The 72,089-nt window shown below is 43.2% G+C and overlaps 1 protein-coding gene across 1 annotated transcript; it reads left to right on the forward strand.

Moving 5' to 3' along the window:
- Positions 1-11,408: 11,408 nt before the first annotated feature.
- On the forward strand, positions 11,409-37,109 carry TNFSF15 (TNF superfamily member 15). Its single transcript, XM_004003978.5, has 4 exons — positions 11,409-11,746; positions 26,514-26,556; positions 27,457-27,504; positions 31,080-37,109. The coding sequence occupies exons 1-4, from the start codon at positions 11,522-11,524 to the stop codon at positions 31,532-31,534; spliced, it is 771 nt and encodes a 256-aa protein (XP_004004027.1). The 5' UTR covers positions 11,409-11,521; the 3' UTR covers positions 31,535-37,109.
- Positions 37,110-72,089: the final 34,980 nt, after the last annotated feature.

Here is a 72,089-nt window from a genome sequence, read left to right on the forward strand (position 1 = left end):
ACTCAAACTCACGTCCATCGAGTTGGTGATGCCATCCAGCCATCTCATCCTCGGTCGTCCCCTTCTCCTCCTGCCCCCAATCCCTCCCAGCATCAGAGTCTTTTCCAGTGAGTCAACTCTTCGCATGAGGTGGCCAAAGTACTGGAGTTTCAGCTTTAGCATCATTCCTTCCAATGAACACTCAGGACTGATCTCCTTTAGAATGGACTGGTTGGATCTCCTTGCAGTCCAAGGGACTCAAGAGTCTTCTCCAACACCACAGTTCAAATCATCAGGGAAATGCAATTCAAAATCACAGTGAGAGAGTGCTGCTTACCTGCCATAATGAGTGTCATCAAAAAGAACACAAATAACAAACGTCGGGGAGGATGTAGGGAAAAGATTGCAAATAGCCAAAACAATCTTGAGAAAGAAAAACGGAGCTGGAAAAATCAGGCTCCCTGACTTCAAATTGTATTACAAGCTACACTAATCAATAACTATAGCATTCGCATGAAAACAGGAATCAATGGAAATCAGTGGGAAAGGATAGGAAATCCACAGATAAACCCAAGCACCTATGGGCATCTAAGCTATGACAAAGGAGATCAGAGTGCGCTGTGGAGAAAAGACAACATCTTCAATAAATGGTGCTAGGGAAACCTGACAACTACATGCAGAACAATAAAACTGAAATGCTTCCTAATACCATACACAAAAACAAACTCAAAATGGACTAAAGACCTAAATATAAGACTGGACACTATAAAATTCTTAGAGGAAAACACAGGCAGAGCACTCTTTGACATAAATTGCAGCAAGTTTTCCATTCACCTCCTAGAGTAATGAAAAATAAACATAAAAATAAACAAATGGGATCTAATTAAATGTAAAAGCTTTTGCAGAGCAAAGAAAACCACCAACAAGATGAAAATGCAACTTTCAGAATGGGAGAAAATATTTGCAAATGAAGCAACTGATAAGGGATTAATCTCCAAAAGATCAAAAAAGTCACATGCAACTCAATATTGAACAAACAGACAATCGATCCAATCAAAAAATAGGTGGGAGACCTAAATATGCCTCTCGGCGCTAGTTTAGACACTAACTCGCGTCCGACTCTTGCAACCCCATGGACTACAGCCTGCCAGGGTCCTCTGCTCATGGGATTCTCTAGGCAAGAATACTGGAGTGGGTTGCCATTTCCCTCTGCAGACCTAAATATGCATTTCTCCGAAGACATACAGATGGCCAAGAGGCACATGACAAGATGCTCACTATCGTTAATTATCGTCTATGTGCCTAGTTACTCAGTCATGTCAGTAATTATTAGAGAAATGCAAATCAAAACAATAATGAGGTATCATCTCACCTTGGTCAGAATGGCCATCATCAAAAAATCTACAAACAATAAATGCTCTAGAGGGTATGGAGGAAGGGACCCCTCTTCATTGTTGGTAGGAATGGAAATTGGCACAGCCACTATGGAGAACAGTATGGAGGTTTCCTAAAACACTAAAAATACAACTACTACTATCCAGCAATCCCACTCCTGGGCAATGCGCCAGTGTTTATTGCAGCACTGTTTATAACAGCCAGGACACGGAAGCAACCTGAATGTTCATCAGCAGAGGAACAGAATAGATGTGGCATACATATACAGTGGAATATTATTCAGCCACGTAAAGGAACAACACTGGGACATTTATCAAGATGTGGGTGGACCTAGAGACTGTCATACAGAGTGAAGTAAGTTAGAAAAACAAACATCACATATTAATACATATATATGGAATCTAGAAAGATGGTACAGATGAACCTATTTGCAAAGTGAAATAGAGGAGCAGACACAGAGGATAAATGTATGGATACCAAGTGGGGAAAGGAGAGATGGGATGACCTGGGAAACTGGGAATGAGACATACACACTACTATGCATAAAATATAATAGGTAACTAATGAGAATCTCCAGAGAAGGAAACGGCACCCCACTCCAGTATTCTTGCCTGGAGAATCCCGTGGACAGAGAAGCCTGGTGGGCTGCTGTCCATGGGGTCGCACGGAGTCAGACACGACTGAAGCGACTTAGCAGCAGCAGCAGCAATGAGAATCTACTGCACAGCACAGGGAACTCTACTCAGTTCTCTAAGGTGACCTAGATGAGAAGGAAATTCGGAAAAGAGGGGAAATATGTATTTGTAGCTGGTTCACTTTGCCATACAGCAGAGACTAACACAACCTTGTAAACAACTATGCGTGTGTGCTCAGTTGCTAAGTCATGTAGAACTCTTTGCAACCCCATGGACTGTAACCGGCCAGGCTCCTCTGTCTATGGAATTTCTCAGGCAAGAAAATTGCAGTAGATTGCCATTTCATTCTCCAGGGGATCTTCCTGACCCATGGATCAAACCCAGGTCTCCTGCATTGGCAGGCAAATTCTTTACCACTGAGCAGAAAACAACTATACTGCAAAAAAATAAATAAATAAGTGTCATCAAAGATGTAAAGGAAAGGGAACCCTCATACACTGTTCACTGTTGGCAGAATGTAAATTGCTACAGCCACTGTGGAAAACAGTTGGAGAGTTCTTAAAAACCTAAAAATAGAACTACCATATGACATGTATGACACATACTTCTGGGCATATATCTGAGAAAAATAAAAACACTAATTTGAAAAGACCCATGCACCCCATTCATAGCAGCATTATTTACAATTGCCAAGATATGAAATCAACCTAAGTATCCATCAACAGAAGAAGATGTGGTATAAACATACCACATGTACAGTAGATACAGTATTTTATTACAATGGAATAATAGTCAAAAAAAGAGAATGGAGTTTTACCACTTGTAACAACATAGATGAGCTTGCAGGGTGTTATGCTAAGCGAGATAAGTCAGTCAGAGAAAGACAAATACTGCATGATATCATTCATATGTGGAACCTTAAAAATATAACCAACTAGTGAATATAACAAAAAATAAGCAGACCCAGATGCAGAGAACAAACTAAGTGGTTACCGAGGGGGAGAGGGAAGAGGGGAGAGGTGATGAGAAATTAAGAGGTACAAACTATTAAGCATAAACTACAAGGATGTATTGTCCAACTCGGGAAAGATAGCCAATATTTTGTAATGACTATAAACCTTTGAAAATTGTGAATCACTATATTGTAGGCTTGTATAATATTATATACAACTCTGTGGTGGTAGTGGTTTAGCTGTAAATTATGTTCAACTCTTGTGACCCCATGGACTGTAGCCCACCCCGCTGCTCCATCCATGGATTTCCCAGGAAAAATACTGGAGTGGGTTGCCATTTCCTTCTCCAGGAGATCTTTCCAACCCAAGGATTGAACCCAAGTCTCCTGCTTGGCAGGAGGATTCTTTACCTCTGAGCCACTTCGATATAAATAAATAAATAAACAAAATTTTTAAAGGAAGAAAAGTTCTTTCATCAAATAGCTTATTTCCCAACAGAACCAGAAAGGGGAAGCTCTGCAGCCAAGAACACTATTCCAGGAAGGTGGAGATGTGCCCTGGATTAGCAATCTCCTGGGAAGACTGGGTGTTGCACAAGTCATACTAAGATGTCAAGAAGTAATTACTGAAAAAAATGACTGGTTTTCCCGATTTGCGAAGCAGCAAGGAAAACTCCTCCTCCCTATTCCAGCTCCCCATGCTAATTCCTCGTTGCACATTGCGGGGAAGTTGCATGGTACGGTGTGGGAAAGAGCTACTCAGCAAACAAGGGTGTATAGAGACGGGTAGGGGGAACAACCAGTGAAAAGACACAGAGAGACCCTGAAAACATCGATGCCGAAAGCACTCTCAGCAATAATCACAAAGCTCAACTCCTTGTCCCCATTTTACAGATGCAGACACCAAGGCCTGAAGAGGAGAAATGATCTAGACTTATCCTGTGTCAGTGAGACCAAGAACTGTAACAGACAACAACTTCAATCATCTCTCTAATAACTTCATTTCTCCTAAAATCTCCCCCAGTAAGTGGTTATTCAGGTCTTATTTAGTCATTGGGCAGAGAGCTGCCACCTTTGGAAGCAGCACGGTTTATCTTTGAAGAGTATTGATACAGGCTTAAAATTGAGCTGAAATATGCCTCTTAGTAAGTTCCGCTCCTTCAACTCTATGGTTGCTACACAGACTGGCAAAATAATAACAGCACAATGATAATAATGTGTGTGCGCATGCTCAGTTACCTAGCTGTGTCCGGCTCTGCGGGAACCCATGGACTAGCCCGCCAGGCTTCTCTGTCCATGGAACTGGATCTTCCCAACCCAGGGCTCAAACCCACATCTCTTATGTCTCCAGCATTGGCAAGTGGATTCTTTACCACTGCACCATCTGGGAAGGCCTAATGGTAATAATCAATAACGTCAGATATGCAGATGACACCACCCTTATGGCAGAAAGTGAAGAGGAACTAAAAAGCCTCTTGATGAAGATGAAAGAGGAGAGTGAAAAAGTTGGCTTAAAGCTCAACATTCAGGAAACGAAGATCATGGCACCTGGTCCCATCACTTCATGGGAAATAGATGGGGAAACAGTGGAAACAGTGTCAGACTTTATTTTGGGGGGCTCCAAAATCAATGCAGATGGTGATTGCAGCCATGAAATTAAACGATGCTTACTCCTTGGAAGAAAAGTTATGACCAACCTAGATAGCATATTCAAAAGCAGAGACATTACTTTGCCAACAAAGGTCCGTCTAGTCAAGGCTATGGTTTTTGCAGTGGTCATGTATGGATGTGAGAGTTGGACTATTAAAAGAAAGCTGAGTGCTGAAGAATTGATACTTTTGAACTGTGGTGTTGGAGAAGACTCTTGAGAGTCCCTTGGACTGCGAGGAGATCCAACCAGTCCATTCTGAAGAAGATCAGCCCTGGGATTTCTTTTGAGGGAATGATGCTGAAGCTGAAGCTCCAGTACTTTGGCCACCTGATGCAAAGAGTTGACTCATTGGAAAAGACTCTGATGCTGGAAGGGATTGGGGGCAGGAGGAGAAGGGGATGACAGAGGATGAGATGGCTGGATGGCATCACTGATTCGATGTACGAGAGTTTGAGTGAACTCCGGGAGTTGGTGATGGACAGGGAGGCCTGGCGTGCTGCGATTCATGGGGTCGCAAAGAGTTGGACATGACTGAGTGACTGAACTGAACTGAACTGAATGATAATAATACAAATCCACAATCCAAAAATGTGAGAAAAAAAAACCCTAAAAATATGAGACGCAAATGTAAGACGCTGATATGATGCATTTGGCACCAAACCTAACTTGAAAACATAAGTGTGTGGGTGTGTAGATAAATCTCACTCAATATGAGTTGGCTTACAGAAATATCTCTGTGTTTGATTAGAGCACTGTTCCAGACCCACTAGAAAAGTGTTACGTAATATAAAACATCTGGAATGGATAGTTACGCTGAAGCATATATATTATTAAAATGGGTCAAGAATGGTCTGATATTGGCAATTTCTTATGGTTCAGTTTAATGTTTTTCTAAAATCTGGTCCTGATGACGACCTAGGGCTTTTGGTGACAGAGTCTGCAGCTCTAAAGCACATGTTCCAGCTTTCTTGTGTGTTTAGCTTAGGTTTTGTGAGTGCATTGCTATTTAACCCATGAAATCACGTGTACAACACTCTGCTTTGTAACTGGACTTGTATTATCTCTTTTTTCTGTTACCACCCATTTCATATTAGCTGCACGGTTAGTCAGCTTATCATTAAATTAACTGTGAATTATTCTAGCGGCCTGTGAAGTAACTAGTCCATTTTGTGATCTTTTGCCACACTGTTTTTATAATTTGCATCATTGGCTACTTAGTTGATATTTAAAATTCTTTGACAATTTCTCTGTGGTTTCATGCTTGATTTCTTCCCGAGTATTTGTTAAGGAACGGTTCATGTTTTCCTTGCTGTTGGAGTTCTCTGATATGTGTCTGCTTTCATCATTGGTTTTGATTCCCTGTCTCATCCTGTTGTCTGCTTAGTCGTCGTCAATCCAGAGCCCCCCTCCCCGCCCCCGAGGCTGTAGTTTCCCATCCATCTCCCCTCCCCCGTCCCCTCACTTGCTCTGGTCATAGCCGTGCTGTGGTCCACAGCATGTGTCCCCTTAGTGGGGTTTGTGCTTTGTCTTCATGTCTCATTAAATGGTGTTTTTCCCCCATAGCAGTAAGTTGAGTTGGTGTATCACTATGCAGTTACAGGAGAAGGCAATGGCAACCCACTCCAGTACTCTTGCCTGGAAAATCCCATGGACGGAGGAGCCTGGTAGGCTGCAGTCCACGGGGTCGCACAGAGTCGGACATGACTGAAGCGGCTTAGCAAGGACTTTTCACTGACAATCTGTAATCAAAAGAGGAGCCTCCACTTTTAGGCACCAGTTATGTGATGGATTCTACCCCAAGAGTGACTCAAAAATAAATGTCTTCTCCCAAGTCTTTCCCCGGGACTCCAGACTTGTCATCCAACTGCCTCCTTGTAATGTCCTCTCTGCTTGCAGTCTAAAATCACCTTAAAGGGTGCAACATCTTGATCTGAGATGTGGAACTCCCACAGTCTTCCCTGTCTCCATGAAGAGCATCTCCATTCTTCTGATGCTCCAGGCAAGAACTTGGACCCAGACTTTTCTCTTCTCATTCACATTCAGCTCAGTAAGAAATTATGTCTGCTCTATTTCAAAATATATCTGGAATCTGCCACTTCTTGTGACCCTCCCTGCCACCACCCTATCCAGTTCACCATTACTCCTCACCTAGTTCACTTCAATAGTTTGTAACCTAGTCTCTGATTCCATCCTTCTCCTTTCAGGCTGTTCTCAACACAGCTACCAGGATGATCCTTTTGAAGTTGAAATCAGAACCTGCCAACTTTCTGCAACACATCTTCTAAGACTTCCCATCTCCCAGAAGGAGAAGCCAAGTCTTACCCGGGTCCCACCCCCAAAGGCCCTGTGTGGTCAGGCTCCTGTGACACTGTTCCAGTCTTCACGACCACCTTGATGCTCCTTAAACACACCTGCTTCAAGGTCAGGAGCAATCTTCTATGATACCAGACACCCACAGGGCTTCTCCTCATTCCAGGTCCTCAATCAAATGTCCACTCTCAGGAAAAGTTGCTTTTTCTGACCACCTTATTTTAAATTACAACTAGCTAGGTAACTCCCTAGCTCTCTTTTCTGTTTTTTTAATTTGTTTTCTAAAGCACTAAGGCCATCTACTATACCATAAATTCAACTTATTTTTTGTGGTCTACTGGCCATCTCCCCACACTACACTATAAGCTTCATGAAACCAGGGATTTTTAATGTGTTTTCATCACTGCTTTAGCCCATCATTTAGAACACTATCTTACACTCAAGTATAGTAACTCATTATTTCTCTGTAAGCTACTTACCTCTGCCTTGGAATTGAGACTCTCCTGCACTGAGAATCAAGGAGGAAGGGAGAAGTACATTGTAATAGCCAAAACAGATGTTTGTCTCACCAAAGAGATTATACAGATAGCAATAAAGTGCATGAAAAGATGTTCAATGTTGTTAGCCATTAAGGAAATGGAAATTAAAACCACAATGAGACAACCCTATACACTTAACATAAGAGCTTAAAAACTGTAGCAACTCTAAGTTCTGGAAAGAGGATGCAGAAAGGATGTTGGCTCTTTCACACATTGCTGTGGGAAGTAAAATGATACAACCACTCTGGAACAGAGTCTGGCAGTTGCCTATAAACTAAAGGCAACTGTGCCAACTGCATGACTCAGGAATTTCCCTCTTGGGCATTTACTCTAGAGAAATGAAAACATGTTCACACAAGAATCTGTACACCCATACATTCATAGCAGCTTTATTCTGCTCTCAAAACTCTAAACAGGAAATAACCCAAATGTTTAACTGGTTAAACAAACTGTGGTCCATCCATACCATGGAACTCCATTCAGCAACTAAAAGAAATGAAGTATTATTTATGTAATAATTTGGACAGAGCTCAAGGAAATGATGCTTAGCAAAAAAAAAAAAAAAAAAAGCCAACCTCTAAAGGACACAGACCGCATGATTCATTTATATGGTGTTTGGCAAATAGCATAATCACCAAGTTGGAGAGAAAATTTGTGATTGTCAGGGTTTAAGGGAGAAAGACTCTTGAGAGTCCCTTGGACTGCAAGGAGATCCAACCAGTCCATTCTGAAGGAGATCAGTCCTGGGTGTTCTTTGGAAGGACTGATGCTGAAGCTGAAACTCCAGTACTTTGGCCACCTCATGCGAAGAGTTGACTCATTGGAAAAGTCTCTGATGCTGGGAGGGATTGGGGGCAGGAGGAGAAGGGGACGACAGAGGATGAGATGGCTGGATGGCATCACCGACTCGATGGACGTGAGTTTGAGTGAACTCCGGGAGGCCTGGCGTGCTGCGATTCATGGGGTCACAAAGAGTCGGACACGACTGAGCAACTGAACTGAACTGAGCTGAAAGGAGAAAGAGGGGGAGGATGGCAGCTGTGACTATATAATGCAGCGTGCTGGATCTTTGTGGTAGATGTTTTTCTGTATCTTGACTGTAGTGATGGTCCCAGGAATCTATTCATGTGATAAATATCACAGGACTAAACACATATACACAAACAGCGCATATAAAGCTGGTAGAATCAGAATATCAATGTCAACTTCCTGATCATGATATTATATTATACTTATGCAAGATGCTGTTTTGGGGGAAAGCTGAGTAAAGGGTAAAAAGAATCTCTCTGTATTTTTTCCTCTGTTCCTGAGGACCCTCCAGGCAAGAATACTGGAGTAGGTTGCCATGCCCTCCTCCAGGGGATCTTCCCAACCTAGGTCTCCCGCATTGCAGGCAGATTCTTCACAGACTGAGGCACCAGGGAAGCGCATTTTTTCCTTACAGCTCTATGTAAATGTACCTCTACAATTATCTCAAATAGTTGTCTAATAGGTCTATGCCCTAACACTCTTATCCTCTTCCCACAGGAAGTTCCCCAGGCACAAATTCAGAATCCATTGACCCTTACTTTAAACAGAATTATAACAAGGCTGTGTGTTGCGTTCTAAGTTGCTTCGGTTGTGTCCAACTCTGCGATCCCATGGACATAGCCCACCAAGCTTCTTTGTCCATGGAATTCTCCAGGCAAGAGTACTGGAGTGAAGTTGCCACTTCCTCCTGCAGGGGATTTTCCCGACCCAGGGATTGAACCTGTGTCTCTTACGTCTCCTGCATTGGCAAGTGGGTTCTTTACCACCAGTGCCACCTGGGAAGCCCGTAACAAGCTTATTTACCACATTTTGCAGATAATCAGATACATCAGAATGAGGAGAGTGTCCTGGAGTTCTGAAGGTCGCACACCCACGAGACTAAAACTGAGGTCTCCAGATACCCTGTCTGGTGTTTTCATTATTCACCATTTTTCAAGACCTTCTTATACTGAAGGTCTTGATAATACATACCTCTTCATTTGAACCCATAAATTTACCACTTTTAAGACCGTGGCTTGATCAAGCACACCAACTGTCTGAAAAAGAACTACAAGGTTAAGTACACCTTTATAAACTCCTCCAAGATGATTTGATACTAAGTGTGATTACATGTTTAAAAGTTACAATAGCAAAGATTTAGGTTAATCTCAAGGAAAAGTTTCTTATTAGATTTGTTAAACCAAGAATAGGTAACCAAGGAACACACCCTTGGCTGGGATTCTTTGAGAATATGTTAGATGCTTATTTCAACAGGTGTTGGTTAAGATTCTATGGTGTGACAGTTACTACGTTAGAAGCAACAGGAAGGGACATGTCTGCCACCTTAGATTTTATACTTTACTGAGCATGATGAAACAGTCACAGTCTAGTATGAAATAGTCAATGACAGGAGAAGAATGGGAGGCTATAAGAATATAGAGGAGCATCTCACCCCATCCTGGAGGCAGTGAGGTGCAGGGAAGGTTTCTATGTGAAGTTAAAAAAAAAAAAAATAGAAGTGTGGTGATATGAAAGGAAAGAAGTGGAAGCTTTCCCAGTGGAGGAACAGCAAATACAATGGGGCTGCTAGTCCACAGTGCATTCGAGGGAAGCACAGCTTGGAAAATAGCAAGAGAAAAGCTGGACGTTGAGGAGAGGTGATGGTGGGCAGGTCATGCAAGGTTTTCCCAAGTAGCCTGAAGGGTTCCAGCTGTGATAGAAGCAGAAGTAGCTGCTGAATGGAGGCACGAGTCAGACTGGTCTCCACCATATGCCACAGGACACCCTTACGTTTTCCTCTTTCTGTAACCGGTCTTTTTGTAGGGCCCTCTCTTCTTCTCCAGTATCACCCTCCCTAAGTTTCAGGGTCTTGTTCCAACACCACCTCTTTCTCCAGGAAGCCTCTGCAATCTGTACCTGGAAGGGATGACAGTCTGGGTAGCATGGGTGTGGGTGTCATGGACGCGCAGTGTGGTGCAGTGGTTGGGAGCCTGGAGCCAGCCTGCCCCGGTGCCAAGCCTGCCTCTACCCCTTCTTCTCTACTCGTTCATTTCCGTATCTGTCAGGTGGGAAGAGCAACATTTCTACACCAAAAGGTCATGTCAGGACGGGATAATTTCATTGATACACTTCACTCTCTCAGAAGAGTGACTGGCACAAGGCCAGCATTTAATCAGTGCTAGCCTTTGTTACATGTGACGGCCCCCAGGCACGCCCAGCTTGGGCTCAGTCAACTTTGGACTCATCAGAGGGTGTCCTCCCCGTTTAGACAGTCACCTCTTATTACCTCATCCTCTTGCCTCAGACAAACACAGGTTGGTCAACACAAACTAAAAATACACTTTCCTTTCATAAGCAACTGTGTGAAAGAAGCTTAAAACATGATTTGGAAGAACTAGATCGTCTTCCTAGCTCCTGTGTCTTAATCCCTGGCTGACCTAGGGCAGGTGCCTTTTCATTTCAGGACGTCAGTCATCCCATCTGTGCAATGGGAACAAGCTCCTAGAAGACCTAAAGAAGCAGAGGGCTTGGCAGCACGTTGCAAAGTGGTGATGCAAACATGATTTCCATCTGCCAGTCCGCAAGCCACAGGGCACACCTCCCCATCCTCACTTTCACTTCCGGAAGACACACACTCCCAGACTGGCACGTGGGCAGGCCTCCAGCAGTCCAGGGAGCAGGTGTTTTCATTGGCTCCACCCACTGACTTGGATTCTTTTTCTCCTCCTCCAGGGACTTTCCTGACTTCCTTCTATAGATGAAGGAAGGAGCACATGAGCACACTGTATATAAATATGCTTGGGAAAGCTTTCTTCTTCTTCTCCTTCTCTTTTTTTTTTTCTTAAACCAAACTTGGTTTCTGTTGTAGGCGGTGCATTCCCTAGCGGGGTGGGGTGGGGCCAAGTGTGTTGTGGAAAGGGGAGGGGGGGGGGGCGGGCAAGGGGAGGAGTAGGCAGTGATTAATTCATCCACTGTGAGAGCTGGGCTTCTATTTAATGGGGGGTCTCTCTGCCCAGAAGGAGTTGGAGGCAACTCTAGGAGCAGCAGGAACATGGCAGAGGGCCTGACACTGGGCTTCGGGGAAACGGCCAGCGTGGAAATGCTGCCGGAGGACGGCGGCTGCAGGCCCAAGGCCAGGGCTGGGCTGGCGTCCAGGAGGAGCAGCGCACACTGGCCTCTGACCTGCTGCCTGCTGTCGATCCCCATCCTGGCTGCACTCACCACCTACCTGCTCGTCGGCCAGCTCCGGGCTCAAGGGGAGGCCTGTGAGCTCCAGGTAAGTGAGCCTTCTCTGTGACCTGCGGGTCCACAGACCTCCGGAGGCCACCTGGCCGCTACTGCAACTCTGGACAGAGCTCCAGGATCTGTCCCGGTGCTTGCTTCCACATGCAGAGGAGAGGTAGAATGTGAGGGGTGGCGAAGTCCAAGCTGGTTTTTACTCTTAACATTTCCAGGGTATGAATTGTGCCTTTGGATGTTTATTTTGGAAAGAACTTCAAGCCACATATTTAGATATTTATAATGTACTGATAATTTGGGGATATTCCTTTTCTTTAAAAAAAGCTAAATTATTGGGAGGGTGGAGTGCGAAACTAATACATAGTTGTCGAAAAAAGATTGAAAATACAGATAAAGGGAAAAAGATAATTATCATTACCCATAATGCATGGAGGTGACCACAATTAACATTTTGGGGTATATAACTTCATATTTTTCAATAAGATGGGTTTATTTTTGAGTCTCCTAATATACTGTGATTTTATTTATTGTTAGTAAATTCACAGCAGCATGATGACATAGATGGTTGTATTATATTGCTGTATATGTATGCATTATAATGTACTTAATCAACCCCCTTTCTTGGGTTTGGAAATATTCTTTATCAAAGCTCCAAAGAGAACCTCCTACTTGATTATTTATCTCTCCGGTCTTGGTCGGGGTGGGGTGTCAGGGAGCTTAGTCAGAGAACATTGGGTCTAGGAAAGCAATGATGCAATGGTTCGAGAGTGCTGACAGGTGATGGGGGAAAACAGTTCCAGACTAGAAACTCCAAAAACCTCAAAGCCTGAAGAATGTGTCATTCAAGCAATACCCTTCAAAAAAAAAAAAACTCTCCTGCATAATCTGTGATAAGTTATTTAACTTCAGTCCAAAGCATTACATTCCAGAGGGGAAAACAGGTTCTTCAGCTGGTTTAACTGGAAACCTGTTGTCTAAGCACTGCTGGTGACTTGAAGGCAGAGACACGCTGAACCAGCCGGGGTGAGCGTGACTCTCACCGCCCTTCAGGGTCAGCAGAGACTGGGGCCTGAGACTGACACCGGCTGAGATTCGGAGGCCAGCATCCACGGCCACATGCCACCATTCAGGAAACGTAGAACAGGCAGACAACCCGAACTGCTGCTCATAATTACAGGAGAACAGGAGGGCATGGGGGTCTGGGCTGTGACCCCTAGACCACCGTGGGGCTGGTTTCTACAAAGTCAGACTGTAGAGTCCAGTCAACATCCTGGACTCTGCTCCTCTTTAGCCAGAAAGAGTTGGGTGCTCTTGAATGAGGCACTAAGTGCTTTCCACCCTGAGCTCTCCTTGGTTCTGATGCAAAACCCAGTCTCTGCCCCAAATGACTGCCCAAGGGGTGTTGATCTAAAAGTCCATCAGGCGGGATGCTGTGGTCCCACGGGGGCAGTGATGTACCCAGTCGGGAAGAGAGTCGAGCCACAAGCTGGCACCTGACAGGAAGCTCTGTGAGTGGAAGAACCACGTGCCTGCCCTGTTGTAGGCACTCAAGAGACACAGAAGTTAATACTCCGTTCTGTCATTGCTAAATCAATCTCCCTGGAGAGTAGACATGCGGGGACTTTTGGAGCTGTGGTTTGGTCAGGCTATACAACTTCTTGGTCAGAAAAAAGAGAAAGGGAAATGAGGTTAATGCTGGGGAGGAACTGGAGTCCTGAAAAGAAACACCAGCCCTGTTCAAAGAAGAGACTTAAATAAGAATGTTTAAAGAATTTAAAAGGGGTTCAAAGAAAGGTCAATTTGCTAAGACAGATTAATGGGAAGCACAGGGCTGGCAGCATCCTGGCGCGACCAACGGTATAGAGCTGGTCGCCGCCTCTTGACCTGAAGAGGCAAACAGAGGGAGGCACTTTAAAAGAGCCCAAGGAGACCTAACTTGTAGGAGCGGGCCTGCCTGGAGGGACAGCAGGGACGCAACAGAAAGTGGGCAAGGGAAACTCTGAAGTGTCTGGTCCCAGCCTCTCATCCCATTGGGCAGAACTCAGCTGGAAGCTGGGTTCAAAAGAGCCAGGCAGGCAGCCTGCCAGGAGGGCAGACCCGCCAGGCACAGGACAGAAAGTGGACCCAGAGAGGCTAGCAGACAACAACCAGCTCAGAGGGGATGGAAGACAGTGGGATTCAAGAAGGAAAATCAGTTTACCAGGACAGCTTGGGTAGACATCGCAATGGGATTCAGGGTTCTTAGCCGCCCGACTTTGAAGCCCAGCTCAGTAGCTTCCAGTTGTGTGCATAAGCATGAGGCTTCTGTGTGTGTGTGTTTGCCTGTTTCTCTTTCTGCCAGAAAGGATTCTAATACCTGTGCTCTGACGGCACGATTAAAGCACGTGCAGGTGCAGTTTACATGCTGGAAACGTGGGGAGAGCCGCAGGAACACGTTCAGAGGACTTGCCAGCACCGGCTGTCACGCAGAGTCCATCCAAACTTCCTGTAATTGGAGTGACAGCTGTGGTGGCTGATTGGTTTTCTCCAGAGGAAAAGCCAACTTCTAATTTCTCTATGATAGAAGGTAGTTTTGCAACTCGGAGCAAGGTGCCCACCTAAATTAGGTACCTACCTTTGCACTGTAACTGGGAGGTGGGGGCATTATCTTTCCTGATGTTCACATTTCAGAGAGATGCTCCCAGGTCCAGGGAGAGGGTGGCGAGAAGAGACCTATGTGGTCTTTCAAAGAGTTTCTATACATTTCAAAGCAGAGAGAAAGCACTTATGAGTTTTCCAACATAAATGCTCGAGGAAAGAGGAAGGGAAAGAAATTTCCCTTATTTTGAACAGGGGGAACAAAGCTTCTTATTTCTCATTTGCACTTGTCCTTATGACCTAGATCCACATCTCAAACCCAGATCTGTCTCCCTCAGAGCCTGACCTGTGATCTGCCCCACTGTGATCTGCCTGAGGGGACTGCCCCAGATGCACCTGGGGGCAAACCACCACCTTCCCCACCCTCCTCTCCAGGGGCTTCCCTTCTGTGTCCCTGTCCACTCCTCCTCCTCCTCTTTACCACCCCCACCCAGCCCCACAACCACCATCTTCTGCCAACAGCCTTCAGTGAGATCCATGGAATCTGAGCTTGTTTAAGGAAAGATTTTTCAGGCCCAGGCAAATCAATGCTAACACAAGAAAAATTAAGAGAGGAGGGTCACCCAGACCTTCAAATACATTCACAGGCCTGAAGAGCTGGCTGAGCAGCAGAGGATAAACTGATGATAACATGTTAGAGACAATAATGATGATATGCTATGAGCTCCCATCTCACACGTGTAGGGAGAGTTCACAAACATGATCCCACTGGGTGTTCATCCCAACCTAGAGAGGCGGTGAGAGGGGGAACAGAGGCATTTGGCAGACGGGGAACTTGGAGCGAGAGCATCAGTGGAGCACCCAAGGTCACAGACTAGGGGGATGGAGCAAAGCCTCGGAGTTGACAAATCCAAGGCGTCTTGGTTTCTTTGTCACCTCCCCTCCTCCACCACCCCATCCACAATCAAGCTTTCAGCCAACAAAAGCACTTTCCATTTGCCCCTTTGCATGGATGAAAGAGGGGATCACCCTCATGTACTGGGGAGTTGAGGAGCATGGGGACTAGGAGAACTCTGCAAAATGAGAGATCCTGTAAAGAGGGGCCTGACCCTGACTCTCCCCACTGGAGCCGCAGTGATTCTTGGGAACCTCTTCACCGCACTGCGTCCTGGCCCCACCGCAGTGGCTTCATCTTTCACCCCTCCCTCTTCTTTCCTGCCTCTGGCTCCTCAGCCCCTCTGGCTCGCCGAGGCCCCCTCAGGGCTCCAGTGCTCTTGCGCTCCAGGTCCTCACCTGGCCTCTTCCCCCTGTGAGGGTTGCACTGAGAGACCTCCTCATTCCACCCATGGAACAACCGTAGGAGGCCAGCATCCCTAAGGATCTTTTCTAATCTACTTCAGAAGAGAGCTGAGGCTTGAGAAGAGGAGGCTCAAAGGGGCTTGAAAGGAAGAGAGTGAGCAACGCGCAGAAGCTCCCCAAGTTTCCGTTTTCCCATCATTACCCACCCCACAGAAGAGCCCTGAGGATTCTCAGGAAAATCCTCGAAAGTACTTGGCAATCTAGGCACTGTGGGGTGTTTGTCCCTTCCTTTCCCTTAGTAGAAGAGAGATTTATAGAAATTAAAAGATGGAAATGCCCTTAGTCCAAAGGTCAACAGCTATGACCCACGGGCCAGATCTCACCCACTGTGTTTGGTGGAAACACAGCCACACCCATGCGCTTACACAATGAACACGTTCACACTGGACACATTACACTCTGGATGTTTTCATACAAAGAGCAGAGTAAGTATTTGCGTCAGGCCCTGTGGTCTGCAGAGTTAATATTTACTATGTGGCCCTTTCCAGGAAGTGTCTGCTGACCCTTGATCTAGTCGAATGTTCTTGTCTTACAGTTCAGGAAACCAAGAATCAGAGAAGGGAAGGAAAAATCCAGGGTCACAGAGCAGGTTAAGGGCAGGCCTAGAATTAGATCCTATGTCTGTGTTTGCTTGGCCTCACTCTACCAGAAAACAGGACCAATTCCTTTCTTGCTGGCTCCCTAGACTAGACTTTGGGAAAGCAACAGCAACTTGTGAGTAGTCTTCCAGGTTTTTCTTAGCAGCAACAAAAATGGTCACCAACACTGTTAAAAAAAGAAAATACTTTAAACGGGACTCTTCCTTCAGGAAACGTGTTAGGAAAGATTCAATGTGACATATTATCTAGTAAGTTGAAGAGAAGAAATAAAAATGAGATTTGAGAAGGTTGGGCTAGTTGCCTTTAGATGAAGTGATCATAAATATAGCATCAATTAAATATATCATGGTCCTTTCATGCAATGGGAAACTAAAATGAAGCATCTCTGTATGAAAGGGTGGGAATTTCTTGAAGATGTATGTTAGGTAAAAAAAACTGAAGTACACAACAGCATATAGAATGTGAAATACTTCATTTTTCCGAAAAAACAATATATATTAATATATATGAGTGTCTATAAATGCTTAGACTATCTCAAGGAAGATGATCAAATAGACTGATAACTCTGTTAGTATCCAAGTGGGGAAACTGGGTGGCTGGGTAACAAAGGAAATAGGGAGATATTCTTGAACCCATAACATTTTGGACAAAATATATCTGTTACCTATACAGGAAAAAAAAAAAAAAAAGATAGACACAGTGAAGCATTTGAGACTCTTGAAGCATGCTAGATAGATTTGCATCGTGGAAAAACCGTGAGTCAAAAATTCAAACTCAATTTGAATTCTGGCTTAGCCACTTCTTAGCCATGTTACCTAATCTTCCTGGGCCTCAGCTTTTTAATGTATGAAATAGGGATAATTAGAACTAAAACACTTAAAGTATCTGGCAGGGTGTGGAGTATTAGCAGTTGTAGCAGCTAGGCCCCGGGAATTTCCCTGCTCATGGAAATTACGTCACAAGAGGACGATTTCAGCAGCCTTCCTGGAATCTGCCATCAGCAGTCCAGAGAGCAGGTTCTGGCACTGGAAGGCTCTTCTTGGTCTCTGATATTTGTGAGCTGTCTCCATACCTCCTTCTCCACGCTGGTCTTGACCCCTTCACCCACACTCCAATCCATCTTTTCCCAGCTGCTGTTGAACAAGGCCTGGGCGTTCTTTTGGCCTTTAGTGGCGGTCCATGTCCCTGACTCTGGCCCACAGGTACCCGGAGCCTAGGCCTTCATCTTCCCTCCAGCACAGAGTCTGCGCTCCAGGCATAGCTGAATGCACCGCACTGGCTCAGCCCGAACTCAGCACAGATCCACAGGCCGAGCCCTCAGCACTGTGTGATGAAGAGTCAGGAATGCCACGGGAGGCATGGCTGCCCAGGGCTGTACCATCGTCAGTTTCGGTCCTTTCCTCCAGGTCCTGCTTCTAGAATCATCTGCATGCACTCTCCTCACCTCTCCTCGGTCCCCTCCAATCTCAGTTCCAGCCCTTCCTGAAAATCCCTGCAAGGCTCCTGGTTCTTGTTCCCTGCACCCTTCTTTCTCCTACACATGGCCCCTGAGACGTCCTGGTTTTGCTCCAGAGCAGCGGGACCCAACAGTGATGCCAGCTCAGGCTTCAGCATGGTACACACTATAGGGAAAGCCATGGCCCTTCCAGGCCACAACTGTGACCTTATTATAATTTATGGGCTTCCCTGGAGACTCAGCGGTAAAGAACCCACCTGCAATGTGGGAGATCTGGGTTCAATCCCTGGGCTAGGAAGATCCCATGGAGGAGGGCATGGCAACCCACTCCAGTATTCTTGTCTGGAGAATCCCCATGGACAGAGGTACCTGGTGGGCTACAGTCCTTGGGGTCACAAAGAGTTAGACATGACTGAGCGACTAAGCACATTATAATTTATTATATACCAGACTCCATTCTAAGCTTTTTCATATTCAGAGTTTTGAGACAAGCACATGAGGTCACGCCTATAAAGTTCTTAATGTGGAATCCAGCATGTAACACGTGCAATGAATGTTTCCTGTTGATGTTTAGTGCATCATCTCAGTTAATCCGTGAAATCACACAATGAAGAAAGTACTATTATCTCTGTTTTAGAGAAGATGAATCTGAGGCTTAGAAAATCTAAACCACACACAGAGCGATATTGGGATCAGAACCCCCATGCATGTTCGTTGCTCTTAACCGTGATGCTAGTCTGCCTTTGAGTATAAAGCCAGCAAATTATTCACTTTCTGGGGTAGTCAGAGAGGATTTAACAATGATACCCTAGAAAATACCTTTCACATAATAAGTGCTCAAAAATACGACTTCCCTTTCTCCTCTGGGGACACCTAGCAGTCCCTAGCATACAGAAGGCACTCATAAGTGTTTCCTGGATGGAGAGAAGAATGGAAGAATGCACAAGGTACCTGACCTCCCTAAGCCTTAAACTCCCCATCTATAAAACAGAGAGAGTAACATATTTTCTTCCTAGCATTGCGTTGAGAATTCTGCACAACGTCCAGAAAGCTATTGCCTTATGGCAGATGCTCCACAGACATCAATTCTCTGCTGAGGCCACCTTTAAGTGTTTTATTTCACTGAAGCTGTTCCCTCTGTTGGATGAAAGGATTAAGCCCCTTTGCTTGTCTAGAGGAAACATAGTTGAGAGAAGTGCTTTTTGTAAACTGCAGAACCCTGAGCACTCAGTGGCTGCCTCTGCTGTAGCCTCAGGTAGTCTGGGCACAACTGGAGGAGAAGCCCAGCCCATTCCTAAGGTCAAACCAGAGGCAAAGTGCAGAGAATCCAGAGGAGGTGAGGGTGTGCTGCAGAAATGAAAGGATGGGAGGGCAACTGAGCTGGTATGTGAATTGCACACTTCCGCTGGAGCTCCTGGCTACTGACTCCATGATCCATCCATTCCCTCTTTAAAATAAACACACATTACTCAAGGCCAGCGTCCTCTTCTAAGAGGGCACAGGCAGCCCTGTGGCAGCAGCACCGTGGCTCTCAGAGGTCACCCCCCAGCCTGGTGTCCTTAACGAGATCCTGCAGCTGAAAGCAGCAACAAGCATAGGGTTTGAATGGGTGAGGCTATATCCCAATCCTTCAACTCCTGTAGATTCTGCAAGGGCAGGAGTCTAGAAGCAAACTGTGGACTAAGGAGGCCTCTCCTGTTCAGAGAAAGAGAGAGCCGTCCAGAGCATCAAAAGGATCCAAATGTGCCACTAGTCATACAGAGACCCAGGGGTGGCTTCTGTTCACCACTGCAGTGGTGGAGATGAAGGGAAGGTATGTGGAACTGTTGTAGCCACACGTGCTGGGAAACAAATTCACTCAGAAGGACAATGCAGATAGTGGAGTGCGGTTTATTACATCGGTGGGCCCAAGGCAGAGTCTCCTCTTACCCAAGGACCCCGACCAGTTTTTGTGAAAACCTTATATACCCTAAGTGTACGTGCCCAAACCCAGCTCCCCAAATTCCCTGAAACTAGTCTGAACAAAGGAAAAAGAAAGATACAATCAAAGTTAACCCGTGATTCATATGCCTTAAGCCTGAGTACTGGAGTGGGTTGCCTTCTCCAGATAGTTAACAGTGGACAATTATCAATAGGCTTGAGGTCATATCCCAATAAGCATAATAGAATGTATGATTCTATTCGGTTGCACAGATAATTAGAGTATTCTTTTAGGCTATGGAGAGCCCTGGGGCTCTTCCTTCTGAGGGCCTGGTTTTCCAGTTGGTATGTCGTTTCCATAGATACTGGGCATAGAGCTCAAAGTCCATTAGTCTGGTCCAAGATAGAGTCCTGCTTTCAAGATAGAGCCTGTTCTGTTTCCTCCTTCAGAACCAACAACACATAACGTAAGGATTGACTGAGCCCAAACAAAGAAGGAAAATGAATCGGCTTTCTACTCTACGCACATGGTCTTTCTTAGCCATCACAACAGTCTTGGGAGGAAAGAATCCGTTTGCTTTTATTGATGAGACTGTCTTATTGAGGTTGTCACATGTATGTGCTCAGTCACGTCCAACTCTCTGTGACCCTACGGACTGTAGCCCATCAGGCTCCTCTGTCCAAGGGATTCTCCAGGCAAGAATACTGGGATGGGTTGCCAGTTCCTCCTCTAGGGGATCTTCCTGATTCAGGGACTGAACCCGCGTCTCCAGCATCTCCTGCATTGCAGGTGGATTCTTTACCGCTAGTGGACACTAGGAAATAATACAGCTGAGATTTCCACCTTTTGTTGGGCTGCAAACACCACATTCTTTGCCTTGCACCACTTGGAGTGTTCCATGTAAAGCTCCATCCAGTGTACCTTGGAGGTGGATGAAATGAAATGGCTTTGGCATCAAACGTTTCCGGGTTGGGTATATCCTTGTGCAAGTACCAACAGGAAATCGCAAAAGGAAAAGGCAAGGCAACAAGCATCTGTGTATTTCTCCTAGAAGTTCTGGGAGAATGTTATGGGTCATAAAGCATTTATGTCTTTGCAACTGTGGTATTTATGATGGTAAGAAATAGATGTCTCTTCCTGTTTATGAATTTACTATGGAGTGAGTACAGACTATGGGAGAAAGGATAAGTGGGTCATTAGTTAAAATATGCTCAAGGGATTTTTCTGGGGAAATGCCAATAAGAGAATCTCAAAGACCACATCACTTCAGGCTCATCCATCACGTAGTCGGCTAATGTTTATGGGGCTCCTGACATGTGCCAGTCTGTACTTGGTCTAAAGGTTCAGATCCCTCAGCCTCTTTGCCTTTGACTTATAAAGATGATAAACAGGTTGATAACCTCTCCTGAGAGCAACTGGAGTACTAGATGAGGCAAGCACAAAAGCACTAATAGTGCCTGGCACCAAGGAGCCCTCAACTAGACTGCAGTCTCCTCCTTCCCCCCATCCTTCCTTTTCCCTTGTTGGAGGTATTACAGAATTTCCAAAATGTCTGAAGTAATAGGTCATGGTTAGTTTGAGTTGCTGCTGCTGCTAACTCACTTCAGTCGTGTCCGACTTTGTGTGAACCTATGAACTGCAGCTTGCCAGGTTCTCTGCCCATGGGGTTTTCCAGGCAAGAACACTGGAGTGGGGTACCGTTTCCTTCTCCAGGGGATCTTCCCAACCCAGGGATCAAACTGGGTCTTTTGTGTCTTAGCTGCACTGGCAGGCAGGTTCTCTACCACTCAGTTTCCCAGATGGAGCAATGGTAAACAGTCTGCCTGCCAATGCAGCTAAGACACAAGAGACGCTGGTTCAATCTGTGGGTTGGGAAGATCCCCTGGAGGAGGGCAAGGCAACCCACTCCAGTATTCTTGGCTGGAAAACCCATGGACAGAGGAGCCTGGTAGGCTACGGTCCACAGAATAGCAAAGAGTGGATCCTGACTGAGCATGCACACGCTATGCACACACTATGGAATCTACGTGCACCACCCCCTCAAAAAAAAAAAAAAAAAATCAAATGCAAGTGAAAATTCCCTGATCTATAAGAAATATCTTCCCTGGTGACTCAGATGGTAAAGAATCTTTGTGCAATGCAGGAGACCCAGGATCGATCCCTAGGTTGGGAAGATCCCCTGGTTGGGAAGATCCCCTGGAGGAAGAAATGGCAACCCACTCTAGTATTCTTTCCTGGAAAATTCCATAGACAGAGGAGCCTGGCGGGCTATGGTCCATGGGTTCCCAGAGAATCACAAGTGACTGAGCAACTAATACTTTCACTTTTACTTTTATTAACTAACTTTATAAGAACTAAAGGGGAAAAAGCATGAGTTTGCTTTGCTCAGGCTAATAAATACCAAAGTAGCAAGCATCCTACTTTCCCATGAACATATATACTGGTGTGCAGAGACATTTGCATCTTCTGATTCTGATCCTGGCCAGCTTCCACAACTTTCAACAAATATTTTTAGGGCTGTTAAGCAGAGAGCAGAGCCTGATGAAAACAACCTCTGGAGGCCTCTGTACTAAACTATTATGGCTATTCACTTCCACCTAATCATTTTTTTTTTTTTTAGATTTAAACAAAATCTCAAAACTTTGCATTTAGAATACATGCAAAGTTTTGGATTTCCTTTTTTATATATAAATTTATTTATTTTAATTGGAGGCTAATTACTTTACAATATTGTATTGGTTTTCATACATCAAGTTGTAAAATTCTGGCTAAAGTCACTGAAACTGAATCTTACTCCATCTTCTGCTCTCTCTTCTGTCGGTCATTCTGGTGCATGGGCATCAATTGGACAATCCAGTGGGAGAGCCAGGCACTGTCTGAGGTGCTAGGAATGTGGGGATGAGCAAGCCAGACCAAGTCTTGCTAGAGAGACGAAGCAATCAGCCCACAAATAAGCAATAACTCTTCAGGGAGTGATAAACGCTCTTAAGGGGAAATAAAACTTGGATCCTTGTTCTCAGCCAGTGATTTGAGAAGGCATTTAATGGGAAATAGATATGGGAAAGAAAATTATATTTCTCAGGGGTGCTCTTGGATTCCGTATTTATTCAGATTTGTGAGCTAATGTTGCAGTAACCAGCACTTCTCAGGAGCCATCATCTCCTTGGTACCCCAGAATAACCAAAAGTGATAAACAGGAGTCAGGGTTGGAAGACAGTAAGCCACTTACTGACATTTTTCCTAAGCAACCACCTTGAGAGCAACAGGCATTGAGCCAGGACACGTGCATCAACCTTGCCTCGAAAACTTTCTGTTTCATCCTCTCAAATCTCCTGTTTATTCATTCCTGCTTCTCATCACAGTCATCTTCCTTCCATGATAGAGTGATTATTAAGAGAAAAAGTGGACTTTCCTGGTGTTACTGTGCATAAGAATCCTCCTGCCAATGCCAGGGACACGAGTTCAATCCCTGCTGCAGGAAGACTCCACATGTCATGGAGCAACTAGGTCCATGGGCCACAACCACTGGGCACATGCTCTAGCGTCCATGAGTTGCAACGATTGAGCCGGCGTGCCCTAGAGCCTGTGCTCCTCAGCAAGAGAAGCCGCCGCAATGAGAAGGCCACGCACCACAACACAGAGAAGCCCCTGCTTGCCACAACTAGAGAAAGCCTGCATGCAGCAACGAAGACAGTACAACCAAAAATAGAAATAGATAAATCATTTTTTAAAGAAAGAGAGAGACATAGCAATGGAAGGCTTTAGATGCTGTTCGCGGAAAGAGAGTCCCAGCTGACCCTCTTCTTGGAGACCCTTGGAATGTTTTGTTCTTCAAACCTGCCAACTGGCAGGCACTATCACAGCCTCCAGATGTTTGGTAGCATGCTGGGTGGGCCACTTCAAACCCACACACATCCATCCATATATGAAAATAAAATGTGTGCCCAAGTTACAGAAATCCAGCAGAGCAAATAGGGAAATGTGTTCACTCCCAAATTCTTGCTAAAGACAATCGGACTCTGAGCCATGAGAAATGCTCCAGACTCTTAGCTGAAAGTCTGCTTAGACAAAAATAAGCAAGATGTTCACAAAGATCTCTCAGTGAAGAAATCAATGAAGTAGAAGGCCAACCGGGGAAGGTACCGTTTCCTACACCAGGGGATGCAACCAGGCTACCCAGTTCTCTCTTAAAACTCACCTTCAGTTTCCTGCCTTGCCAGAGGGTCAAGTCCTTCATCAGCTGTGTCAATAACAAGTAAGGAAAGGAAACAGCTACAGAGTAAGCTCATTTCTAGGCTGCTTCCCTGCCTATCAAGTTCATCCAAGGTCTTCATGCTGGATAAGTCATCATGTTGATTGGGTTTAAGTGTTCAAAGACGAATGTGCTCATGGCGCTATGCTAAAAGCATATAATGTGTTCACTTGGCAGCAATGCTCTGTTGAGCCTCTTCACTCTTGCACAAGCTTCCGGCCTTGTCCAAAATGGTCATTATCTCTATTACATGGCTAATACCTGTAAGACTCAGTTCAAGGGTAATTCCCCCTGATTCCCCCACTTCTGGGCCAAGTTCCTGTTTTCTGGACTCTGTGTTTCCCCCACTGCCACAGTGCATGGAACCTCTAGCACTTATCCATCCACCTCAGCAGATGAGGAACTTGCCCAGAAGTTAGAAGGAATAATGGCTGAGGACTTGGGATTCTGGAGTCAGTTGGCCTGGGCTAAAGCCCTGCTCCTCCACTTTCCAGGTATAAGACACTGGGCAAGTTTCTTAGTGTCCCTAGGCCTAATTTTCAACATGAGGATATAAAGAGCACCTACTGCAGAGACTCACTGCCAGGATGAAGGAGGTAAAGCACATGAAGGGCTCAGCACAGCACAGTGCAGCTCCTTAGGGAACAAATAAGGCTGCATTTACGGCCTTTTTCGGGTCTCTTGAATCATTCACTTGGTTGCGTCTCATGCCTGGAGTAGAGAGAACCTGCTGCTTCTCTTGCCCAGTCGCTCAGTCGTGTCCGACTCTTTGTGACCCTGGGGACTGTAGCCCAGCAGGCTCCTCTGTCCATGAGATTCTCCAGGCAAGAATAGTGGAGTGGGTTTCCATGCCCTCCTGCAGGGGATCTTCCTGATGCAGGGATCAAACCTGTGTCTCAAGTGTCCCCTGCACTGCCGGTGGATTCTTGACCGCTGAGCCACCAGGGAAGCCAAAGAGAACGTGGAAAGGGATAAATAGTGGATAACAAGGCTGGGGTGGGAGCTGGGACTTGAATTCCAACATAAGCATTTAGCACTGTGTCTGAAAGGTTAGAGGGGGCACTGAAGGTTTAAGAACAGAGTTGTGTCTCAGAGTGATGCTTCAGAAAAAGGCCTTTGAAGGCAGCTTAAGAGATGGGTTCAAGAAAAGAAGGAACCAGGTGGAGGAAGACCTGTTAGGAGGCTGTGGGAAGGATCCAGGAGAGCAGTGTGCTGAAACCTGGAGTAGAGGCATGAATGACAAAATTTTCAAAATAAAAATAATACTTGGGTTTGTGTAAGAAGAAAGAAACCAGCAAATTTCAGGCTTGGTAACTGAAGAGAAGCAGTAGTGGCACCATCAACACAACACACAACTAGGAAGTGGAGAAAAGGGCGCTGGGAGGGGAGAGAGTCATTAGGCAATGCGGGTGGGAGGCTTCCCGTAGATGTCAGGCAACGTGTCTTGGGAGTCACACAAGCCTGGCGGCCTGGGCTCTAACAAGATCACTGTTATCACAGAACTGCTCCGACCTAGACCCAACAACAACCCAGCTACATCCATAAGACCAAGTGTGCCTATGCAGAGAATCCGCACACACAACATGTGTAGACACACAGATGCAAAAACACATTGACTTACACCCTCTCCCACTGATAAAACTGTCTTCTCTCTTACTCACACAGTTTCTCATTCACAAGCACACACACACATACACACATGAATTTTAAAATGTAAAATTAACCAAGTGTTCATGGTGACACTATGATCAGTGGTCACGTGGACTATGTAGCTACAAGAACCAAATCAAAAGAGCCTGAGTTGAGTCAAAATTGTAGCAGAGAAGAGGACATTGGATAATGTAAGACAGTGATCTTATTCCTAAACTAAGAACTTAGTTTTGCTCCTGAGTTCGTATGCAGGTCTTATGAGTGGTGGTTCTTCATTTCCTAGGCCTTCTCCACACTGACTCATACGTTTTCTTCATCTCTGACCCAGGGGTTATCTGTTGCTGGGGATGTTATTATTCCCATTTTTCAAATGAAAATGCCAAAGCTCAGAGTGGAAGTATCTTGCTCAAGATTATACTGTTAATATATGGTAGAACCAGGATTCAAATCCAGTCTGTCTACCCCCCAAAGCAGTTACTAACTACCCTTTGGTATCTGAAATGGCTCACAAACTAGGGTTGCAAGAATGGAAAAGTCTTCATATATTACAAAGCAATAGGCAGAATTATGGAGGGTGATGATGAGAGAGTATAGTCATTTCTTTTTCAGTCTCATTTTTTGCAACAGTTCCAATTTTTAAATTGTGCTGAAGAAAAGAAAATAAAGCAACTGTGGCTATTTGTTCAAATAACAGAAGCAACGATAAGATGTCAGAGTGCCCTAGAACGGAGCAGGAAAAGCTCTCAGGACAAAATTTTAAAGCTGAGCTTCAGAGACAAGCCTAGGAGAGAGAAAGGTCATTGGGGTGCTGGAAGAGGAAAGGAGAGCGCTTGGGTGCAAGACTTCCATCAACCCAATATTCCCATGCCCATCTCCCTTATCTCTGAGGACCAAGGCTGGGTAGCAGCAGCATCTTAACTGTGCTCATGATATGGGCAGTGGGTCAAAAGGACCACAGATGACCTGAACCATGTCTTTCTTTCCCAACAGACTCAAAAAGAACAGGAGATTGGACCTTCACATCAGCGAGCTTGTAAGTGTATTCATATTTTATGCCATTTCTTGCGGGGTGCAAGAACGTTTCTTACAGTTCTGGTATGTGGGAAGTTCAGATGCAGACTCAGAGGAAAAGTGAGGCTCCTCCTCAGTCACTAGGAAGGCAGAATGGTGCCATGGCCAAGTGTATGGCCTGTGGAGTTGACAGTCTTGAAACAAATAATTTCACCTTCCTCGATCTCAGTTTACTCACCTATAAAAATGGTGACAATAGTACCAACCTCCCAAGGTTAGTGTGGATTAAGTTAACTCCTAGAAAGGTATTTTTGCAATACCTAGCACATCAAATGTATGCAGTAATTTTTCTTTTTATCATCAATAGCGTCATCTTTATTACTACAGTTAGAACACAGTTCCAATATAATCATCTCTGAGAACTGACAGGGAAACAGAGGTCCAGAGAGGGAAGGGGATTTGCCAAGGTCACGTGGCTACAGGGCAGTCCCCAGCTAATTCTGTTAGCACATTCAGATGGCTCAGAAAATACAGTTGAAGGGACAATGAAGAAGGCCAATCAGCTCCCACAGAACAGACAAAAGCAAAGGAAAGGCAAGATGAGCTTTGCTGAACACCAACCACGTGCCAGGAGTCATGTTGAGCACTCATCATCCATGGTAGGAACTGATGTGCCCATCTTAGATATGAGAAAACAGAGTTTCAGGTTGGATAACTTGGCCAAAGTCATGGGGTCAAGAGTCACTTGTGTTCAAGATTATTTCTTCTGAGGCTGCCCTGCCCCTGGGTGGAGGGAACCCTGAACCAAGCTGGAGGAGAAGAATGCTTCTCTCCGGTTGCAGGCACCATGCAACTCCCCAAATGCTGTCTTCACTCCAGTCACCCTCCCACTCATACAAGCATTTTTCTCCTTTCCTTACAGATGTACCTCCTGGAACTGACAGGGAGAAACCAAGGGCACACCTGACAGGTAATATCTTCTGAGTGTGTTTTCGAAGAGGCTATGGGCCATGGACCTGAAGTTTCTTTCAGTGTTTGCCAAAACTCAAGTGTGTAGCTTTAAAACAGAAACCACACCCCTTGGTAACAAGACTCAGTCAAGGGTTTTCAGATTTCTTCCTCCCTTGAAGGGTCCAAAGCCCCTTTGTTTCTTGGGCATTTTCTTTTGGATTCTATCAGCTCTCCTCCTTCTCTATCATTTCTCCCTTCATTTTCACACTTGGTCATTCAGAAATGGCTTTCCTCAGATTCAGAGAGTCATATAATTATAAATCTAGTCAAAGATGAATGCTCCCCTGAGTTGCCAATTTATTGAGTCCATCTGTGCTCTATTCAAGATGAAGTTATTGGACATTTACATTCAGCTAGGTATTTCTAAAGAATTTTCATTTGTGAAAAGATTAAGAGCAATCTCTTAGCATCACCAGTTGGTCAGATTCCCAAGTTTAGTGTTGACAGTCCTGACACCTGTGTCTGGAGTCACACATACTTCTAAGACTCCAGAAACGAAAGCAAGACAGTGCAGCAGGATGTATTAAAAACCCACTGAAATACTAGAGCGTTAAAAGAAGCATATTCTTCTGACCTATAACAAAGTCTGCAACCCACAAAGGGATATCCCTGTGGCCCACATTTGCCTTAATGTTTGACCAAGTGGGAACTGTGGTGAGTCCTAAGTGAGGATGAGGGCCAGGGAGATGTCAGTTGCTATCACTCACCATTTACCTATGAAAATGGGAGATACTGAACAGGCTTGGCAGGAAAATCCTAGAAACCAAGTATGGAGATGCCACTCCTTTTCCTATTGAGTGGGGGGAATGGAAATTGGAACAGGAATCTATCCCAGGTTTACTGAGCTTCTAATATGTCTCAAGCACTGCTGTTTTCCCTAGTGGCTCAGGTGGTAACAAATCTGCCTGCAATGCAGGAGACCCGGGTTCGATCCCTGGGTCAGGAAGATTCCCTGGAGAAGTGAACGCCAACCCACTCTAGTATTCTTGCGTGCAGAATTCCATGAAGAGAGGAGCCGGGCGAGCTACAGTCCATGGGGTCTCAGAGAGTCAGACACAACTGAGCGACTAACACTTTTGAAAACTAAACGCTATGTAGACATTTTACGTTCACGATCTCTTTCAAGCTGCCTATCAGCCCAGTAAGATGGGGAAACGGAGGCTCAGACAACTAAATTCACTTTCCCAAGTCACAGGATGAGGAAGAGTTGAGATTTGAGACTGACTCCAACTATTTCCACTACAACATACTCGCTACTCAAAGTCTTGCTTGCTGCTGTGTTGACCTAGCTAATTGCATACCAATTTAACAGAACTTACCTTGTCTAGAAAATATATGCTTTTGCTTCTAATCATCTGAAATTAAGCTTTTTTTCTCTCTCTCTCTAATTTTTGACTGCACTTGGCATACGGGATCTTAATTCACTGACCAGGAATGGAACCCGTGTCCCCTGAAGTGGAAACGTGGTGTCTTAACCACTGGACTGCCAGGGATGTTCCAGGAAATGACTTTTTAAAAATCTATTGCATCACCCACAAAGAAGGAGTAGAGACTATTAGAGGTGACTGGTAAAAATGGCTTTTACAGATTTTGCAGAGAAACAACAGAGCTGCCAGGGCCCACTCAGTGCAGGGATCAGGAAAGACCACACACATTCTAAACATGTGTCGTAATCGCAGAAGAAGTCACAATGTAGTCAGCAATGGGAAAGACACTTTAGAAAATCTGGGAACCAGGTTTTGGTCACTTAACAAGTGAGAAGTTTGCTGAACACTTCTTTAAACATAACCTATCCCCAAACTGTGGCCAACAGTACATAATGGTTATTGCTATGAATTTCAAAAGCAGTTGTAGGAAATTAAAACGTGTTTTTATTTTTTCTGAAAAGCACCAGTTTTATTGCAGGTTATCTTATTTGCAATCAATGGTTTGAATCAACGGTTTGATTCTATTCATTTTTTTTCTGCTATCGACAAAGCCTCATAAAAAGCGTTCATTCCTATGTTCTATATAATGTATGTGAAAATGAAAATGTTAGTCGCTCAGCTGTGTCCAACTTGCAAGCCCATGGACTGTAGCCCGCCAGGCTCCTCTGTCCATAGGATTCTCCAGGCAAGAAAGCTGTGGTGGTTAGCCATTCCCTTCTCCAGGGCATCCTCTCGACCCAGGGATTAAACCAAGGTCTTCTAAATTGCAGGCAGATACTTTACTGTCTGAGCCACCATTTTAAATAATGCAAACATTAAAACATAATAAAGTATATATAAAATGAAAAAGGTTTATTTTTTAATGTCAAAATGAAAGAAGTTAGCTTATTTGGGGAAAGAGAATAAATATATATAGAAGTAACACTGTCTCCAGCCATCACGATAAAAACGTCCACATCTCTACCACTGGTCTGGTCTTTAGAACAAGACTAGGAGAGAGCTTTGTCTCCAGTTCACAGACAGGAGACTGAGTTTCAGACAGAAGAGCCTCCATGTTATAGAGTCAGGATTAGAACAGGGCCTCGGGGGCCCAGAGTCCTGGTCTCTTTCACTCAAGTCTGTGGTTTTTTGGCTTACATTTTGGCCCTTTTGATGTGGGAGAAGCATTGCAAAATCTTTTGGATCTCTGGTGTTCTGCATGCTAAATTTTTATTAATTACTGCCTGTGTTTCACGTGGCTTTGGAATAGGCATTGGAAGGGAGTGATAGGGTACATGACTCTCTCTGACATCTCTCTCAGTAGCAGAGCATTTCCGAAACCAAAAGGCTAGTAAAAGTGAATGTAGTTTAGAGGATGTTCCTAACATACATTATCTTTTAATCCTTTCCACTGGTATTATCTCCTTTTCATTTTCATTTTTTTAATTTTTTTTTGTTGTTGTTTTAAGGAAAAGCACAAAAAAACACAAATCCTCTTTAATAAATACTTTATGCAAAAGGATTATGCAAAATACTTTATGCAAAGTGGGGAGGTCAGAGAGGGAAGAGACTTGCAAACGGAAGGACCTCGGACCATAAAGTCTGCAAGTTTCTCAAGAGATAGGCTGAAGGGTTTTCCTTTTATAGAAGGGAGCACATACAGCTAAAAAGAACCATGTATGGGGAAGTAGAATGGAAGTTTGGCTTGATCAGCTCAGTGAATGCTTTATCCTGAGGCCAGCATATTTTCAGGAGGGTGGCTCAGGTTGAGGATCAGGTTGAAGGTGGACAGAATTTCAGGTGCCTGGAGAAAGGAGAGTAGGAGATTTTTTTTTTAACCTTCTTTGGTTTCCAAGATCACAGGGCTCGGAAAAAATTCAAATTTATCAAACAGGAAAATTCAAGTCCAGAGAGGCAAAATGATTTGCTTGAGGTCACCTGCCTAAGATGCTACTCTCTGAACAGAAGTGTATGTCCATTCACACATCCTCTACTCATTCCTTCTCAAGGAGACTGTTAGCGTTGGTTTTATCCAATCTCTTTACTCTTTGAAAATGATGTAAGATTCTTCTTAGCAAATTCCTTAGGTTCTGACACAAGCAATGAAACCACCCTCTTGTCTTTGCAGTTGTGAGACAGACTCCCATGCAGCCCTTGAAAAATCAGTTCCCAGCTCTACACTGGGAACATGAACTTGGCTTGGCCTTCACCAAGAACCGGATGAATTACACCAACAAATTCCTGGTGATCCCAGAGTCGGGAGACTACTTTGTTTACTCGCAGGTGACCTTCCGAGGGACCATATCTGAGTGTGGTGAAATCAGCAAAGGGAGGCAACCAAACAAACCAGACTCCATCATTGTGGTCATCACCAAGGTAACAGACAGCTACCCCGAACCAACCCAGCTCTTAATGGGCACCAAGTCAGTGTGTGAAATAGGCAGCAACTGGTTCCAGCCCATCTACTTAGGGGCCATGTTCTCCTTGAATGAAGGGGACAAGCTGATGGTGAATGTCAGTGATATCTCTTTGGTAGATTACACAAAAGAAGATAAAACCTTCTTTGGAGCCTTCTTGCTATAGTGGCGAGACAGATGTCATTGTACGGAGGTCGTCTGCTTCTTAGGTCCTAATTTTCCTCACTCGTAATTATAACCAGGAGGCTTTGTCGGAGCATTGATGAGACAGCGGTTAAGAAATTTAGGGGCCAAAAATTCATACTTTATGTACCTGACGGATGAGAATACTAATCAGAAAAAAGGCAGAAGAGAGCAGACCTATTATCAGAGCTGCCTGGAAGAGCGGTGAGTTTCTAAACATTAAAACACTGATCACCAAATGAATGGAACATTTCCATGCCTGGCTCCTATGCATTTGTCAAGAAGAGGGCCTAGGTACTGTTCAATTTTATTATGCAGCATTTGCTTCAGTTCAGGAAACTTAAAAACAAAATTCAAAGCCCCAGAAATAGTCCAAACACTTCAGAGGCAAAATCCTTCATCAGTTCCCCCAAACACATACTTTAATACCTTACCAAAAAAAAGAAAAAAGAACTGATATTTCTCATAAATGTTCTTCAAGAAAAGGAATTCATTTTCATGCCATCTGTGCCAAATGAGAAAAACTACCTTTCTTTTTATTATGTACACATGCATCAAAACAAGCAACTGTGAGTTCCACATGCATATTAAAAATACAACACACCTATTCAGCACAGTGTTCTTGAGTACCTTTTATGTGTGTGCTAAACCAAACCACGCCATGAAGAACGAGACAGACTCTACCCAAATGTATATGGATACCTGGCTCCTGGTCAAATACCACTCAATGTATTTCAAGGTCTAATTCCAACTCCTAACAAATATCACCGGATACTGTTAAATATAAGATTTCTGGAGCTCTCCTCACTATGTAAGACAACCAGCTGATTCGGCCATTCAAGAAACTTGAAGACAAGAGTTCTAGCAAACAGACCAATCATATAGCAAAGCTGATTGATCCCAAGAGACAATGGACTTATTCCCTGGAGGGAAAATGCCAATCACCAAATCTGGAGATGTTAACTGAGATGTGCTTTGAGGTTTGACTCACTTTATATGCAGAGTGTTATATGGGTACTTTGAAAATATTCAAAGGGATTTAAATGTGGAATTGGCTCATCAGCCCAGCCAAGGCGTCTTTCCTGAAGAAGAGGCAGAACACTGAGGTCCTTCCTGTGCTTCTATGAATTCATATCCTCTATGATCCTCAAATCTGTATGATTTTCCTGCACCCATATGTCAAACGTTGGAGGGACATTCTTGTTCTCTTAACCTCTCTTGATTTGTCTGTAAAGGAGGAATCCGTCAATTTGTTTCCCAGGATCAAATGAGCTCATGGGGATGAAACACGTTAGCTTTGGGCATTCTGTGAAGCCCGCGAGTATTCAGTGTGACCTGGGGAGTGGTCTCCAGCACCTTGGCCTTTGTTATAGATATCCCCTATTGTGAGAGACCTCACAGGTGGGTCTGCAGGCAAACCTGGCAATGACATCACTCTTACTTGGGCTTCCCTGGTAGCTAAGCTGATAAAGAATCCGCCTGCAATGCAGAAGACCTGGGTTCGATCCCTGGGTTGGTAAGATCCCTTGGAGAAGGGAACGGCTACTCACTCCAGTGTTCTGGCCTGGAGAATTCCATGGACTATTCCACAGGGTCACAAAGAGTTGGACACGACTGAGCAGCTTTCACTTCACTTCACTCTTACTCGTTACCGCAGAGGCAGAGACGTGTATGACGGGCTTCCTGAACACGATGACTAGTGGAGCAGTACTTGACCAACACTTGTTGAGCTATACATAAGTAAATAAAAATTAATTTCTAATTTCTTAGTTGGGAGGTTAAGGCTCTGAAGCCCTCAGTTTCTCCAGTCAGCAAAGGGCTCAGCATGAGCAAAGAGTAGGGCGTGGTCCCTTCCACCTGGTTCAAAAGTTTCTTTACAAGGGAAGTGAAGCTTGAGCCCTGAAAGGAGGTGGGCGGGCAGCAGATGGCCTGGGGAAAGGGCATCTCAGTCAGAGGAATTACCCTTTACTTAAAGCAGAAAGGAAAGGTTTCTCAGTAACTACAAAACCAGCTTGATAAGAGAATGTTCCCTCCACCAGCTCCTAGAACAATAGTTATTTGCAATTCAGGAATGTTTTTATCAATGACTCCAGCCTGGCTCTAGGTCAGAACTAACATTCTGTTAAGGAAATAAAACGCGCTGCCTGCATCTGCATGTGAGCACCAAGCAACTTGGGATGTGGAAAAGGATTTTCACAGAGGTGCCCAGGGCGGCCTGCTCACTTTCCCCTCCTCTGAAAAGAACCCCTTACCAAGGGCCTTCAAATCTTCCCTCTGTTCCATAGGGAATCTGGTGAATTTGGAAGTTTATTTGAAATATAGGAGTTTCCTACTCTCCTAAAAGACTTGAGGCTTTGGAAAAATCCCCACCACATATATGTTTTGCTCTAGATTATTGAAGATTGTAATTTTGCTCAAGTTTTCATTGCTGAAATGAAATGTTAACGTCTCTGTTAATGCTGAATTTGTTAAATCCTCTTTGATATTCCTTTTATTGTTTAAGTAGGCCAAGTGGGACTCAAGTCAGAACTTCTGTTTCCTTGGCATTATTTCCATGACAAAAATTAGTACACTAGTTGTGAAAATGAGGTGAGGGAATGCTTTTTAAGTTTGTGATGGTCCCCTAAAAGGAGTAAATGGGGTGCATTCAAAGATTTAGAAGGGGAAAAGGAACATGCTTACATGCTTTGGGAAATAGTTAATTTAGGGAGAAAATGTTTTACTGGTTCTAAGTCTATGAGAAGGCTGAACTCAAATCAATTCCACAAACATTTACTGAGTACCTTCTTGTCCTGGGGATACAAAGATAAATTATTTTCTCTTCAGATATGTTCATTCTAACTGCTTAGTGCCCCCACTGTCGGTAGGTCTTTTAATTTATTTTGGTTGTATTAGCTAATTAATTTGCTAGCTTTAGGCATGTGGGTATTTTCTCATTATGAAAATGGGTACCATTTGATGAAGGATAATCATTAACAAAATGACTTGTGCTTACCCTAAGTGGTTTTTTAAATAGCTATTCAAGGACAGTTCTCCATAAATAAAAGGAGAGAAAACAAAGATACTTTTTATGGTAAAACCCACTAGCTAAGCCACATATAGAAAAAGGTTTTTATTATCTTCTGGATTAGAGAAGATAATCCATCAACACCAATGACGCTATTAGAACTTTAAGGATAACTCATATGTTTTGAAAAGCCTGTGTTTCTCAGCCAGTACAGGAACCGCGATCAAAATGCATGGGGTCACTAGCATTTTGACCCTGGTTTAGATCTATTTGGCAGAACAAACTTGCTTAAGCTACTAAGCCTCTTGAACTGTTTGGTTAAGGTACAGTAGGACATGAAGCGGTGCACTGTCCCATTCTGAAAAGTGTCTGGTTCAGTTCAGTAACAGGGAGTGCCAGAGCCCTGGACCCCATTTCAATCAAACCTACACTGCCCCAGGGGAAATGCCACCCCTGTGGTTGTTGGTAACCCCTCTGGATTGTAAAAGTTCAACTAGCTCACTGCATAGGGCACGTCTGTTGCCAAGTTTCTCTTGCAAGGTATCTTCCCAAGTCCTTTCCCAGTCGTATTTTCATGATTGTGACACTGGGGATTCATTCTTTAGGTCAGGACTGTTTATACGCTGCATCTTGCAAAACACATGCGGAAGTCACTTTCCTCAAGATTTCTCGCTCTCCCAGGACCCAGAGCCCGGGAAGGATTCTGCCGTTTTTAGGAGAAATTTTTTAAAGGATGCACCCTTATTCTGGATATTAAGAGCTATTACATCCTGTTGGCAGCTGGGCCTGGGAAGAATTCAGTGGACTATTAACCCCTGAATGCTTTTGCTCCAACAGTGAGAGAGTGAGGGTCAGAATAGTCACATCTATGCCCTGCCCCACTCTGACAACCATAGTTACAACTTTCCAAGCTCTGATACACATTTGCCCCCTGCCATCCCTTCTTCCATCATCCCATTTTAAGAAAAAAGTACCATACCAGCCCTTTCGGAACGTATTCAGGACCACACAATGAGCTAACAGCAGAACTAGAGCTGGGGTACTCGCTTCCTGAGTCATAATCCTAGGCTCACCAATTACCCTCTGCTCTTATTAAATAGTATTCCTCTTAATAACTGGAGGAGAAATTAGAGGAAGACGTGAGAAATATCAAGTATCAATGGGGTGATGTAGAAAGGGGAAGAGATTTCTTTATTTCCCTAGAAGAAAGAACTAAGGCTAAGAAGTTGAAGTTACAGGGTCACCGTTTCTGCCTTGATATCCAAATGAACTTTCTATCCCTGAATAGAGTTCCCAGAGAGTGACTGTTTAGTCCCAGAACATATTCAAGTGAAGGACTCATCCTAAGGCTTTTGTAGAAACCATTCCTTCATTGAGGTGAGAAGAAGAATTGAGTCAAAGGATTTCTGAGGTCTTTTCCAAATCTTTGTGGCCATTTTTAAATTGATTTATGTGTGTTCTATTTGATTATTAATAACCTGGAAGGCCTTGTCAATGTTTCAGGGCTTCTAGCCTAGAAGTCAGAAAAGGTGATGGCACCCCACTCCACTACTCTTGCCTGGAAAATCCCATGGATGGAGGAGCCTGGTAGGCTGCAGTCCATGGGGTAATGAAGAGTCGGACACGACTGAGCGACTTCACTTTCACTTTTCACATTCACGCATTGGAGAAGGAAATGGCAACCCACTCCAGTGTTCTTGCCTGGAGAATCCCAGGGACAGGGGAGCCTGGTGGGCTGCTGTCTATGGGGTCACACAGAGTCGGACACGACTGAAGCGACTTAGCAGCAGCAGCAGCCTAGAAGTGGTTGCCATTTCCTTCTTTCTCAGAGACTGTCCAATACAAGTGACTCTGAGATTGTGACCAATAGAGCATGTCATGGAATTTTAGAGGACTGTAGAGTTTATTTGCTCCAAGTTATATCATTTTAAGGATGAAGGAACCCAGACTCAGAAAGGTGATGTGAATGGCCAATGCCAGGCAGTAACAAGTAGCAGTGTGAGGCTAGAAGGCATATCTCCTGACACCCAGACTAGTAATCTTTCCATGTCATCCATGGCTCACTCACCTTCTTGCACATCTGTTACATGACAGTGCTTACCTAGATGCTGAAGAGTCGAGACAACAAAGAATATGACAGGCAAGTCCCACTCTCGTGTCGTATGAGTTCAGGTAGAGGGAGACCAACAATGTTGAGTAATTAAAGAAGCTGAACTTCATCAGATGACTTTATTTGTAAAGTCAGGAAATATGTAATCTCCCCCCTTTTGTTTCAGGGGTGAAAAGATTAAACAAATGTAGGTGTTCACTTGGTTTTAATGATAAGCCCCATGTGCTTTTATTGATTTTATGTTTTATGTTAAAACATCACAAACCCAAGGTAAACTGCATATTGTATGCTGTTGGATATGTTCTTAACTAATCCCATGTCTTCTGGCACTACTGTATGTATTCAATCACTGTGAATGATATGTTGTACATGTTAAAGTATTTAATAGATGTAACTTAATAAACTGGCATTGAAAGCCACAGAATTTTAATAATTAGACCAGTTCTTTTGTCCATGTGTGCATTTATTTTTCTTTCTAGATTAAGGTCCAAAGATAATCTCTCGAAGTTTTAAAATGCATCTAGTTCTCCATGTATTTGAATCCAAAATGGCAACTGATTTTTCACAGGTTATAACAAACCTTATGACAAATTGATTGTGAAGCCCAACAGATTGTACCACTCTGATCAGATGGAGGAAAGGAACAGGAGCACAGAATATGATGAGTTCCTTTCATGAATTAGGGAATTCTGTAGTTAAGCAGCTTAAGCTCACACTAAACACCCCTAAAAAAGGAGAAAGAAGGGCCAGAGAAAGTCATATTAGTATTTGATAGAGCCAGAATTTGGACCCAGATCTTTGAAACCACACATTCTGTCACTCATGACAACAGCAATCAGCCAGAATTGAAGGGGTTAAACTCATTCATCTCTTTCCATTTCCAGAGCAGTATCTGGAGTCACCACTGATGCTCGGCCAATATTAGGTTGGAGCATATTAAACTGCCATGTCTGTGGGTCAAAAAATGGTCGCATTGACATTTCATTGGTTCCCAGCTAGTGGCTGTAGGCAAAATGAAACATGCATTGAGGGAGAAGACGATAAATGCTCCTCCGAAAACTCAGTCTCAAAAATTTCCCTCTCCCTGGCGGCTCAGACGGTCAAAGAATTTGCCTGCTTCATGGAACACCTGGGTTCGATCCCTGGGTTGGGAAGATCCCCTGAAGGAGGGCATGGCAACCCACTCCAGTATTCTTGCCTGGAGAATCCCATGGACTCATGAGTCCATGAGGTCGCAAAGAGTTGGACACGACAGAGCAACTTTCACTTTCAACTGCTGGGAGTGATAAGAATAAACCATTTTTTATACTTGTGGAAAAAAATGAAATATTTGCCCTAAATGTATTAAAAGTCAAACATCCACAAAAGTCATAATACCAAAGTCTCCAGATGACAAATACTGGAGAACCAAATCCAGCTCCCCAAACATAATTTTTGTTCTCAAAAGGACTCTAATCCCTAGGAACTTTAGAACAAAGAGCAAAACTAACCAAGTGTTATATACTCTGACTGCCATCCCTGTTTACATTGCTTCTACCCACTCCCTCCATACACACCAAAATAATAACAATGATAATGACAATAATAATAATGCTTCAGGGTGGAATTGTAGAAAACACAGTGGATTTGAGTCAATGAACTTTGTTCCAGGTCCTGGTTTGTCAGCCGGCAAATTCTGCCACCTTGGGCAAACTATGTTATTTCTATGAATCTCAATGTCCTCCTGTGAGAATCATGAGTGAGCGCATGCTATGTCGCTTCAGTCGTCTCTGACTCTTTGCGATCCCATGTACTGTAACCCACCAGGCTCCTCTGTCCAGACAAGAGTACTGGAGTAGGTTGCCATGCCCTCCTCCAGGGGATCTTCCCAACCCAGGGATCAAACCCTGTAATGCACGGGGATTCTTTACTGTCTAAGCCACTAGGGAGGCCCGAGAATCGTGAATAGAGAAGGATCAAGTGAGCTAAAGCCCCTTTCATTTGTAATTTAGAAACAAGTGTCAATAATTCTATGCTCATAATGCTTGACTTTCAAGTGAGCTTCCCTTTTTCAGTGTATTGGGGGAGTGAAGAGGGTTTCTCCCAGAGAAAGCTAAATTCCCCATGTACCATATATTTCAAGTATGTTATACTTGGCAAATGGGGACTTTTCACTTGTCCAGGGCAGGAAATGGAAAGGTGGCTGGAACTGAGACATACACTCTAGGGTCAGTGAGTGGTGTGCCATCTGACAGCACTCTTCCTGCCCCTCTGCTCCCCCCGCCGCCACCACCACCCACCCCTGGACTTTCCACTGGGTTTGGTAGCCCTTTCACCAGCTTGGGTTTCTAAGTTCACTTCCAGCCTAAGATTCTAGGTTCACAGCTAAACAAGCCAGAATTGTCATCATCCTCATAATACAGATGAGTAAAGTCAGGTCTTGCTTTTGAAGGGAAGTCCTACCCAGAGCCCTCTCCTCTCCAGGTTGTGCATTTATCCCAGGGGACCATGATGCACTATCATTAAAGCCTTTTCCAGGAAGTTCTGCCCCCAAGCAAAACTGCTTGACCAGCTCTATGTTTATCTCGTGCTTTTCAGGGCAAAAGATCTCAATTTTGACTATGCATTGGCAGAAGTGGGAGATGAGGCTAGATTTTAAAAAAAAACAACAACCTGATGTGCAGGCAATATCACAGACTACTTAAATCAGAATAATAGAAGGTGAGGTTTCCCAGGTGGTGCTAGCAGTAAAGAATCCACCTGCCAATGCAGGGGCCACAGGAGACATGGGTTCGATTCCTGGGTCTGGAAGATCCCCTGGAGGAGGAAATGGCAACCCATTCCAGTATTCTTGCTGGGATAATCCCATGAATAGAGGAGCCTGGAGGGCTACAGTCCATACAGTTGCAAAGAGTCGGACATGACTGAGCACACGCGCACACACACAACAGAAGACAATCAAACATATTTTTCACTCCAAGGTAATTCCAACGTGCAGCCAGAGTTGAAGCAGAAATTTCTTTTTATTGGAGTATAGCTGCTTTACAATGTTGTGTTGGTTTTTGCTATACAGAAAAGGGAATCAGTTATACATATACAAAACCCCCTCTTTTTTGGATTCCCTTCCCACTCAGGACACCACAGAGCACTGAGTAGAGTCCCCTGTGCCGCACAGTCGGTTCTCATTAGTCATCTGTTTTATACGCAGTAGTATATATATGTCCATCCCAATCTCCCAACTCATCCCACTCCCTTTTTCCCCCAGTTGGTATCTATATGCTTGTTCTTTACATCTGTGTCTCTATTTCTGCTTTGCAATAGTGAACCAAAATTTTTGAAACACTGACATAGGAAGCAAAGAGCAGGGCCCTGAAGCTGGATGGACCTGTGTTGCACCACGCTCCAGCTATGAGACCTCAGACAGCTGAGTTAGTCTAGCTGAGCCTGGCTTTCCTCATTTGCAAAATGAGAAGGAGGGCAGTGCCTGTCTTAGGCGCCCTCATGAAGGTAATATGAGACTTTGCCCATCAAAGTGCATGGCCTCTTATCAGAGCTCAGTAAATGACAGCCGCCCTTCTGTCATAATACAGAAATTATGCTCTCTGTATTTCTTCTCTTCTGCCTTTAAGGAAGAAAAACCAAGTTATAGAAATTATAATGAAATGGGGTAGAGTAAATGATGAGCTACAGACTGGGTTATTCATTCTTTCAACTGACACTTAATAAGCACCCTCAATGTATCAGTCTCCTGTTGGGAGCTGTGAGTGAAATTGACATGGCTATTGAGTTCACCAACCTTCCAAGCTACTGAATTGAAATTATGAAGGGGGAACCATAAAGAAATAAAATAATGACAATACATCCTGATAAGTCATCACAGAAAGGAAACAAACAGGGTGTGAAGACAGAGAACCAAGAAGAGGGATCCACCACAGAGGCTGATTCAATGTGTTTGATTTAGTTGACATTTGGACTGATGACTATACAACACAATTACTGATTGATAGCAAGCATGACTCATCCAGCGAGTACTGCCAATTACTAGGACCCGCAGGGGCAAAGAATAAGATGACTGAGCACTGGCCAGCTGCCAGCTGTCCCTGAGCCAAAAGCAAATGGGTTGCACCTTGGACTCTTCTGGCATGGCTGGTCACAACCACCCCACCAATCCCTAGCACTCCATTCCACGCTTTCAGACGGGAAACATTTCTCTTGCTCCATGGCATGGATCCAGAACCCTTCTTGGCCCTTCTTGCCATTAAAAAAAAAATATTTATCTACGTTATTTGGCTGTGCTGGGTCTTCGCTGTGGCACGTGGGATCTAGTTCCCTGAGCAGGGATGGAATCCAGGTCCCTAGTGTTGAGAGCGCAGAGTCTTCACCACTGGATCACCTGGGGAATTCCCAATTTTTTTTTTAGGAATGATACCAACTGGAGTTTGCTTCCTGCACCAGCGACCTTTCCCTAGTGTCCTGGCACTAGGAAACACAATTTGAAACCATAAGAAAAAGTACTGGCATGTATTTCTCTCAAGAGTGCCATGAGGAGGAGAATCAGGTCCAGAGGACAATAACAATTTTATAGAGAAGCAAACAGGCCTAGAGAGGAAACTGTCAGGCCCAATGGAGGCTGATCAACCTCAGTACACTGTTCCCAGCTCCTGTAGTGCCTCCCTAGAGGGTACGGCCCCTGGGCAAAAGGGCCAGAGATGTCCCACGCTGGAAGTCTACACAGCCAAATTAAACCCCTGTAAGTGCTTGTGGGTGTGATACAGACAGGAATACAGGAGTAAGGACCGATGCACTGGGACCTTCTCACGTCTCCAAGACCTTGTCCGGTCTTTTCACCGTGAGCATCTTTGACATTGACATCTTTGCTGCAAGCATTTTTACCGTATAACTACTAACAGGTTGTAAGGCAATTTTGCCATAAAAGATAAAACAACAAAAAAGAGGGACTTTAAAAGGATATAATGACTTATTTACAAAACAGACACAAACTCACAGACTTAAAGAACGTATGGTTACCAAGGGGAAGGGTCAGAGGTAGATTGGGAGTCAGGAATTGACATGAACACACTGCTGTATTTAAAAACAGATAACCAACAAGGACTTACTGTATAGCACAGGAAATGCTGCTCAGTACTCTGTAATAACCTAAATGGGAAAAGAACTTGAAAAAGAGCAGACGCATGTGTATGTATAACTGAATCACTCTGCTGTACACCTAAAACTCGGACAACACTGTTAATCAACAATGCTCCAATATAAAATTAAAAAAAATTCAAATCTACAAAAGGACTTAATGTGGGGGCGTGGGTGCGAGGAATTAGGAGATTGAAGAGATTGACGCTTACACATTATGGGAGCATGCGACTCCCTGACAGGCCCCCTGCACTGGGAGCAGGGACTCAGTCACTGGGCCAGCAGGGAAGACCCACATATACTCTATTGATACTATGTATAAAATAGACAACTACTGAGAATCTGCTATACAGCACGGGGAACTCTACTTAGCGCACTGTGGTGACCTGAATGGCAAGGAAGTCCAAAATGGAGAGGAGATATATATATATATATATATATATATATATGTATATATGTATATAGCTGATTTATTTTGCTGTATAGTACTTTGCCAACAAAGGTCCGTCTAGTCAAGGCTATGGTTTTCCCAGTGGTCATTATGTATGTGAGAGTTGGACTGTGAAGAAAGCTGAGTGCCGAAGAATTGATGCTTTTGAACTGTGGTGTTGGAGAAGACTCTTGAGAGTCCCTTGGACTGTAAGGAGATCCAACCAGTCCATCCTAAAGGAGATCAGCCCTGGGATTTCTTTGGAAGGAATGATGCTAAAGCTGAAACTCCAATACTTTGGCCACCTCATGGGAAGAGCTGACTCTTTGGAAAAGACCCTGATGCTGGGAGGGACTGGGTGCAGGAGGAGAAGGGGAGGACAGAGGATGAGATGGCTGGATGGCATCACCGACTCGATGGACGTGAGTTTGAGTGAACTCCGGGAGTTGGTGATGGACAGGGAGGCCTGGTGATTCATGGGGTCGCAAAGAGTCAGACACGGCTGAGACTGAACTGAACTGAACTGATAATAGAAACTAACCCAATATTGTAAGACAGCTATATTCCAATAAAAAATTAATTTAAAAAAATTAAAAATTAAAATATCAGAATGTGAAAATGAATGAATAAAAATTTTAAATGACATAAACATGAAAACATGAAAAATGAATACAAAATTAAAGACTTTATTGTAAACTATAAAATATTCAAATATGTTAAAAATTTCTGCAGACTCATGGCAATACTAGGCAAGGAACCAATTTTATTTTGTGGTTTATACCTAAACAGTTGTCTTCCAAGCCTTTGTTCGTGTATTATACATTTTTTGGCTTATTGACTCGTCTCCTCATTCAGTGTCATATTTTTTCTTTTTGGCTAAAATTTCTTCCTTTGTTAAGAGAGATTTCCAAATACTGGGATGCATATTTGTAACTGAGCTCTGTATTGCCTGGTGAATGCCTATAGCTTATTCTTGGAGTATTGTCATATGTCTGTTGATAGACATTCCATGGGAAAGGTGGGTTCAACTCTGAGCCTTCAAACCCCTTGACCTGTTTCACTCCAATGTAGTGTGTTTCAAAACAAGAAACCAATTCTTGGGGCAAACCTCCATGCTCTGTCAGCTTGATAAAGGCACCATTAACGAGGCTAACTCAGAAAAACACTATTCATTCCAACCATTTGAAACCAACCTGTCAAACCAAACTGTCAGCCAGTTATTTGATCTTTCAGGGCAAAGCTGTCTTCCAATCAATTAGTTATGTAGCAAAAATATTTTTAGCAAAAATGCTGTGGCAAATATGTTTACAGCAAAGAACCTCCCAGCAAAAATACCCATAATCCCCAAAGACACTTTCCCTGTCCATATATTCATGAGCACTAGCACTTCAGAGGCACCACCATCTTCCACCAAGTGTCCAAAAGAAGAAAGAAGGAAGGAAAGAGCGGGGAGGGAAAGGGTATCTACCATCAGTGAGAACCTCCCCCGAGGCAAGCATGACAGAGGTGATTTACCCTTGTTGATTCCTTTAACGCTACCTAGAAGATAGGCATTCATATTCCCATTTTACACACGAAGAAACTGAGGCTTAGAGAGCTTAAGAAAACTGCCAATTGCTGCACATCTCATAAGCACTAGAACTCAGCTTTCGGAGCCCTTCTTTCTTCCAAGGTTTACATGTCTGACCTGATGCAATCTTCTAACCCAACTTCCTGCACAGTCACTCCCAGGAAATGGCTTAAACAGAAATTTGACAGTTCAGCATCAACTTGAAAGACTGTAAAGCAATCAACAGTCGTTCCAGAAGGACCAGGATAAACATTCAGATTACTCAGGAAGACAGAGAAGTAGCCTCTGATTGCATCAGAGAGATGCTCTAAGCAGTGCTCTGTGGCTTTGGTAAATGAAGAAGGAAGCTACAAAGATAGTACTGAAAAACACTGGACATTTCCCTGTGCTTCCCCCATAGTCCCCCAAAGCGAATCCTGAAAGGTTAAAAGTAGTTTCATCACAAATGTGGCTGTCAGTTTCATAAAGCAGGGAAGAAAAAGTCATTCATGGGGAACTTAAGCCTTCTTTTTACAAAAATGAACCCTGAACCCCCCAATTCATAACCAGAGTGAGAAGAAAATGAAGCCCCATACAATACAGCATAGAAAAGCAAGAGCAGGAGGCCAGAGACATGGGGTCCATACAGTAGGCCACCACAATCCCTTATCCAGGTCACTTAACAAAATTACTGTGCACTCCTTCAGCCAACACCAGCACCTGGCTCGAAACACTGCTCTGAGAAAACAAAGGTTAGGAAGACAGTGGGCCCTCCACCTCTAGCCATGCAGAATCATGACTAAAAAGACCTCTTGTTGTAACAGCTGTAAAACCGGACCAAGTTTATAAAGCAACGACTTTTGGGGATTAGGCAACAGGTAACACAGTTCTGTGATCTTGAGAGAAAGGAAATATGCGACATGAGCTCCCCGTTCATCTCAGCTTCCTGCCTGTGCAATTTTCAAATGGAGACAGGAAAGTGGTGCCCAAAGAGAAAGCAGCAGCCTTACAAAGAAAGGAAACAGACATCAGCTTTGGGGGCTGCCGAGGCAGCTAGAATTGGTGAGGAAGGACACAAGAAAGAAGGAAGCTGTGCAGAAAAGCAGCAGAAATTTTTGTGTAGGTTCCTTTGGTTAAATACTAAACTGCAAATGCAGAAGCATCAGGAAACAGCTACAGGGAACTGACAAGCTGAATGAGGATTACAGAAGTCACACACTATTGGGATATCATGGAATTCTGACCAACTGGAGTGGACACAGATGACTGTAAGCCCAGGCATTCAGTTGAGATCCTAGAAAGACCACATTTAGGTAGACATTTGTCTCATCTTACCAAGCCCTTTGCTTCCCTGGTGGCTCAGAGGTTAAAGTGTCTGCCTGGAATGCAGGAGACTCTGGTTCGATCCCTGGGTCGGGAAGATCCCCTGGAGAAGGAAATGGCAACCCACTCTAGTACTCTTGCCTGGAGAATCCCATGGAGGGAGGAGCCTGGTAGGCTACAGTCCATGGGGTCACAAAGAGTCGGACAGGACTGAGCAACTTCACTTTCACTTTCACCAAGCCCTTTGAACATGCCTTAACAGGATCAAAAGCTCCAAGAAAAAAACACACATGTGAACAACAACAACAAAAAAAAAAACTCAACATTTTTCAAAAGAAGACAACAAAAACCCTGGATTTCGGCAATTTGGCATCCGCAATACCCAGCACACAACAAAAATTACCAGCCATGGGAAAAAGGGAAAATGTGACCCACAGCCAGTAAGAAAAAGATCTCTGAAACATGCCAGAAATGGCAGAGCTGTTGGAATTAGGGGACAAGAACTTATAACCTGATAGTATATACCTGGTCATAACTGTAAATGAAAAAATGGATATAACAAGTGAACATCTAGGAACTCTCAGTAAATGAAAGCTATAAAAAACAATCAAAAGAGAATTCTAGCAATGTAAAACACCACATTGTAAATTTTAAAATTTGAGGGGTGGGTTTAACAGTTTATGGACCTTTCAGAAAAAAAAAGAATTGTTAACTCAAAGATAGGTCGATAGAAATTAATCAAATTAAGATATAAAGAGAAAAAATACTGAAAATATTAACTTGAGGTTCAAAATCAGGTCCAATATATGTTTAATGAGAGTCCCAAAAAAAGAGAAGAAAACTAGTTGAAGCAGAAAATGTACATAAAGAAATAATAGCAAAAATTTTCCAAATTTGATGAAAAAGAACAACTCATGAACCCTAGAAACTCAAAACCACCGACAGGATACATTTTTTAAAAAGAAAGAAAGAACACCAAACAAAGGTTTATCACATTCAAATGAATGTAGAAAAGTCTTAAAGTAATCAGAGAAAAATACACATTACATTCAGGGAAACAATAAGAGGGATGACATCTAATTTCTCAACAGAAACAAGACAATGGAATAACATCTTTAAATTGCCAAAGGAAGAAAAGTACGTGTCAACACACAATTCTGTATTCAGTGAAGCTCTCCTTCAAAAATGAAGGCAAAATAGAGGTTAGATTGCAGCACGCCGAACAGGAGAGAACTGCAGTAGTCTAGGGCTGTCTACAAACGACGTGAATTACGGCTCTCAAGCCCTTGCATTAAAATCTCAGGGAATGAAAGAGACGATGATAACTTTACTGACTCACCATCAGAAGGGCAATTTCTTCTAGTTGCTCACCCAGAAATAGCTTTTGACTACCAAAAATTTTTGAAAACTTTTCTATGGAAAAAGTTTCTCTCAGAACCTCAACAAAAGAGACAGAAAGGCACATTTCTCGGGGGACAGTGAACGAAGAGAGACCTCCAGCTCACAGTGCGGAGAGACTCTGGATAGGCTTTTCAGGGAAACCATACAGTAAACACAATCAGAAAGCATTCTGTGAAGTATCTAGGATTCCCTTTGTAAAACACTCCAGAGAATCTCACTAGGGGAATTTTCCTATGACTGACAACATTATCAACAGAAAGGACCTGTGGGCTTGATACCATTGTAGGAGGCCAATGCCCACAGTGCGGGAGACCTGGCTTTGATCCCTGGGTTGGGAAGATCCCCTGAAGAAGGCTATGGCAACCCACTCTAGTATTCTTGCCTGGAGAAGCCCCATGGCCAGAGGAGCCTGGTGGGCTATAGTCCATGGGGTCACGAAGATTTGGACACGACTGAAGCAACTAAGCACAGCAAGGCACACGAATATTCCACAAAGAGTGTTAGTTCTATTCCTCAGATGCATGAAAGCTTTGAAACATGTGAAAATATTGCAGCTTAAACTTGATCACCAAAAAGAAATTTTTTAAGCCACAATATATCTATACTTTTTCCTCTTTAATGGAGAGTTCCATATACTGAATTTTAACCACATGTGATTTCTATTTTGGTAACCTTAAGAATTTGAATTTTTATCTAACCAAATAACTCCAATTGGTTGATAGTTATTTCTAAAAGAGATACATCAAGATCAGAGGGATATAATGGTTTGGAATTAAAGAAAACTTTAGCTTTAACAAAGCTTTGATGAAGACAGAGACAAATGAAAAGAAGATTCAGAAAGGAGGAACTCCACATTTTCTTGACATTTGTAAACTTTTGGGTAGAGGACCAAAACATGAACACACACACACTAAACACATACACTTATTTACACACACATACACTTATTTACACACACCTCTTCTTCTCCCTCATGGTTCAGTCAGTAAAGAATCTATCTGCAATGCAGGAAACCTGGGTTTGATCCCTCGATTGGGAAGATCCCCTGAAGAAGTGAATGTCTATACACTCCATTCTTGCCTGAAGAATCGCATGGACGGAGGAGCCTGGTGGCTACAGTCCACAGGGTCACAAAGAGTCGAACACAACTGAGCGACTAACACTTTCACTTTCACACACACCTCTTGAGACGTGCACACAAATGTACCAGCATTCAAGTCGGAACTAGAGAGGAAGAAAAGTATCTAATGAGCAATGTGAATGCTAATTGCAAATTAATAGTATTGGATATTTTGACAGCCAAGACTGAATATCAAATGAGTAATTACATAATAGAACTATAAATTGCTTCTAATTTCCTTAAAACATTATTAATATTGTCATTATTTGGTGTACTACTCTTTCATTTCATCCTTATGAAAATAAAAATACTTAAAAGAGAATAATGAAGGCAAAATAAACCATCTAAAATATACAAAAATTAAGAGAATTTATCAGTAGTAGATCTGGACTGAAAGAAACACTAAAGGAATTTCTTAAGGTTCAAGGGAAATGGAACCACAGAAAACAAAGATCTATGCAAAGGAATGAAAACACCAGAAAAGGAAAATATAAGAGGGATTATAAAATAAGTTTTCCCATATTTGTTCTTCTTTTAAAGACAATTGGTCATTTAACATAAAGGTCATCAAGTGAAGACCAGCAGGCCAAATCTGGTAAAGCCCACAAAATAGAAAGGCTTTTATATTTTTAGATGTTGCATGGTTGAAAATATATCAACAGAATAAAAACATTTCACAACGTGTGGCAAATTATCTGAAATTCAGATTTCAGCATCCATTAAAACACCGCATGGACTTGGGGCTGGTGCACGGTGATGACCCAGAGAGATGTTATGGGGAGGGAGGTGGGAGGGGGGTTCATGTTTGGGAACGCATGTACACCCATGGTGGATTCATGTCAATGTATGGCAGAACCAATACAGTATTGTAAAGTAAAATAAAGTAAAAATAAAAATTAAAAAATAAAAATAAAAAATAAAACACTGCATGGAACACAGCTCTGCTCATTTGCTTAGGGAGCATCCATGGCTCTGCTTTGCACAATAATGGCAGAGTGGACCAACAGAACAGTATTTATCATTTGCATCGCCTCTCACATTCATGTAGTAAACTGCAAACCTGTGATGCAGTTATAACTTAATAGCACTTCCAGTCTATCTGCAATGCAATTTTTTTAATATTAATAATGCAAATCTGTAATGTTAAAAAAAAAAAAGGAAAGAAAAGTGGACTTCCAATGGTTCACTTTAAGGTACAGTGGAGTGTGGAATATTTTTTTGTCAAATAGATGGCAATACAGTGTGTTTATTATACAATGGCACTATAACTGCATGGAAAGAAGAAAATATATCTCAACATTACTAGACTAACATTTGTCACAATATTCCCTATTCACAAGCTAGCAACAGAAGAACTAGAAAATTTAAAATAACAAATCTCCTCATAGAACAACCTCTTCACAAAAATGATAAATGGAAATGAAGCCACAATCTAAGTTCCAAGTGGCTCATTTGTTACACAAGCAGGGAAGATCATTCACCAGTAATGAGTTAATTAAATTATGTTTGCAGCAGCTAAAGAAACATGTCCGGAGGAAATAAACTTGTTTAAGACTATTAACCTTTTGGCAAGAAGACTTGATTGAATTGTTGAGGACACTAGGAGCAACATCAATAGTCAATTAAAAAACAAGACAAATGATTTCAGCTATTCTCCTTGGCTGTCTATGAGTTGACAGATGTTACAAATACTGCTCTGTTGTTGTCTATTCAAGAAGTCACTGCCAAATTTGAAATGACTAAAGAACTGGCCTCTATGACTAGTTTTTGTGCAACAACTACAGGTAAGAATATTTTCAAAGAGGTTGAGGAAACACTAGTTGGGATAATTTGAAGTGGAATCTGATAAGATGGGTTACAACTGATGGTGGTAAAAATGTGTGCAGAAAAGAAAATCTCTTACTCATACAGACTTACAAAGCTAATGAAAATGTGAGATGTTTGAGGTCAATGGTTTATTTATCAGTAGTTACTTGGCTATTTATCAGTAGTTACTTAAATCATCCAAGTATTATTAAACTACTAGTGTTACTGGTAGACTCCATTCACTTCCATATGAATGAAGTTTCATGTCAGTTTCATGAATTTTTGGTGAAAATAAAAGGGAATATTTTCACTTGCCCTACCACATAGTAGTTTGACGGCTTAGCAGTGGTAAACATTTATTGCAATTTCATGTCTGACTCTTTTCGACCCCATGGACTGCAGATCTCCAGGCTCCTCTGTCCATGGGGATTCTCCAGGCAAGAATACTGGAATGGGTTGCCATATCCTCCTCCAGGGAATATTCTCAACCCAGCGACTGAACCAAGGTCTCCCGAATTGCAGGCAGTCTTTAGGATCTGAGCCACCAGTCCATGGGATCCCAAAAGAGTCAGACATGACTTAATGACTAAACAATAACAAACAAAACTACTGTTATCCAACATTTCAATGACTGGAAATTAGTTTTTGCTGAAGATTCAATCATGTTTCTTAGTGAATTCAACTTAAAATTACAAGACAGCATAGCTTGTATTTGTGGATCGTGTATTGCAACAAAGTCATCTGACAACAAGCAACAAAACCTGAGTCACAAATAATGTCAAGCTGCTTGGTGTACTACCCATGCATTCAAAACTTAAGAAGGAAAATCTCTATTTCACACAGATTTGCAGCTTACATATTTTTTGAGCTCAAAGTACAGTTCCAGCTGTGTTTCTCAAACCCCAACACAAGTGCAAACAAAATTTCCATTTTCAAAATCCATTAAAGTGGACTGTTGAGGAGATTCCCCCTAAATGTCAATTGAAAGTGGTTAATAAGAAAGGCAATGCCATAGAACGTTCAAACTACCCTACAATTGTACTCATCTCACACGCTAGCAAAGTAATGTTCAAAATTCTCCAATCCAGGCTTCAACAGTATGTGAACTGTGAATTTCCAGATGTTCAAGCTGGATTTAGAAAAAGCAGAGGAACCAGATCAAATTGCCAACATCCATTGGATCATCAAAAAAGCAAGATAGTTTCAGAAAAACATCTACTTCTGCTTTATTGACTATGCCAAAGCCCTTGACTGTGTGGATCACAACAAACTGTGGAAAATTCTTCAAGAGATGGGAATACCAGACCTCCTTCCCTGCCTCCTGAGAAATCTGTATGCAGGTCAAGAAGCAACAGCTAGAACTGGACATGGAACAACAAACTGGCTCCAAATTGGGAAAGGAGTACATCAAGGCTGTATATTATCACTCTGCTTATTTAACTTATATGCAGAGTACATCATGTGAAGTTCCTGGCTGGATGAAACACAAGCAGGAATCAAGACTGCTGGGAGAAATATCAATAACCTCAGATATGCAGATGACACCACCTTTATGGCAAAAAGCAAAGAACTAAAGAGCCTAATGATGAAAGTGAAAGAAGAGAGTGAAAAAGTTGGCTTAAAGCTCAACATTCAGAAAATTAAGGTCATGGCGTCTGGTCTCATCACTTCATGGCAAATAGATGGGGAAACAATGGAAACAGTGACAGACTTTATTTTGGGGGCATCCAAAATCACTGCAACTGGTAACTGTAGCCATGAAAGTAAAAGACACTTGTTCCTTGAAAGAAAAGCTTTGATCAACCTAGACAGCATATTACAAAGCAGAGACATTACTTTGCCAACAAAGGCCCATCTAGTCAAAGCTATGGTTTTTCCAGTAGTCACATATGGATGTAAGAGTTGGACTATAAAGAAAGATGAGTGCCGAAGAATTGATGCTTTTGAACTGTGAAGCTGGAGAAGACTCTTGGGAGTCCCTTGGACTGCAAGCAGATCCAACCAGTCCATCCTAAGGGAAATCAATCCTGAATATTCATTAGAAGGACTGATGCTGAAGCTGAAACTCCAGTACTTTGGCCATCTAATGTGAAGAACTGACTCATTGGAAAAGACCCTGATGTTGGGAAAGACTGAAGGCAGGAGGAGAAGGGGATGACAGAGGATGAAATGGTTGAATGGCATCATCAGCTCGATGGATATGAGTTTGAGTAAGCTCCAGGAGCTGGTGATGGACAGGGAAGCCTGGCGAGCTGCAGTCCATGGTGTCGCAGAGTCGGACATGACTGAGCAACTGAACTGAACTGAACTGAACTGAATCTGCATCGTAATGACATGCTAAAAGGGAAATATCAAGAGGAGAATCTAATAAAAATTTTAAATGCCTTCCAAGTGATGAATATATTTATTTATAATCACATGCCAGAAACCTGGTGTTAGTATTCCCTGTACCACCTATGAGATAAAACATCAGAATTAAAATAGATAAAATCTCTTTAGCGATCAGCACTCACAGATGAATGTTTGCTGACAGAGAATACTGCCTTTGAACTTCAGTTAAGCAAAATGTTATCCCTCAAAGGAAAAGAATTCTATTCTTCTCATTAGTAGACCAGTATTACAAAAAACACTGTACTCAATATTTATAATTTTTTCAATTAAAAAATTGTTGAAATTTGTTTTCTTTCCTCTTACATGAGAACATAAATAATATCTGATTTTTCATGTTGGCCCACAGAGTCTAAAATATTTAGTATCTGGTCCTTTACCAAAAAAGAGCTTGCCAATTTCTGCTCTACACTGAAAACTAGTAAACAATGTTTAGAAAACTTGAATACCATAAAAAACAGAGAAATTTACCACTTCTTGGACCATAAAACTCAATATTGCTAACATGTCATTTCTCTCTGGGTTGATGGATAAATCTAATATAATCCCAATTAAAATCCCATGGGCTCTTTTATAGAAAGTGATAGATTGATTCTAATGCATAAGGAATTACAAATGACTTAGAAAATTCAGTGCAATCCTGTGAAAGAAAACAGTTGGAGGATCTAGCCTGATTTCAAGACTTATGATAAAGTTAAGGTAATCAAGACAATGACACAAAGATAGATCAGTGGAATAGGGTCCAAAATATTCCTACATTTATACCTTCTATTGACTTTTTATAAAGGGCCAAATAATTCAAAGGGGAAAGGAAAGTGTTTTTGCAAATGATGCAGATGTGTATATGAAAATCAATAACACACACCAGCCACCAGAAAAGTATCTGAAATGAGTCACAGACCTAAATACAAAAACTGAAAGTAAAGAAACATATCTTTCCAACCTTGAGGCAGGCAAGATCTATTAGACAGGACACAGGAAACACTAACCATAAAGAAAAAATATAAGTTAGACTTCCGAATATATGAAGAATTTCTACAACTCAATAAAAAAAAACCCAAAACGAAAATAGGCTAAATCGTGAACCATATATATCACCAAGGGTGTTATTTAAGTGACCAATAAGCACATGAAAAAAAGCTTGAGATCATTATCATTAATATAAAACAAATAAAACCACAATGAGAAACCAGAGTACACCCACTAGAATGGTTAAAATTAAAAACAGCGATAGTACCAAACAGTTTTTAACACTTAATAGCATCAAAACAAATGACCCACTTTAAAAACTTGGGCAGAAGACCTGAATAGACATCTCTCTAAAGAGGACATACATGTGGCCAATATGTGCATGAAAAGATGCTCAAATTCGCTATTAGAGAAAAGTCCAACTCTTTGCCACCCTATGGACTACACAATCCATGGAACTCTCCAGGCAAGAATACTGGAGTGAGTAAAGTGTTCCCTTCTCCAGGGGATCTTCCCAACCCAGGGATTGAACCCAGGTCTCCCACATTGCAGGCAGATTCTTTATCAGTTGAACCACCAGGGAAGCTCAAGAATACTGGAGTGGGTAGCCTACCCCTTCTCCAGTGGATCTTCTCAACCCAGGAATCAAACCGGGGTCTCCTTCATGGCAGGCAGATCCTTTTCCAGCTTAGCTACCAGGGAAGTCACAGCTATTAGAGAAATGCAAATCAAAATTACAATGAGATATCATCTCACACTGGTCAGAATGGCTATCATCAAAAAATCCACAAAGAACAAATGCTGGAGAGAGTGTGGAGAGAAGGGAACCTTTCTTCACAGTTAGTGGGAATGTAATTGGTAGAGCCACTATGGAGAACAGGAGGGAGGTTCCTTAAAAAATTACAAATAGAGCTACCATATGATCCGGGAATCTCACTCCTGGGCACATAGCCAGAGGAAAATAGTGGCCTGAAAGGATCCATTCACCCCAATGTTCACTGCAGCACTGTTCAAGAGCCAAGACATGGAAACAACCTAAATGTCCACTGACGGAGGAGTGGATAAAGAAGATGTGGTGTATATATCGGAGAAGGCGACGGCACCCACTCCAGTGCTCTTGCCTGGAGAATCCCAGGGACCGAGGAGCCTGGTGGGCTGCCATCCATGGGGTCACTAAGAGTCGGACACGACTTCACTTCCACTTTCACTTTTCACTTTCATGCATTGGAGAAGGAAATGGCAACCCACTCCAGTGTTCTTGCCTGGAGAATCAATGAAATACTACTCAGCCGCTAAAAAAAATGAAATAAGGCCATTTGCAGCAACATGGATGGACCCAGAGAGTGGCATACTGAGTGAACTAAGTCAGACAGAGAAGGAGAAATAGCATATGACATCCCTTATATGTGGAATCTAAAAAGAAATGGTACAAATGATCTTACTTACAAAACAGAAAAAGACTCACAGACTTAGAAAACCAACTCATGGTTGCCAGGGTGGGTGGGGAGGTAGGGGGAGGGATAGTTAGTTAAGGGCTTTGGGAAAGTCACACACACATTGCTATAATTAAAATGGATAACCAACAAAACCTATCGCGTAGCACATGGAACTCTGCTCGGTGTTATGTGCCAGCCTGGATAGGAGGGGAGTTTGAGGGAGAATGGATGCATGTAAATGTCTGGCTGAGTACCCTCACTGTTCACCTGACACTATCGCAGCATTGTTAATCAGCTATTCCTCAATACAAAATGTTTTTGGTGTTAACAAAATGAAAAAACAAAAATCAGTGATAGTACCAAGTATTTTAGGGACTTTTCTGGAATGGTACTGATATATCTTGGTATGGATGTGGGTTACATAGCTGTATGTATTTGTTAGAACTCATGAAACTGCACACAAGTTCTGTGCATTTCACTGTATGTAAATTACACTTCAATTTTTTTAAAAAAAGACCTTAACATTGTCCTAAACTGCTCAGCATCCTCCAAGTTCTCGGAGAATCTTATATATTACTATTACCTTTATATCAGAATTCTATTCCCTTGGGCTGAACACTATCTAACATTTTCACGCCCTTCTCCCATTTGTGCAAAATATGCAACAAGGAAAGTCAGCAGTCTCTTGAGGGTATCAGCTCACAAACTGCTTGAGTCAGCAGTTACGGGCAAGCTGGCAGTTCCGCTTTTTCCTCTTCTGGTACCATGAGCTCCTTTCTATCTTGTGCCATCTGCCATGTGGACTCAAGACTATCAAAGCAAGTTAATTTAAAGGTTTCCTACAAGAGTGAAGCAAGAATCCTGGAGAGACTGAGATAAGATGCCAGGTGTTTCTCTAGACAAAGGTACTATTTTGTGAAATCAGTATTAACCCCTCAGCTTCCCAAACAAAGTGACACCTCAGGAAGAATATTCATTATTGTTTCACTGTGTTGGCTCCCAGGCCTCCCTCAGTCTCATTCCAATTGCAGACACATAACACACACACACGTTAGTTCCCCATGCTTGCACACACATACACACATATTTGCACACACAATTACACTTGCACATGTGTCAGTCAGTTAGGTTCAGTCACTCAGTCGTGTCCGACTCTTTGCAACCCCATGAATCGCAGCAGGCCAGGCCTCCCTGTCCATCACCAACTCCCAGAGTTCACCCAAACTTATGTCCATCGAGTCGGTGATGCCATCCAGCCATCTCATCCTCTGTCGTCCCCTTCTCCTCCTGCCCCCAGTTCCTCTAAGCATCAGGGTCTTTCCCAATGAGTCAACTCTTCTCATGAGGTGGCCAAAGTACTGGAGTTTCAGCTTTAGCATCAGTCCTTCCAATGAACATCCAGGACTGATCTCCTTTATGATGGACTGACTGGATCTCCTTGCAGTCCAAGGGACTCTCAAGAGTCTTCTCCAACATCACAGTTCAAAAGCATCAATTCTTCACTGCTCAGCTTTCTTCACAGTTCAACTCTCACATCCATACATGACCACTGGAAAGACCATAGCCTTGACTAGACGGATCTTTGTTGCCAAAGGTCTCTGCTTTTCAATATGTTATCTAGGTTGGATAACTTTCCTTCTAAGGAGTAAGCATCTTTTAATTTCATGGCTGCAGTCACCATCTGCAGTGATTTTGGAGCCCCCAAAAATAAAGTCTGACACTGTTTCCACTGTTTCCCCATCTATTTCCAATGAAGTGATGGGACTGGATGCCATGATCTTCGTTTTCTGAATGTTGGGCTTTAAGCCAACTTTTTCGCTCTCCTCTTTCACTTTCATCAAGAGGCTTTTTAGCTCCTTTTCACTTTCTGCCATAAGGGTGGTGTCATCTGCATATCTGAGGTGATTGATATTTCTCCTGGCAATCTTGATTCCAGCTTGTGTTTCTTCCAGTCCAGCGTTTCTCATGATGTACTCTGCATAGAAGTTAAATAAGCAGGGTGACAATATACAGTCTTGACGTTCTCCTTTTCCTATTTGGAACCAGTCTGTTGTTCCATGTCCAGTTCTAATTGTTGCTTTCTGACCTGCATATAGGTTTCTTAAGAGGCAGGTTAGGTGGTCTGGTATTCCCATCTTTTCAGAATTTTCCACAGTTTATTGTGATCCACAGAGTCAAAGGCTTTGGCATAATCAATAAAGCAGAAATAGATGTTTTTCCGGAACTCTCTTGCTTTTTCCATGATCCAGCAGATGTTGGCAATTTGATCTCTGGTTCCTCTGCCTTTTCTAAAACCAGCTTGGACATCAGGAAGTTCATGGTTCATGTATTGCTGAAGCCTGGCTTGGAGAATTTTGAGCATTACTTTACTAGAGTGTGAGATGAGTGCAATTGTGTGGTAGTTTGAGCATTCTTTGGCATTGCCTTTTTTGGGATTGGAATGAAAACTGACCTTTTCCAGTCCTGTGGCCACTGCTGAGTTTTCCAAATTTGCTGGCATATTGAGTGTAGCACTTTCACAGCATCATCTTTCAGGATTTGAAACAGCTCAACTGGAATTCCATCACCTCCACTAGCTTTGTTCGTACTGATGCTTCCTAAGGCCAACTTGACTTCACATTCCAGGATGTCTGGCTCTAGGTGAGTGATCACACCATCATGATTATCCGGGCCGTGAAGATCTTTTTTGTAAAATTCTTCTGTGTATTCTTGCCACCTCTTCTTAGTAACTTCTGCTTCTGTTAGGTCCATACCATTTCTGTTCTTTATCAAGCCCATCTTTGCATGAAATGTTCCCTTGGTATCTCTAATTTTCTTGAAGAGATCTCTAGTCTTTCCCAGTCTGTTGTTTTCCTCTATTTCTTTGCATTGATTGCTGAGGAAGGCTTTCTTAACTCTCCTTGCTATTCTTTGGAACTCTGCATTCAGTTGCTCATATCTTTCCTTTTCTCCTTTGCTTTTTGCTTCTCTTCATTTCACAGCTGTTTGTAAGGCTTCCCCAGACAGCCATTTTGCTTTTTGCATTTCTTTTCCATGGGGATGGTCTTGATCCCTATCTCCTGTACAATGTCACAAACCTCAGTCCATAGTTCATCAGGCACATCTATCAGATCTAGTCCCTTAAATCTATTTCTCACCTCCACTGTATAATCATAAGGGATTTGATTTAGGTCATACCTGAATGGTCTAGTGGTTTTCCTCACTTTCTTCAATTTAAGTCTGAATTTGGCAATAAGGAGGTTCATGATCTGAGCCACAGTCAGCTCCTGGTCTTGTTTTTGCTGACTGTATAGAGCTTCTCCATCTTCAGCTGCAAAGAATAGAATCAATCTGATTTTGGTGTTTACCATCTGGTGATGTCCATGTGTAGAGTCTTCTCTTGTGTTGTTGGAAGAGGGTGTTGGTTATGACCAGTACATTTTCTTGGTAAAACTCTATTAGTCTTTGTCCTGCTTCATTCCGTATTCCAAGGTCAAATTTGCCTGTTACCCCAGGTGTTTCTTGACTTCCTACTTTTGCATTCCAGTCCCCTATAATGAAAAGGACATCTTTTTTGGGTATTAGTTCTAAAAGATCTTGTAGGGTCTTCATAGAACCGTTCAACTTCAGCTTCTTCAGTGTTACTGGTTGGGGCATAGGCTTGGATTACCGTGATATTGAATGGTTTGCCTTGGAAATGAACAGAGATCATTCTGTCGTTGAGACTGCATCCAAGTACTGCATTTCAGACTCTTTTGTTGACCATGATGGCTACTCCATTTCTTCTAAGGGATTCCTTCCCACAGTAGCAGATATAATGGTCATCTGAGTTAAATTCACCCATTCCAGCACATGTGTACACACACACACACACACACACACACACACACACACACACACACAGACTTTGCTCTTCCTCATAGAGAAACTGTCCCCCACACCAGTGGCCTCACCAGTCTCTACATTTGGAGAGGGAGCAGAAAAGCCCCACCTTATGAATCTTGTTGAGGGTTCAAAGGATCCTACTGGGAGGTGCCCATCAAGGGAAGGAGTAGAACTGATTTGAAAGTTGGATCTCAGGATCACTATCCTCGGTCATATCAATTCTGATACAATAGCACTGAAGGTTAAAACGAAAGTGCACAGTCTTTCTTCCCAAAGTGCCCTTTGTACTCTGTCCCCAGAACATCTGGTCCCGCTGAGCCACTGCAAGCTCCCTCAAAAGCTCCTCGATAACTTCATGCCTTTGCACAAGGTGTTGCAAAGGTCTGGGAAGACTTTTCCCATCTTCAAACCTCTCTCCTCCCTCAGTCTCCTCTGGCTCACTCCTAACTCATTGTGTGGGACCCAGAGGAAATGTCTCATCTTCTAGGAAGCCTTTGCTGATTTCACAAGTGACAGTTGGGTCAGTCCCTCCCTCTTTGCTGCCTAGCACAGGGCTCAATACTCCTCCCATTGAAAAGGTTAAGAAAGTGGCCAAGAGTATTACAAAAGCTGAACATTTTATAGGATTTTGGGGTGAATACACTAATTCCCCTTAGCACTAATGAAGACAGCTCAGCCTTGGAAATGGAGTCTATGAGGTTTAGGACATGGAAATTCTAAAACCATACACCAATTAAAGATCCATTCAGATCAACTAAAAATAGAGAAAGAAGCTGTCTTCTATTTGATTATTGCTAAGGAATATATGAGATAGATAATGAATCCAATGGGGAAATCTCAGATCCTTCTATGGACAACAGTAGGGCTTCCCCAGCAGCTCAGTGGTAAAGAAATCACCTGCAGTGCAGGAGCCACACAAGACTTGGGCTCAATCCCTGGGTCAGAAAGATCCCCTAGAGGAGGAAATAGTAACCCACTTCAGTACCCTTGCCTGGAGAATCCCTTGGACAGAGGAGTCTGATGGGCTACAGTCCATAGCGTCACAGAGAGCTGGACACGACTGAAGTGACTCCGTATGCACACATGGACAAGAGTAAGGAACCATCCAGTCCTGTCTGATGGCCCATCTTTGCAACAATTCTCTTCTCACCTCAAAGCTCAGCCAAACATGTTCTGGCCACAAGACTTGGGACTTTATCTGCTTTCTTGCATGCCTGTTACAAGGTATAAATGTGATAAGGTACATAAAGTACTATCCCAGTACCTGAGATATAGCAGGTACTCAAACAAACAATGGTAGTGGTTTTAAGTTTCTGCTATCATTCCTGAATTTAACCATCCTGCTGCATTAATTGTAAGCGTCATTCCCATCCAAGCAGGAAGACATACCCTTAATAAATAACGATCTTAATTTCTCTATTGTAGGCACTTTCAGCAAAAGGGGAACCCAGCAGAGGAGCTGCACAGCAGAAACATAAGGAAACACTCAATACTCCAGTCTTCAACAGTCTGATAAATCAGAATCCCTAAGATTGAGCCTGGATCAGTATTATTTCAAATCTTTCTGTGTGATGAGATTCAGAATCTCTGACTAATTCTTCTGCAGGGGAGTAAGTTGATGCAACAAGCAAATAACGAATGATCCCATTCTCATGCTTAAAATCTTCCAATGGCTATACTCACAGATATAGCTGACAAACTAGTGGCTATCTGTGGGGAGAAGGAAGGGGGAAGGGGAACATAGGGGTAGATGATTAAGAGGTACAAACTATTAGGTATAAAGCAAGTTACAAAGATATACTGTGCCACACAGGAAATATAGTCACTATCTTATAATAACTATAATGGAGTATAAATGGAGTATATAGAGAATCACTATATTGCAGACCTGTAACTTATATAATATTGTACATCAACTATGTATTGAATGAACTGTTTGAATTTTAAAAAATCATATTTTTTTATCAGCTGTGTCTCTCCATCCACACTAGAATGTAAGTTCCTTGAGAGTTGAGGCCCTGCCTATACTGTAAATGGTTACAGACTAATGCATACAGAACACTGCCTAGCAAAGGTAGGTACTCAACAAACACTGAGTGAATGAACTGAATGTGGGCTTTCCCAGTGGCTCAGTGATAAAGAATCTGCCTACAATGCAGAAGACACAGGTTCAATGCCTGGGTTGGTAAGATCCCCTGGAGGAGGGCATGGCAACCGACTCCAGTATTCTTGCTTGGAGAATCCAATGGCTTGAGGAGCCTCGTGGGCTATAGCCCATAGGTTTACAGAGTCGGACATGACTGAAGCGCCTGAGCATGCACCATAAACTGAATGCGCAGGCCTCCTAAAATGCATAGTCAAGTTAATCATCAAGTTCTTCCTGATGATATATTGCAAATTCCAAGAAAATTTCCGTCCTGAAATCCACTGGGGTATTTTAATAAGGGATTGGAAATCCTAATTACTCAGTTCATGCGATGCTTAGTGACTCTGCTTTCAACTTATTCGATTGGGAACCTTTTTTTCTCGTCACCCTGCTGATTTAATAACCTTACTTTCTGAGAATTTAGAATATAAAAGGTGAAAAAAGCACTTTGATAACTCTTTTTAGCCAAAACAGCTTGACTTAACCTATGTATCCACATTTCTCATGGTTGTATTTATAGCGCAAGGTGATGAATTCCCTGCTCCTAGAGCTTGAAAGTAATAATTATATGCTGTGGGCCTCCGATCATCTCCAAGACATATTACATATGCATAGTGCATAATGCAGATTCAGCAGATTGCTGAAGCACAGCAATATGTGAGGCTGTGGTTTCAGCATGTTAATAGCAGAGCCCCGTATTTAAATGAAATGTAAGATGCTCTGTAAACAAAGCAGTCAGTGGGCAAAATCCCAAGCTACCTTGGTTACTGCCCGCAAACACAAAATCAGCAAGTTTGATTGTGTGGGACTCTGCCAGTCATTCCACACCAAGTGAGCAGGTGTGATGCTCCTGGACCCTTGATGTGTGGGTCTCAGCCCACACTTCCTTTAAGAGCATGAGCTGAATGTAGCTCCTTCATTTAAAGGTATAGATACGCACTGTCCATAGAATGTGTTCAGTAAGTGGACGACAGTGTTGCTCAACTAAAGGGACAGTAGTCCCTCTGGGGATAAAACTGGCTGTGCAGTACCTAATGAGAGTCACTTTCCAGAGCCGTGCCTTCTGAAGGGGTTTGCACAAGGTGACTTTAAAAATCTCACCCTCATTACAATGGGATTCTACCATACGACAGATAAAGCAGAGTTGCTCTGATTAAGTGACCTAGGAGAAATTCCAAGAGCCCCCCTTCCCTCAAGCAGCTCCCCCGGACTCTCTTTACCCCTCTAGAAATCAAGCCCAAGGTCGTCTCTCAAAGGCATGTAAGGAATGGTGCCTGGCCTGTGAGGCTGCCCAACACTGATGACTCAACAGGCCTGACCTGTGGTGAGAGCTCAATAAAGGTGTGCCAACCTGTTGAGGCGGGGCTGAGGGTGGATTTTGCAGGATATGTTGAGATAAAAAGAACAGGCATTTTCGATAGGTACACATACGGCTGATTCACTTTGTTGTACAGCAGAAACTAACTCAACATTGTAAAGCAATTACACTCCAATAAAAAATTAAAAATAAATAAAATAAAAGAACAGGCATTTCCGTTGTAGGAATAATGGAAAAGTACAGAAACAGGGAGAAGACAGGGAGAAGAATCAGATATATAAGACAGAGAAGATGAGTTTACAGGGGAGAAAGAGTGGCACAGACCAGCAATGGTGGATAAGACTGGAGTGACAGGTGGCACTGAGCGCGGTTCCCCTTGATTTCAGGCTTTGTTGCGAGAGTTATGAGAGTCATGGATGGTGTCAGGCAAGATGATGCTTCTGGGAGATCCTCTTCTTCTAGAGTGCTCCTTCCCCTGGCAACTTACTGATGTTTTCCCTTTGTAACAGCATTTTATTTATCTCTGGCTCAAGGGGAGCAGAGACGAATGAGGACATGAAAAAGAACAGTTATTTTAGTGAATATTTGTTGAGTATCCGCTATATGCTGGATATTAATGGAAGTACTAGAGACACCATAGTGAGCAGGTGGATAAAATCTGTGGTCTCTTGGAGATAATATTCTAGTGGAGATAAGCAAAGTAACCTCTACAAGGAAAACTAAAATATGGTGATGGAATCAGGAGCAACCGGGTGGGCAGAAAGGAACCAACTAGGGTTGATCAAAGAAGAGACAGCTCCAGGCACAGGGCATAACTAGCGCAAAGGCTTTCAGTGGGATGAGCCTGAAGTGTTTCAAGGAACCAACAGAAAGACAAGTAATGGGTGGGGCATGGGCAGGGGGCAATACAGTGGGAGAAAAGGTCAAAGAGGAAGATAGGGACCAAGTCACGTAGTGCTCAGTATAAGGAGAAAGAGTTGGGCTTTGATCTATAAGCAGTTGGAATCCATTATAAGTAAGCAACGTAGTGATACAATCTGAGTTATATTTTCAAAGAGCAATCTGTCTGAAATTTAGAGACTAGGTCATTGAGATGCAACAGTAGAAAAAAAAGAAAGACAATCAATTAGGAAATTCTCTGAATGATGCAAGACAAGAGAAAATGGGACCATAGTCTATACATGTAGATTCAAGAGGAGTAGTGGATTCTTTTGGATCACATTTTTCAAACAGGTTTCATATGACTGAACACTAGACTGGATATAGCGGCTGAGGAAGAGAGAAGTCAAGGTTTAGCACCTAGCTTTCTGGGCTTTAATATCCGGGTGGCTGTTTTTTACTAAAGTCAACAGACGGAGAGTTGACTCTCTGTGGGGAGAGAGTCTCTATGGGGAGAGTCCAGGGTTATACTTTTACTGTGTAAGTTTGAGGAAGTTTACTGACCAGCCAGGTGGAGTCAGCAGACAAGCGATGGGCAATATGAATCTACCGTCCCAGAGAGAAATCAACCTGTCTGTGTGTCTGAGAATCATCAGCACAGAGATATTTTTTAAGCCATGGGGCTTAATGAGGTCACCTGGAGAGACGTGTATAGCTATAGATGGAGAAGGAAGCCCAAGACCACTCTGAGACACACTAAGAGTTAGAGGACGAGTGAAAGAGAAGGTAAAGGAAACTCAGAGGTGTCAGCCAGTCAGGCAGGGGAAAATCCAGGAGAGTGAGAGGTCACGGAAGCCAAGAAGGGATACAGATCACACAAGGGAAGACCCAAGAGACGACCATGGATCGCACAGCATGAAGGTCATCAGCACACCTGAACAGCAATGCGTCCTTGTGGTGACGGGACTCTGTTTCAGCTACATGTCACCATGTAACAAATCATCAAGTACTTAGAACGCGGCTATTATTCCTCATGATTCTGTGGTTTGGCAGGCAGTTCCTCGGTTCCAGAGTATCAGGTGGTGAGCTGGGGTGATTACAGTCATCTGGAATCAGTCAGGCTGGAACATCCACCATGAATGGAATTTAACGCTAACAGTCAGCTGGAAGCCCCACTTGGGCTATGGACCAAAGTGACTACGTGAGAAGCCCATGCCCTGGGCTTCTCACGGCATCTCAGTTCTGGGAAGGAGTGTCGCAAGAGGCATCAGCCCGTGAGACCCAACCAGGCAGAAACTGAAGGGATTCTGAAGAGCTAGCTTCAGAAGTCCGGAAGCACTGCTTCTACCATGTCCTACTGATCAAAGTAAGCCCAGAATCAAGGGGAGGGGAAGCAGACTTCAGCTTTCAGTGAGAGGTTAGCAAGGAATTTGTGGCCATTGTTACTCTTCCACAGGACCATGACCTGATGGAAGTGAGTTGAGAGAATTTGAGGTAAGGAAGGGGTAAGAGAAACCCACAAACAAATCAAAATGGCACGCACTCAAGTTGACAAAATTGGCCAAAAATAAAAATAAAAGCAAGGCCTTCATTATGACGCTACTAGTAATTCTGATAAGTTTAACTTCCAATTTTACAAACCTATCAAACTAAGAAATATAAATCTAGGGATAAAACAGGGGCTTGCCAGATGGTGCTAGTGGTAAAGAACCTGCTTGCCAGAGCAGGAGATGTAAGAAACATAGGTTTGATCTCTGGGTTGGGAAGATCTCCTAGAGGAGGGCATGGCAACCCACTCCAGTATTCTTGCCTGGAGAATCCTATGGACAGAGGAGCCTATAAGGCTACAGTCCACAGGGTCGCAAAGAGTTGGACACAACTGAAGCAACATAACACACATGCATGCAGGGATGAAACAGCAAAAGTGCTAGGAGAAAACTGTGACAAAGTCATCATGAATATGAAGATGGGAACCTTCCTAGAAACTCTGATAACAGAAGGCACAAAGTGAAAGACATTTTGATTAGATGAATACTTTAAATTTCTACTAGGATTTAAGAAATTGACCAAAAACTAAAAACTTACTAGTGAAATCACTATGTAACTAATTCTCACAAATCAAGAAAAAACCAAATGCCCAAAAGATATAGGCAAAAGATTTACATAGGATATATAAAATGTGTGTGCTGCTGCTGCTGCTAAGTCGCTTCAGTCATGTCTGACTCTGTGCGACCCCATAGACGGCAGCCCACCAGGCTCCCACGTCCCTGGGATTCTCCAGGCAAGAACACTGGAGTGGGTTGCCATTTCCTTCTCCAATGCATGAAAGGGAAAAGTGAAAGTGAAGTCGCTCAGTCGTGTCAGACTCTTCGCGACCCCATGGACTGCAGCCCACCAGGCTCCTCCGTCCATGGGATTTTCCAGGCAAGAGTACTGGAGTGGGGTGCCATCGCCTTCTTGTATATATATGGGCACGCGTGTATATATATATGTACATATATATATATACACACACAAAAGAATAAAATAAAAGTCAATAACAGATTAATAAGCCATTTCAGTGGCAATCAAATAATGCAAAATAAAATGCTGGAATGGTATTTTCTGAAAATATCATCAATCAGTTCAGCTCAGCCACTCAGTCATGTCCAACTCTTTGCAGCCCCACAGACTGCAGCACGCCAAGCTTCTCTGTTCATCACTACCTCTCAGAGCCTACTCAAACTCATGTCCATTGCATTGGTGATGCCATTCAACCATCTCATCCTCTATTGTCCCATTCTCCTCTGCTTTCCATCTTTGCCAGCATCAGGGTCTTTTTAATGAGTGGCTTTTTCCCATCATGTGGCCAAGTATTGTAGTTTCAGCTTCAGCATCAGTCCTTCCAATGAACATTCAGGACTGATTTCCTTTAGGATTGACTGGTTGGATCTCCTTCCAGTCCAAGGGACTCTCCAAGAGTCTAAGAATCTTCTCCAACTCCACAGTTCAAAAGCATCAATTCTTCAGTGCTCAGCTTTCTTTATAGTCCAGATCTCACATCCAGACAGGACTACTGGAAAAACCATAGCTTTGACTAGATGGACCTTTGTTGGTAAAGTAATGTCTCTGCTTTTTAACATGCTGGTTGTAATATGCTAGGTTGGTCATAGCTTTTCTTCCAAGGAGCAAGCATCTTTTAATTTCATGGCTGCAGTCACCATCTGCAGTGATTTTGTATCCAAAAAAATAAAAATCTGTCACTGTTTCCATTGTCTCCCCCATCTATTTGATGTGAAATGATGGGACAGGATGCCATGATCTTAGTTCTCTGAATGTTGAGTTTTAAAGCTAACTTTTTCACTCTCCTCTTTCACTTTCATCAAGAGGCTCTTTAGCTCTTCTTCATTTTCTGCCATAAGGGTGGTGTCATCTGCATATCTGAGGTTATTGATATTTCTCCTGGCAATCTTGATTCCAGCTTGTGCTTCATCCAGCCTGGCATTTGGCATGATGTACTCTGCATATAAGTTAAATAAGCAGGGTGACAATATACAGCTTTGATGTACTCCTTTCCTGATTTGGAACCAGTCTGTTGTTCCACGTCCAGTTCTAACTGTTGCTTCCTGACCTGCATACAGATTTCTCAGGAGACGGGTCAGGTGGTCTGCTTTTACATGAATGCCAAATAGGCACAGTTCAGGGGGAACATCCACTTCTATACATTGCCAGAGAAAGTATGGAGGAAAATTTAGCAATACTTATCACAAATCGAGCTGCATGAGATGTACCGTTGCTCTACAAACACAGATTGTTCTTCCTTGTCATCAGAACTTTGCTAGACTTCTTCCAACTCTCTTGGTTTCCTTACTCCAGCACTCCTTGCGGGAAAATCCTGCAGGCTTTGGTGTGGTTGTTGGCAGATCATTTCACTTGCCCCATGATCTCTTCCGTTCCACATTATCGCACAGTATCCACTTTTCACCACTCCTGACAATTTGTTTTAAAAACAGACTGTTTTCATTACGTTTAAGTAGAGAATCACATGCAGAAATACGGCCAAGAAGTTTTTGTGTTTTATTTTTCACTTAAGTGGAGCCCAAACATCAAAGCAACTAACATAACCACATTGGCACAAATGATTTTCAGTGCTTGATTTGGATACCCTGAGTATGTTGGCTATCTCCCATGTGGTATAATGTTGATTGTTCTCAATTAATGTCTCGGTTTTATCCACTTCAACTGGTCTACCCAACTGTGGAGCATCATTCAGGGAGAAATCTCCAGCATGAAGCTTTGCAAACCACTTTTGACACATTCAGCAGTCACAGACCCTTTTCCATACACTATACAAATCTTTTTTTTTTTTTTTTCTCACATTTCAGTTGCGTTTTTACCTTTCTGGAAGTGATAAAGCATAAGATGAAAATGTTGCTCTTTTCCTTCCACATTCCATATTAAAATGGCTACACAAAAATTCATCAGTTTTGTTAAGTTTTTCTAATTCACACTGATATGACAGCTGTCACAATACAATCGAACCAAATTGTTTCCAATGAAGTTGAAGACAACAGAGTGCTGCTAGAGCCATCATATGGAAAAACCGAACAAGCATTTTGGCCAAGCCAGTGTTTTTGACCCCATCTCATTAAAGCTCTCTTCCTTCTGCCCCAGCTCAGGTTGTGTCTGTGGTTTCAGCAGTGTGGGACAGAAGGAACTGGATACGGTACACACTCCATCCTTCTTCCTTTCCTGGTTGTCCTCCTCTGTCGGGGTGGGAAGGAGAGAGAAAGGAGTGGATGCTGTTCTCAGCCAGCTACTGGTGGAGAAAGCGGCTGCTCTCATCTTCATCGCTCATGCCTCTTTTCCCTTTCGTGAGCGAATCCATGGGGATCTTGAAAGGTGCAGGCGACCCTTCCTTTTGGTTGCTTGTTTCGCCGTCTGCCTCTGGAAGTGTTGGACTTTTCTCTCTCAGGGCCAGTTTTCAAATGCAGGCTCTCTTGTACAGGTTGTTTGTAGCTCTTGGTGGGGGCGGGCTGGTGCTCTGGGGACTGCCCTCTCCCCAGCCCCCTGGCTGGGAGGCCCCGTGGAGGCTGGACATCTTCCTCTTCTCTTGGAGGCCCCTCTCTCCTCAGTGGTCCCCTTAGAGGAATCAGCAGGAAGGCTTAAGCCACAGGCACCTTCAGGAGGTTCACTCCACCCAAGGGAGAATCCCCTATATCACAGTGGGAACACAGCTCACCCACACTTCCTCTCTTAGATCCACCAACTCTCACCTACCCCTTTCTCCACACCAGCCCCATCAGCCTTAGAGCACTAAGTTCCATACAGGTCCAGATGTTCCAAGATTACAGAAGTGAAATGAGCTGCCCTCTCAACTTTGAGATGAGGCAAAGGAACAGATGTTGGGCTTTCCCGGTGTTTTAGGAAGGAGAGGAAAGAGTCAAATGACCTCCCGCGAGGAGGGGTTAGAGGAACAAGAGCTGAGAGTACCCAGAAGCAGTACTTCCCTCCCATTATCTCCCGAGTCTCACGTCCCATCCCTTCACGTCTCACTGATGAAGGCCTTCAGACTCCACCTGCACCTGGAGGCACACAGGAACTCCTTCACCGAGGACTAAACTTTCTCAAACAAGGTTTGCCTGGCAACTTCCAGTGACATGAAAATATGCTGTTTCAGACCAACCTGCCTCATTCAGAAAAAGAAAACAGGTACCCAGCAATGTCAATATAGGGCGGTTAACACTGTACTTATTGTCCTTGTCTTGACTGGGGACTCTTTGAGAAAAGAGACTACATGTTGTCAAATGCATTTCAATTCACTCTAACAATTATCAGCTAAAAACTCTACGTGCCCTAAATACACAGCTAGCCATGACCTCAAGGAGCTCATGCCCTAGTGTGGGAGAGTACAAGGAACCAGATGATTCAGGAAACGATGAAGGGAGCATCACAAGTAAGTTTCCCAGAAGGGACCACTAAACCAGTCCTCCCAGGCTGAATAAGAGTCAGCCTAGCAAAGAGAGTTTCAAGTAGAGGAGGGAGCACAGCCAAAGGCCTGAGCTACCAAGCAGACTAATGCATTGGGGAAACTGATGGGGGTTCAGTCTGACAAAGAGAAGAGCACTGGGGGTGACAGGCAGAGACCGAGGGGTGCAAAGAAAGCTGCGCCTGAAGACGCAGATGGAGCCAGGAATGAGAAGCATTTCGGGTCATGTCAATGACTGTGGACTTTCTCTAGGACTCCTGAGGAGCCATGAATGGGCTTGAAACAGCGGAAGAACTTAATATGATTTCAAGCTTGGGAAGATTATGCTGGCTGCACTCAGGAGAAAGAATTGGTTAGGAGCAAGTGTGGAGTCAGGAAGATCTATTGGGAGGCTAGTGGCCTGGGCTAAAGTTTTATCAGAGAGACAGAGAGGAACATGAAGACCAGAGATATGAAGCAGGCTTTGACAATTGAGAGAATGTAGTGATTGGAGGAGAACATGCAAGCATGATGCCCAGGTTCTGGTTGAAGCAACTGATGCATAGTAGCGCTGCTTTACTGACTACGCCAAAGCCTTTGACTGTGTGAATCACAATAAACTGTGGAAAATTCTGAAGGAGATGGGAATACCAGACCACCTGACCTGCCTCCTGAGAAACCTATTTTCAGGTCAGGAAGCAACAGTTCGAACTGGACAGTGGAACAACAGACTGTTTTCAGATAGGAAAAGGAGTACGTCAAGGCTGTATATTGTCACCCTGCTTATTTAACTTATATGCAGTGTACATCATGGGAAACGCTGGGCTGGAAGAAGCACAAGCTGGAATCAAGACTGCCGGGAGAAATATCAATAACATCAGATATGCAGATGACACCACCCTTATGGCAGAAAGTGAAGAGGAACTAAAAAGCCTCTTGATGAAAGTGAAAGAGGAGAGTGAAAAAGTTGGCTTAAAGCTCAACATTCAGAAAACTAAGATTATGGCATCTGGTTCCATCACTTCATGGCAAATAGATGGGGAAACAGTGGAAACAGTGTCAGACTTTATTTTGGGGGACTTCAAAATCACGGCAGATGGTGATTACAGCCATGAAATTAAAAGACGCTTACTCCTTGGAAGAAAAGTTATGACCAACCTAGACAGCATATTGAAAAGCAGAGATATCACTTTGCCAACAAAGGTCCATCTAGTCAAGGCTATGGTTTTTCCAGTGGTCATGTATAGATGTGAGAGTTGGACTGTGAAGAAGGCTGAGTGCCGAAGAATTGATGCTTTTGAACTGTTGTGTTGGAGAAGACTCTTGAGAGTCCCTTGGAATGCAAGGAGATCCAACCAGTCCATCCTAAAGAAGATCAGTCCTGAATATTCATTGGAAGGTCTGATGCTGAAACTGAAACTCCAATACTTTGGCCACCTGATGAAAAGAGTTGACTCATTGGAAAAGACTCTGATGCTGCGAGGGCTTTGGGGGCAGGAGGAGAAGGGGACGACAGAGGATGAGATGGCTGGATGGCATCACTGACTCAATGGACATGAGTTTGAGTGAACTCCGGGAATTGGTGATGGACAGGGAGGCCTGGCGTGCTGTGATTCATGGGGTCACAAAGAGTCGGACACGACCGAGCGACTGAACTGAACTGAACTGGGTGTTACTCTCAAAGCTAGATGACCCCAGGGGTAAAACAGGTATGGCTCAGGGAATAGCAAGGTGGTATATTTAATATTGTACATTATTTATATACCACTCAAAACAACCCTGTAAGATAGATAACACTCTTCCCATCTCATAAACAGAGACATTAACAAAAAGCCATAAAGTCAGGAAGAACTCCTCTTGGCTACAAGAGCCCCCAGGAACAAGGAATCCTCAACAGGCCAAATTGCCAAGACCAGCTGGAGGTTGATTATCATTCATATCACCCTGGAAGCTCGCACTTCTTGTTTAGGGGAACAAAGGAAGAAAATCCAAGAGAGATCACCCAGAGTCATTTCTGTCTATCTCAAATTCCCCACCAGACTGGGTTGGGGCCTGGACTTTCTTTAGATCCACCACACCATTTGCCAGCCTTTTACCCACAGTTAAAACAGTCCCTGTACATAGGGAGGAAAATCAGGCAAAAGGTAGCACTTCCTCTTATGGGAGAATTGTCCCCACCTACTCCCTAGACTCACCTTGCACACCCATGGCTTCTTGGTCACCGCTGAAGTCTTAGTGTCATAGCAATATCCAGTCCCCTCGCTTCTTCTAGCAATCATGCCAAAAAGAACTAACATGCCATCACAACTGTTAAACCACTGCTCTCAGCCCAGAGCTGGGCTCAGGTCAACTCATGCTCTCTGACATCTGTAACTTCCAGAACTTTTGGAGTATGCAGGCCTCAACATTCTTCCTTTCTCAGCAAATGCAATCAACTGCCAGATCTGTATCAAACACCTACCATATGCTGGCCACCATGCCTGGAGCAATGGAAAGCTCAAGGATAAAGAAGATTCATTAACAGCCACGGCAGTTTTGTGTACAGAACCCAAATTAAAGTCATAAATTCAAAAGAAGGGGAATCCAAACATTTTTGAGCACCCACTATATGCCAGATACTATATGAGTGCTTTTCACATGGCATCTCACCAATCCTCACAGTAAGCCATAAAATAGAACTTATTTTCCATGTTGTACATACAGTGGGAGAAGAGACTCAGAGTGGCAAACACAGAGACCTTGAAGAAATTAATTTCTCTGCTTCCTGTTCATACATGAAGACTCCCTTTCCTGGACTCACTTGCAGGTATGGTTCTAAGTACGAGTCCTAACTAGCAGAAGCCCTGGCCCACAAAAACCCTGTGTGAGTCTTCATTTTACCTCATTTGTATGTCTTGGCCAGAGGAATCCTGGAAGTCACAGGTTGAAGATGACATGTTAAATGATTTCTAGGATCACTGCATAGATAGAGTACTGTCTCATGGCACTTTGAGAAGTAAAATTCTACTATCAGAAGCCACAAAAGTTTAAGGTTTACTCATTATTGCAGCTAAACTTTGTTGATGGCTTAACACCACCAGAGTTTATTTCTGGTTCACACTACATGTCCAGTGTGGATCCCCAGGAGTTTGACATATATCACTTCTGGTCGTATTTCTTTAGTCAAAGAAAGTAAAATCACTACATTTAAACTCAAAGTTAGAGGAAGTACAATTCTACCATATATCCAGAAAGCAAAGATCTGGAAATATCTGATAAACAATGCTTATAGCTACTTGAAAATAAAAGGTCTTGGATATCAAAACAGAGAAATATATGCTCATTTGGGAAATATTTTTATTAGAGGATTAAACATCTGAGTCTTTTAAGAAGCATAAGTTTTTATTTTTAGCATATATGGGGCAGAAATATAGACCAAAACCCTGACTAGAGCTTTTGAAAGGGTAGTTTGTATATGGATATGTTTTGCAATTTTAGGAATGTGGTGTCCCAGATGGTAAAGAATCTGCCTGCAATGCGGGAGATCTGGGTTTGATCCCTGGGTTGGGAAGATCCCCTGGAGAAGGGCATGGCAACCCACCCCAATACTCTTGCCTGGAGAATCCCATGGACAGAGGAGCCTGGTGGGCTACAGTCCATAGGGTCGCAGAGTTTGACATGACTAAGAGATGAAGCACAGCACATATACCCTTTTCATTTTTTTTACAAGAATTATATAATA

Source organism: Ovis aries, chromosome 2, assembly GCF_016772045.2.
Source record: "Ovis aries strain OAR_USU_Benz2616 breed Rambouillet chromosome 2, ARS-UI_Ramb_v3.0, whole genome shotgun sequence".
In the NCBI taxonomy this organism is placed as follows: domain Eukaryota; kingdom Metazoa; phylum Chordata; class Mammalia; order Artiodactyla; family Bovidae; genus Ovis; species Ovis aries.

What these genes read in the sequence shown, in the direction of transcription:
- TNFSF15 (XM_004003978.5), top strand. Translation starts at nt 11,522, where the DNA reads ATGGCAGAGGGCCTGACACTGGGCTTCGGGGAAACGGCCAGCGTGGAA. An exon ending in GGGAGGCCTGTGAGCTCCAG is followed by an intron (nt 11,747 to 26,513) that starts GTAAGTGAGCCT and finishes CTTTCCCAACAG; the next exon opens with ACTCAAAAAGAACAGGAGAT. An exon ending in ACCTTCACATCAGCGAGCTT is followed by an intron (nt 26,557 to 27,456) that starts GTAAGTGTATTC and finishes CTTTCCTTACAG; the next exon opens with ATGTACCTCCTGGAACTGAC.